The following is a 60,948-nucleotide window of genomic DNA, read 5'->3' on the forward strand; positions in this document are numbered from 1 at the left end:
ACTATCAGAATATATTTTACCCCTTCTCCTTAGAAATTTTGTGTTGCATCGAAGATGAAAGGTTACTTGTGAAAAAAGATTATCAGATTGGATTAACACATAATTCCCCCATCCATCTTCATTGTTTCAACATGTGCAGAAAATTATATGGTTCTTAAATTCTATGTCTAACAGTGCAATCCGCCAACCTCATGCTAACTATCAGAAGTCAGCTGTCAGTCTGCTTGAGTGACCACACCATTTTCCCTGCACAATGATGCTGTTGCTATCTAGCAACATACCTACCTACCTACCTTCCCCCTTTCTATTTTTCTCACAGACCTCCTTACCCCCTCTGTACCCTTCTTTCTCACACACAACCAACATACCTCTATCCTCCCTCTTCTTACACACACAGATCAACCCACCTACCCCGTTTCTCACACACACCAACCTACCTTCCCTGTTTTCTATCGCTCATACACAAACTTCCCCTCCCTTTTTCTGTCTCTCACACACATACATAACACATGCACATATACATCCCCCCTTTCTCTCACACTCATGCAAATATACCAACAGATACATCCCTCCATCTCTGACAAAGTGGATCTCTTGTACACACACCATACACTTCCCACTGCACATGTCTGTGTGCCCTGATGGGGATAGGGGTGGCTGGTGAGCTCCCTTGGCCAGTGCACCACCTGGCCGGCCATTAACCCTGGCCATGTATATGGATATGTCTTAAGCTTATATATGCCATAAACATGTCATATTTATTAATCTTTGTAAGCCACTTTGGGAGCATTTGCAGCTGAAGAGTAGGGTGAAAATGCTTACAACAAATACTAATAATAAAAATTAACAGACAATTATATAACTGGAAAGGTACAACTTTAGTATGTCCTTCAGAATTTGAGATTAAAGTTGCTTTCCATGGGTTGGAGAATAAAATTATGTTTTATGGAGATGAGCTTTTTCTCTTTCTACAGTACGCCCATCAGGAAGCTTCCTTTGTAAAAAGGTAAAGGTGTCCCTGCACTTGTAGTGCGAGTCATTTCCGACTCTTAGGGTGATGTCTTGCGACGTTTACTGGCAGACTGGTGGGATTGCCAGTTCTTTCCCTGGCCTTTCTTTTCTTTACCCCCCAGCATATGCCGGGTACTCATTTCACCGATCACGGATGGATGGAAGGCTGAGTGGACCTCGACCCCTTTTACCGGAGATTCGACTTCCTCCTTCCGTTGGAATCGAACTCCGGCCGTGAGCAGAGCAAATTATTATTCAGAAATGGCATGTAAAGACTCCTGTTTTTCTGAAGTCTGTATTTTTCCTTCTAGTCTTTTTGAGAAGTAATGTTTCTTTGGTTTATTTGTCCAACAGTGTAGAGTTTCAGCAGACACAGTTTCCTTCTTCATTGTCTTGTGATTCCAACAAGTAGCCTTTCTGATGATGAAGCTTTCCTGATGCAATAATTCTTCCCTGTCACATATCTACAGGTTTATTTTCCTTAGTAGCTTCCACTTCTTGTTCACCACCATGATTGTACATGTGCAGATTGTTGTTATCTGAAATTTTCAATTAGTTATACATGGTAATCGCTGGGTATAATTGGTCCCTGATATTTATAGGATTGTATTAGATGGTTTTCATTTTGTCCCCATGGCAGTGTTTTAGCACTCCGTTCTTGATATATTTGCAGTTGTATGGAGTGTTCTTTATATTTTAATTCTATACCTTAAAGCAGCCTTTCCCAACCAGTGTGCCTCCAGATGTTGTTGGACCACAATTCCCATCTTTCCTGACCATTGGCAATGCTGGCTGAGGCTGATGGGAGTTGTGGTCCAACAACATCTGGAGGTACACTGGTTGGGAAAGGCTGCCTGAAAGGAACCAGAAGTGCCTTAAGAAAATAAGAAGAGCCTGCTGGATCAAGCAAATGACCCATCTAGTCCAACATCCTGTTCTCACAGTGGCCAACCAGATGCCCTATGGGAAGCATACAAGCAGGATTTGAGCACAAGAACTTTTGATACAAAATTTTCCAGGATGCTTAAGGGAAATTTTCTATTATGAAGGATAAAATAGTGCAGTTAAATACAGCTTACAATAATAGGAAACCCGTTTATTACTAAGGAATATTTTAAATGTTGTAAATGTCTCTGTTTACAACAGGAACCTAGGAAGCTGCCTTATACTAAATCAGACTATTGATCCATCTAGCTCAGTATTTTCTACAGTACCGGACTGGCTCTCCAGGATTTCAGGCAGGATTTCTCTTCCAGCCCTACCTGGATATGCCAAGGATTGAACCTGCCATCTTCAGCATGCAAATAAATGCTCTACCACTGAGCTACAACCCTTCCTTTACAAACATTAAACCTAAAGACGATAAAGCTTTTGTTTTTAGGCATTTCACTGTGTTCATTCCACAAATATAATTTATGTATGACCATATGGATATGTGGGGCAAACAAGTAAGAGCTTTAAAAACGCAGATCAGCAAACATAAGAGTAAAATCAGAACTAGAACACCAGAACTAGAACATGAAGCCCCATTAACTCTGTATTTCTTGGAATCCAGTCATACACCCTTGAGAGTTTGGGTGATTGAATAAGCTTATATACCAGTTTAGAAAACAGTAAGATCCCCCGTTCCGCGCCGGGACTTACCGACGAAGGGACGAGTTTTGCGGCCGCAGCCGAGCCGCCATCTTGGTGAGGGAGGCGTGCTCGCAGCGCGCTGGCGCGCTGACGTAGCACGCAGCGAGGGGGCGGGGCGGCAGACGGCCATTTAAGGCCGTACCGCCAGCCGCCCACCCTCACTGCAAATTTTTGGCGGCAAATTTAAACGGCCGGAAGGCCCTCTTGCATCGGCGGCGCAACGCGGCTCAGATCGCCCGCCGACGCCCGCGGCTTCTACAGGCCTACAGGCCAGGCCTTGGTGCGGGGCCGGCGGCGAGGACCGGTCGGTGTGGCTCGATTGCAGCGCGGCTGCGGCGCGGCGAAGAGCCCCGGGCTCCGGGCTGAGGCAGTGGTGAGCCTAGGCCTCGGGAGGCCTTCCAGCTACGGAGGAGCGGCCTGCAGGAGCAGACCCAGTGGGGCAGCGGGGACAGCTCTAGGCCACCCAGCGGCTGAGGTGTGGCGGCAGCGGCCATCCAGCGGCCATTCAGCTGCAGAGGTGTGGCCTGCAGGAGGCATCGGCGGGCCTGGTGGGGCAGCGGAGGGAGCCCTAGGCCATCCAGCGGCGGAGGTGTGGCGGCAGTGGCCATCCAGCAGCGGAGAGAGCCCTAGGCCCCGGGAAGCCTTCCAGCGACGGCAGCATGGCCTAGCGGCAGCGGCGAAATTCAGGCGAGGCGGCCTTGTGGCCGCATTCTTTTATCTTTAAATTACTATCTTTAAATTACTTTAAATTACTATCCAGGGGACCCTGTGGGAAGGTTCTCAGCCCATAGCAAGGGAGTGGTTCCCAGACCCATCTTGCACACCACCCCATTGGTCGCTTAGCAGCCCAGGGGCCAGGATTGTGGGGGTGAGATAAAGGGACTGGTTTGAGTAGGGGACACGGTCCAGCTGGACAGTGAGGGTGCGGGGTCCCCCCTTAGGTATCCCCAGGCTGACCACCTCTCATTATTGCAGAAGGCATCGTCCCCCTACACGCTAGCTCAGGATACCACCCAAAAAAGGTCAAGGTGGGCCAAAAGGGAAGGGAAGGGCCCCCAGGGCAGAGGGTAGACGCCCACCCCCTGCTGCAGAGGATGGGGGCAGGGGGCAGGCATACCATGGACCACTATACTGGCTAGGTTAGAAGCCCTGGAGAGGGGCCCTGCCCAGCCGGCAACGGGGAGGACAAGGGAACCACCCCCCAAGCGGCCCCGGGAGAAAGTGCAGCGTCTAGTTGGCGGGGCTAACGCTGCGGCTATTACTTCTATCTTAGCGCGACTGGACGCGCTGGAGGCAGGGCCTAGTGGGGCCGCAGCAAGACCGCCCGGAGCAGAAGCAGGAACAGCGTTGTCTTCGCATGCAGCCCCAGGACCACAGCCCATGCATGGGCCTTCAGCGGACAACATAGGGGGTGAGTCTCCCTGGGCAGCACAACAACAGGGGCAGCCCCAGTGGGGCTGGCCCCCGTGGGGGTTTCCATACTGGCCCTTTTCCCCACCAGCTGAAACTGAGCGGTATGGGCAAGTGGGGATCACCATGGGGGTGGGGCATGGCACACCACAACAGCTGCCTCCCCTAGGGGTGGCCTGTGAGCAGGTCTGGCAGGCCACTGCCGGAACAGGGATGGGAGTGGGGGCTCAGCCCTCCTGGTTGGTACCCCCCCCCAGCAGAGGACACTGACCCTCTGGCCTCAGTGAGGGAAGGGGCTATAACCTTCGGGGAGACATCAGCCCCACTGGGCTTTCACCTGCTGCCCGCTACAAAAGAAAAAATTTGGAAGGGGAAGTACGTCGACTTATTCTCACTTCTGTACAGGGAACCAGTGAGGAGGGAGAAGGATAAGGGCGAAGAGGCAGAACCTGACAAGCCCAAGAGGCGGCGCATTGAACGCACTTGGGCTAATTGGTTGCCTGCATTTCTGACATACATGGGGGTGGTGATGCAGAAACAGCCACAGAGGGGCCCTATTCTGATTAAATACCTCGATATTATATATCGGGGCTACTCCGAGTTCCAGGGGGCAGCATGGCTCGCCTATGACGAATCGTTTCATATGAGGGCGGCCTTTGATACCTCCCTCCCCTGGGACAAAAAGGAAGCGGACCTGTGGCTACAGTTTATGTCACACTCCAAGCCCATAGCCGGGGATAGAATGGACAGCGGCCACCTCCTGGCCCGCCAGGCAGCAGCAGCTCCTTCCCGCGGGCCTGCGGGGCAGGGGGTTCAACCCCGCCTGCTCTGCTGGGAGTTCAGCTCCCGAGGCCGCTGTGGTTGTAACCCCTGCAGGTTCCGACATGAGTGTGCAATATGCGGGGGTCCGCATTCCTGCGCTGCCTGCCCCAGGGGCCGCCCCTTCAGAGGTGGGAACAGGGACTCACCTGGCGCAAGGAGACCGGGAGCTGCTAGCGCAGCTCAAGGAAAGGGGCCCCAGTCCAGTTAAACTCTCCGAACTCCAGCGCTTGCTGTTACCCCCGAGTCCAAGACGCCCACTTTTTGCTACAGGGCTTTACAGAGGGTTTCCGGATTCCCTATTTGGGTCCCAGGCACCCCTTCATGTCCTGCAACCTAAAATCAGTGGCGGGTATGGAATCGGTCGTGGGGGAAAAAATTAGGAAGGAGGTCATGGCAGGCCGCATGCTGGGCCCCTTTGTGGCACCACCCATCCCTTCACTCAGAGTTTCCCCTCTGGGCCTTGTTCCGAAGAAGGCACCAGGCGAATTTTGCCTTATACACCACCTGTCCTTTCCCCAGGGTGGGTCAGTAAATGACTTCATCCCATCAGACCTCTGCTCTGTCTGCTACACGTCATTCGACTGCGGTTCGTATGGTTAGGGACTGCGGGATGGCCGCCCTCATGGGAAAGTGTGACATCAAATCAGCCTTCCGTCTCCTCCCTGTGCACCCAGGGGATTTTGAGCTGTTAGGCTTTGCCTTCATGGGCAAATACTATGTGGATAGGGCATTGCCTATGGGCTGCTCCATCTCATGCTCGGTTTTGAGCGCTTCAGTTCTTTCTTGGAGTGGGCAGTCAGGAGACGGGCAGGCCGGCAATCAGTGGTGCACTATTTGGACGACTTCTTGTTTGCGGGCCCTGCAGACTCGGGCGCCTGTCAGGCATTTATGGAGCAGTTCGCGGGGATGGCGGGGGAACTGGGTGTTCCCCTCGCGGCTGAGAAAACTGAGGGCCCATCCACTACCCTCACTTTCCTGGGCATAGAGATTGATACAGTGGCCCAATGCTGTAGGCTCCCGCGGGATAAGCTGGGGGCCCTTAAGGGGAAAACCTCAGAGGTGGTTGGGGCGAAGAAGGTGACATTGGCCACACTTCAACAGCTGGCAGGACATATGAACTTTGCATGCAGGGTGGTAGCACCCGGGCGCGCATTCTTGTGCCGCGTGTACGATGCCATGGCGGGCCTATCACGCCCCCACCATCACACACGTTACAGCCGCTCTCCGGGAGGACCTGGCAGTTTGGTCCACCTTCCTGCGGGAATTCAGTGGGGTCTCCTTATGGAGAAAGGATCGCCTGTTGGAAGCGGAGCTACAGGTGAGCTCCGACGCCTCAGGTTCCTGCGGTTTTGGGGTCATTTTCCATGACTCATGGTGTCATGGCAGCTGGCCACAGAATTGGGCGCAGGCTGGCCTAACCAGAGACCTGACCCTTCTGGAGTTCTTCCCCATTGTCGTGGCCGTACACCTTTGGCCGGACAAACTGGGCAATTCCTCAGTCCATTTTTGGTGCGACAACCTCCCCACGGTACATGTCATCAACACCCTGTCCTCTAGAAAGCCCGATGTTATGCATTTGGTTCGAGTGTTTGTGCTCCAATGTCTCCGCTATAATATACAGTTCCTTGCGCGCCATGTCCCGGGTATTGATAATAGCATTGCTGATGCTCTATCACGGAACCAGATGGAGAGATTTCACCAGCTGGCGCCGTGGGCAAGGGCTCAGCCGGACGTGGTACCCCCAGCGCTGTGGGAGATTGGAGGACCGAATCAGAACGGGCCATAAGCCTTTCTGTGGCACCCAGCACTTTGGCCAGCTACCAGGGGGCAGGTAGGGACCTGGCAACCTTCAGGGAGTCCAGAGGCTACACCCAGGAGTGGCCCATCCCCGTGGAGCATCTTATGGAGTTCTGCGTGGAAGGGAAGCGGAGGGGGCTTTCAATCAGGACCATCAGAGGTAAGCTCTCAGGTCTATCCTTCCTAGGGAAAGCACGGGGCTTTCAGGACTACTCCGGTGACTTTAGGGTACGCCGGATGCTGGAAGGGTGGTCCCGTGAGTGCCCGCACACACCTGATGCACGCTCCCCCTTTTCCCCAGAGCTACTGTTGGGTCTGCGGGGACAGTGGAGGGTGCTATGTTCTTCCCATTTTGAGGCACTGCTATACCATGCTGCGGCCCTCACCTTGTTCTTTGGGGCCTTCCGAATAGGGGAGGTGGTGGCAGGTTCTAAGACGGATAGCTCCCTCCGGGCCCTCCAGGTTTCTGATCTCAGCTGGGAGGCGGGGGGCCCCGCCTGCGACTCAGGCAGTCAAAGACGGACCAGCGCCACAAGGGTCGCCTGATTGTGTTATCCCCATGCCAACAGGAGGAGCTCTGCCCAGTCAGGGCCCTACGCAATTTTCTGGCAGCCCGCGGGCTGCAGCCAGCATACCTGTTCAGGCACAGGGACCTCCAGCCCCTTACCAAGTACCAATTTTGGTCGGTGGCAAAGACAGCACTCCAGCGGCTAGGTGTGGATGCCCGCAAGTTCGGGACACACTCCTTCCGAATAGGTGCAGCTTCCACCGCTGCTCACCTGGGTTTTTCCAAAGGGCAGCTGCAGGCAGTGGGCAGGTGGTCCTCGGATGCATATAAGACGTATGTTAGACCACTAACGGAGATGCATGAGGCCAGCAGCTAACGGCGATGTTGTCGTTTTTGGCAGGCCGCTGGGAAAGATCGGAACAAGTGAGCATCCTCCTCTGCGGCCACAGCATGATTTTCTGGGCAGGCCGCAGGGTGGCGAAGTCCCGCATTGGAACGCAGCTGGGGCTCAGTCAGTGGGCCTCAGTGCGGTGGCTGGGACGACGGGGGATGCGTTGGGACGGCCTCCTGCCTACCTTGTTCCGGTCGGCTGTGGACTGGGCAGTGCCCCAGGTGCTGGTCATCCACCTGGGAGGTAATGATTTGGGTCTGTTGAGGGGCAAGGCCCTAATCGAACAGGCATGTAGTGACCTCCAGGCCATTGCGCTGCGCTGGCCTGGGGTGCACTTGGTATGGTCTGACATCCTGCCGCGCAGGACGTGGAATTGGGCTGATGACCCACGGGGAATGGACAGGGCTCAGAAAAAGGTTAATAGACAGATTCAGAGGGCCATTAAGGGCCTGGGGGGTTCTGTCATACACCACCCAGAGATCAAGCGAGATAGGCTGGAGTTGTTTAGGCCAGATGGCGTGCACTTGACTGACGAGGGCAATGACATCTTCCTAATGGACCTGCAGAGGGGTGTGCACCGGATTCTTATCGGGTGTGGGGCAAGGGGAGACTAAGCAGAGGCTTGTCCCCCTTTTGTGGCAAGGAAGCGCGGGTGAAAGGTTAAAAGGGAAAGGGCAGCTAAGTGACACCTTTAGGCACCTTTGGGGGTGATTGGCGGTCCGGGGGCCTGCAGCTCTGGGCTATACGGCCCGGGGGAGCAGAACACGGGCCGCTTTTGGGGCCAACGTGCCTCATCCGCTCGGAGTTTCACGGCTCCGGGGGGCGGTGATGTGGGTTGGACCCCCTACACATCTTCAGGGTGTGGCCAGAACTGGGGCCTGGCACAGGGCAGCCCCAGGCTCTGGCAAGGTTTGGTTGCCCTATAGCTGCAAGCAGGCTTCGCCTGGATCAGCTGAATTCCCCCGCACTGTATTGTCCCTCTGCAGGTTCATTGGTTATAATTGACTCTGTTTTTAATAAAGTGGCCCATGATTTAACCCAATGAACGGTGTCTGTGTTTATTTCGGCAATAGGCCGCAAACCCCGTTCCGCGCCGGGACTTACCGGCGAAGGGACGAGTTTTGCGGCCGCAGCCGAGCCGCCATCTTGGTGAGGGAGGCGTGCTCGCAGCGCGCTGGCACGCTGACGTAGCACGCAGCGAGGGGGCGGGGCGGCAGACGGCCATTTAAGGCCGTACCGCCAGCCGCCCACCCTCACTGCAAATTTTTGGCGGCACCCGCCCGACCTTCCCTTGGCTGCAATGTGATTAATTTGGTCGCTACGGGGCCAACTAGGAATTTTTGGCCTGCCTGCCTCGCTTTGCTGGCGGGTTTCTTTTGCCTACTCCACACTGTGGTTGCAGAGGAGGGTCAAGGGTTAGCACGGGTCCCTGTGGGGGCTAATAGGCTAATTGGTTCGTTTTGACTGAATAGTTTAATGGTCACTGGTTAAGGAAGCGCGGGGGAAAGGTTAAAAGGGAAAGGGCAGCTAGGTGACACCTTTAGGCACCTTTGGGGGTGATTGGCGGTCCGGGGGCCTGCAGCTCTGGGCTATACGGCCCAGGGGAGCAGAACACGGGCCGCTTTTGGGGCCAACGTGCCTCATCCGCTCGGAGTTTCACGGCTCCGGGGGGCGGTGATGCGGGTTGGACCCCCTACACATCTTCAGGGTGTGGCCGGAGCTGGGGCCTGGTACAGGGCAGCCCCAGGCTCTGGCAAGGTTTGGTTGCCCTATAGCTGCAAGCAGGCTTCGCCTGGATCAGCTGAATTCCCCCGCACTGTATTGTCCCTCTGCAGGTTCATTGGTTATAATTGACTCTGTTTTTAATAAAGTGGCCCATGATTTAACCCAATGAACGGTGTCTGTGTTTATTTCGGCAATAGGCCGCAACCTTGTATTTTACTTTCTCAGCAGAACTCCTAATGGAAGCATATTGGATTTATATATCAAACAGTTACTCCTAATGATTTAAATGAGGGATTAACAGTATTTCTGTAATAAGATTAATTTTACAATGACTATTTTTATAGGTATTTATGTTATTTAAAATTTATGCGGCACAGATACCACATTGTCTCTTTAAGACAGTGGTGAAGGTTGCACCAGCTGATATAGAGATCTTGGTCAGACTCCCTCCCTCCCTCATCCTAACGCCCCCCGCCCTCTTGCCCCCACTCGGACATTCCCTCACTCATTCTACCGCCCCCATCCCTGATGGAGAAATTCTTTATAAACAAACAATAAGCAAAATATAGTTTAGTTTAACATTTAATAAGTTTAGTAGCCAGCCAGAACCCTTTTTCTTCTTAGAGCTGTCTTCCCTGACTGTACTGGTTTGTTTGGAACAACATATGCTCTAAACAAGATAACGCATAGAAACTGAACTCTTCAAAACATAGGAAAATTGCAGTAGCTAAAATGCTTACCTAAATTGCTTAGCTCATTAGCTGGAGTACTCAGCTCATGGTGAAAATGTACTTTTATGTGAAGTACTGAACACTGCCAAATTCACTAGAACATGAGGCAGAAAATGCAATACCTGTGCAGTGCCTTTTGCAATACTGCAATGCCCATGTTATACAGTGTCATACTGATGTATTAACTCCTAACTGGTAGATGCTAAAGTCTTTGTCCTGACATGTATAAAACCCCCAGGCAACCAGTGCCATGTTGCAGTTCTCCACTCACTAAGAGGGAAACTGACCAAGCATATGCTTGTCATCCAATAAAGGCCTACCTTTTTGCTGCAAACCTGTGTTCTTTGATTTTACTCAAGGACCCCCAGTCCAACGAACTACAAATTTCCCCATCATTTTGGTGTTAGCAGTGGGATATAAGTGGGACACCAGGTGAAACGTGGATCCCAGATTGGAGCAGGGGAGAAGGACAGCGCAGGCGCCTTACACAGAATTGGTAAGAGATCCATTCCAAAATCTCATTCCTTGCTGTCCATTCCTCAGGGTTCCCATTTTCACTGGTGGTAAGAGTCCATTCCTATGTTATATTAATACAGGCTTGTAGCAAACTGAAAAGGGGGGGGAGCATTGTTGGGTTTCTTACTACTGTTTTATTACTGCAGTTTTGCAATTGCTGGTATTGTTTGAGCTCTTATGCGGACCTGAGTGTTGTGAGTGTATGCTGCTGAATGACTGAAAGGGGGAAGACTTTTTGGCTAGGGGCAACCTGTTGACCTGGAAAGGATATGGTACACCCTCCTTGTAAGAGGCCGATCCGGGATGTAGTTCCCTCATGTGAACATACACCCGAATAGGTGGAGTGATTGGAAGTGAATGAAGTGGTTCCAGTTCAGCCTTGGAAAGCCTGAACCAGTATTGTTGTTGGCGGCCCCCGTTCAGCCTTGGAAAGCCTGAACCAGTATTGTTGTTGGCAGCCCCCGTTCAGCCTTGGAAAGCCTGAACCAGTATTGTTGTTGGCGGCCCCTGTTCAGCTTTGGAAAGTCTGAACCTAATAATAATAATTCATATAAATATATAGAAAAACAGGGGGGGAAATAAAAATGGGCCCAAAGGGTCTAAAGTGGATCTCTTACCTGGGACACCCTTGCAAAAAATGGTAAAAATTACAGTCAACCTGGGAAAAGTTAAAACAAATTTTTGATTTGGTGCGTATATGGAATGGATTTACGTATAAGGGCAGTGCACATCAATTTCCTTTGGAAGGTACTTTTGGTTCGGACAAACTAAAATATTTAAGAGGGTTCCTGGAAATTTCACACCCTGCCTGGATGGATTATTTTTTCCCCCTCTGGGATGATCAGGCCACTAAATTAAGAGTCAAAAGCATAATAGCTAACCTTTAAGACTTTAGCTAACCAAAGAGATTCTGTTGAGAAAATGAGAAACAATTGGCTGAAGTGAAGCAGTTATAAGACAGAGACAAACCGCGCTTGCATTTCTTTCTCCTCCTCCTAATAAACCTTGCTCCCCTTCCTCCTATCAGACTAGTCTATACCCTTCTACCCTTCTAAAACAAACAAAAGAAAAAGAAAAACTAAAATGAATGAATAAAAACAAAAACAGAAAATAAAATAAGGAATAAAAGGGTAAAATTTGTAACATTAAAGATGGTAGGCTTGACTGGTAAACAAGTATGCAAGAGAACCCCAATTATTTCACTAGAGAAAGATCATTCAAATGGGACCGTCCAAAATGGCCATACCATGATATGGGTCAAGAATCAAGCAGATTAAATAATGTTAACCCTCTACCTGGGAACAGCCTAACAATAGCTACTTTCCCACTAGATTCCCCAATAACAGGATGCTGGGCAGGCCCCAGCATGGTAGAAACAGCACCTCTGGCTGGGGACAGACTAGCGCTCCCAATAAAAGGACACACATTGACAGAACACACACCATGGCTGCTGCTGCACCCCAATTCACATTTACAAATTTCCCCATCACCCCTGCTCTCTTTCTCCCGCTTGCTCGGCCACCCTCGCTTGCACTCCCTCACTCGTCCTAACGCTCCCCACTCTTGTTGCCCCTGCTGTCTTGCCCCCCCTGCTCGCTCACTCCCTCACTCGTCCTAATGCCCCAACCCTGCTCTCTTGCCCCCTCACTCACTCATCCTACCACCCCCACCCCCTGCTCTCACCCCTGCCTGCCCCCCACTCACTTTCTCACTCGCTCTACCACCACCCCCACTCGTTCACTTTATGCTAAAAAAAATATGTGGTCTTTAGTTGTGATTATTAGTTTAGGTGGCTGGCCCAGTAGGGTAAATCCTATTTTTGTTTGTATAATTTGAGGTTCAAGTTTGTTTATAAAACTGATATGGTTATATGGAATGATCCCACACCAAATCATTTCTTGAAGAAATGACTACAGTTTCAGAACACACAGACTTCTTAATTAGAGCATATTGTCCCTGATAGTATAAACATTCTGCTAAAGATTGGAGTGGGGAGAGAGTTTAATTTCCAATGCCATGAAGAGGGGAAAGTTATTCAAAAACTGTCTTTAAATCATACTTTTGAAGTGGTAAGCTAATAGGATTGGGCAGGAAATAAACCTGATTAGCATTTTGCAAGTAATTGTGAGTACAAAAGATGCATTACCAATGGAAGTTGACATTTGTGTAGGGGGGAAAAGCTAAATTGAATCCATTAAAATGACATTAAATAAATTAAGATATTTGTTTGCTTGTACTGTACATTGCTTATCACTTTTGTTTTTAGGAAATATGGGTAAAGCACTCAAGATAATTGTTGTGGAGGGGTAACAATGATTTTGATGGCCTATGGCATGTTTATGTGTGTTAGTCTCTTGCTGTTCTTAATTCACATTACAACTGTCTCCAGCACACATTACTTCAATACAGCAATAGTTGTAATTTTAAAAAAGGGGAATACGTTAGGTTTATCTCAGAGAATTTATATTGATATCCTAAGGGGCTTTTGTGTGCAAGATTCCGTTGCATTCTTTTGTAGTGTATATGGAAGCCGTGTGGCTTTTGTTTCTTTGCTCTCTGGAAAAATGGAAAATGCGATTGGCTGGGCTATGAAGCTATTTTCCAACGTACACGCACACACACGAGATCAGAGTTGTGTGTTTGGTCTGCTGCTACTTCCATATTGGTCAAGACAAGAATGGAATACATTTTGTTTGTCTTAAAATAACTGTTTTAGCAACTGGTCTGTTTCTGGGCACAATTCAAAGTGCTAGCCTTAAACTTTGAATCCTACAACAACTTGGGAGCAGCAAACCTGAAAGAATAACTTTCCGTACATGCAAGTACTCAGATATGAAGATCTCTGACTGAGGGCCTTCTTGAGCTCCTCCCATCTTTAAACAGGACCAGGGTGGACAAGAGCCTTTCCTGCTACTACCTTCTGTGTGTGTGTATGTTTATTTTTAATGTTGTTTTAGGCTACTTAGATGTGAAGCAGCCAAGGCCAGCACCTTGTAGGCGTTTTTTTAAAAAAGTAACTGAAATGTTACCGTAGTGATTACTTTTGAGAAAAAGTAAAGTAATCAGTTACTTTCAGAGCAATAGTAATTGTAACTGTAATTACTACTTTTTTGGGCCATGTGACTGTAACTGTAATTTATTACTTTTTAAAAGTCATGTTCCAAGCTCTGGCAATATGTGATAAAGCAGAGAATTATGTAGTAGGAAGTAATTTTTGTATAAATGAATATTGATTAAGTTGGAATTATAGCAAAAAACTATCCTGGAAAGACTAATGCACTTCATCATTCAAGGTAGAATCTGATAAGTATATCAAGGAATTAGAATCACCCTTCATCTATAGGAACTTGGAAAAGGCTATTTGTTGAAACTCAGGTTTTACCAGTAATCTGTGGTATTGTTATTTGCATATGGTTGAAAACTTATAGTGGTACAATATAGGTAGTATTTGGATTTCATTTGTGGCACAGACTATTCTTACGAGACTCTCACAAAGGACTATTACTTGCCTAAAAAGAGTCACAGTGACACACTATCCACACACCATTTGCAAAGCAGAAATTTAACATATCACATTGATGTATATTCATGATATTTATTTCCGACAGAGCAATATGCATTATGTATTCAATCTAAAGTCTTTGATTCACATAAGTACAAAATTATCTCCAGAAATTATACAATTAGTCTCCCATAGCTTTAAAGAAGCAGTCAATGTAAACCAAGTACGTGAAGAAAATAAATAAATCTCAAAACCTTAGAGTGACTTTTGTAAACTTCTAAAATTCAAAGAGATTTTGAAAAAGCAGCCAAGCATTGCTTGGGAAAACCATCATGGATAGCAATGACACGCTTCTGTTTACAAACAGGACTATTAGTGGTTGGACATATTGGATTGTAAGAAGTTTTAAATTAATTCAAGGTAATCCCTTCTCAGGACAACAGTGAAGCAGTCTCAAATTGGAATTAAAAGATCCATGGAAAAAATAGTCCTATCTCAGGTTTCTTCTGCTTTCTAACATCTAGTACAACTTATCCTATTATTCAACATTTTGATCCTGCACATTAACAACAGCAGAAAATGAAAGTGCAGTTTAGGATATATAGTGTAATGCCATGAGAACACAAGGTAAGTTGCACCAACTGGACATTAAGGAAAAGAAATGAGAAAAAAAGGAGGTGGCATTTTCAGAGGCAGCCTTTGTTTCTTGTAACATGTAGTTCTGTCCTCAGAAGTGGTTTGAGAATGAAGCAATTTGTTCACATAGAATTCTGCAAGGTGCTGCAGCAACAGAGTTTGTTATTACACAGGTCACTTTTCAGAAGAGGCATAAACATTCAGGAGAGCTTAAGCATCTTTGATATTCTAGTATACTTGGCTTATCATCTCAGCAATCTTCCTAGAATAGCTAGAGTCCACACAAAAAGACAATATGAATTTAAGCTTTATATAGCTCCCAGCATTAACTGTAACCCCCATACTTTAGCTTAGGGAAAGTCACAATAAAACATTCTACTTTAGTGCAGTAGAATAATTTCTCCACATTAGAAATACTACTACTGGGTTTTCCCCAGAGTACCTGAATTAGTAATTTAGCAATAAATTTTGCGAAATTTACTAATAAATTAGTAATTTTGAACAATAAAATTAAAATCTGTAAAGGTCCAAAGTTATCAAGCAATAATTCTACCTGGGTCATTTCACATGGCTGGGGCAGAGAAGTTCAAGGATGCTAGGGGAAGGGAAATGGTAGAGACAAAAAAAAAGAAACTATGCCTGTGCTTTTCCTTTTCTGAAGCTAATTGCTTTTGGGAGAGGGCATTTAAGTTGGGAATCAGGACTGGGACCATGCAGCAATTCCAATCCAAATCTTTTTCACACATAGCACTGGATGCTTTTTACATATTTTGCTGACAGGTTCAAAATTGGTTGTGGCAACCAGGGAAGGCATCTTAGGATCAAAGTGGAGTTCACGGAAAACAGCAGCTCAATTTGGTGGTGAAAAAAGTCAGATTCAGTACTGGGAAATATGAAACATATTTAAAAAACATTAAAATAAAACTCTAAACATAATCCCTCTCTAAGATGCACCCCTTAACGTGGTGAGGGGGTTTGAGAGGGTTGAAGAAGCTGAGAGCAATGCTGTCAGGAGGCTAGACCAAGAGGCTAGACTTCCTAGCAGCAGGGTCACCCAAGGCAGAATGGTCAAAGCTGAGACACCAGACTAAAATGCATCCAAACTCAGAGGAAGGCAGTGGTAAACCACCTCTGAATACCTCTTACCACAAAACCCCTATGAACTGCTATTGGAGGTCACCCATTCATAGGGTCGCCATAAAATGTAATCGACTTGAAGGCACGTAACAACAACAACAATAAACAACAATAATGCCATGATTCAAATCAAATAGTGGTGTAGTTGTACGAGTGCTGGACTAGGACCTGGGAGATTAAGATTCAAATCACCACTCGGCCATGGAGCTCACTGGGTGACCTTGCACAAGTCATAATCTCTCAGCCTAATCTACTGCACGGGGTTTTTGCAAGGATGAAATGGGGAGAAGGAGAAACATGTACACCACCTTGAGTTCCTGGAAAGAAAGGTCGGGTATAAATATAATAAAAAATAAAAATACAATTAATAGAATAGTATACAAGTTTTCCTTCAGCTTAAAAAAGAAGAAGAAAAATAGAACTAGAAAAGATGCAGAAAAGGAAAATAAAGTGATCAAGTAGTTGATACACCTTTTCTACAGAATAAATGAAATACTTCATACAAAATACAGGATAATTCATTACCATAGGTTTTAGCTTTAAAAAGTATTAGACAAACTCATGGAGGATAATTTGTCTAAAGGTTATTACTTCTTTTCTTAAATCTATGATATAGACTTACCAAAAACTATTAGCCATAGTAGTGAAATATATCTCCATTTTCAGAGGCAGTGTACCTCTGAATACCAAATGATGGAGACAAATAACAAGGGATGGCCATCCTGTTGTGATTATGAGCTGGCCACTGTGAGGGAAAGAAAGAATGCTGAATTTCAGAGAGATTGGCTTAACCTTGAAAGGCAGTTTTTATGTTCTTATTGGAGAGTGTAAACAGATAATGTAAAGTATAAAATCGGTGTATAAATCTGAAGAGCATAAACAGAATTCAAAATATACCATCTTTTGAAGTATTTGTATGGAATAGATTCCCTGCTTAAAAAAAAGGCCAATATCTATCAGGTTTGCTGTGACTAGGTAATTTTTCAAGTATCTAGTTATTTTGTTCATATATGAAGCTAATTTGGTGGCTTTGGGCAAGCCCCTATCTTTAACTATACTAGAAAACTTCTCAGGGATGTGCAAGGCTAACATACTCTCAGGTCCTTAGAGGTACTGCAACATAAATACATGTAATGGCATTGATAGTTATTTCTGTGGAAACTGTAGCATCTTCTACAGTACACAGAATTATACTGTGTGCCTATTGTTCAGGTGCTCAGTCAGAAGACAGGCAAAGAGATGTGCCTTCTAAATTTTCCAGTATGTGAAAATCTAACATAAGCCTGTGTTTGTTGTCTATAAGGATCGACTACTTATACAGGTGTAGGTGTTAAGAGTGTTGGATTAGGACCTTGGAGACCAGGGTTCAAACCCCCAACTTCCCCATGAAGCTCACTGGGTGACCCTGGGACTGTCACTGTCACTCAAAACAACCTATCTCACAAGTTTGTTGTGAGGATGAAATGGAGAGGGGGAGAACCATGAGCTACTTGGAGGAAAGGTGGAATATAAATGTAATAATTATAAATAAATTAAACCAAGGAACAGCAGCAAAAAAGAAATGGCAACAGTTCCACTTGCAGATCCATGTAATTAAACCAGAGGTTCCCAAACTGTGGCCCACAGACCATCAGAGGTCTGCAAGCTTCATTCAAGTGCCCCGTTGCATTCTGTGGATTTGTGGTTGAAGATAGGAGATGGCACATCCATCATATTAAATATTCATACTGATTTTTAATTCATTTTTATTGCTTTTATTTCTGATATTGTACTTTACTGTATTACAGATTGAGTTCTCTGGAATTCAAACTGTAATACAATAAAATATAGAGGAATAAAAAGTGTAATAAAAGTTCAATTAAAAATCATACAGCATCTATCACAGCTACAACAGGCAAAAAAAATTAAGTAGTCCGCCAAGACCCTCAACAATTTTCAGGAGGTCCCATGCGATGGGAGAAAGTTGGGAAACTACTGAATTAAACCATGTGTCCAGTGTTAGTTCTATGATAGTAGCGTCCAGTTTTTAAGAAAAAAGTAGCCTGGACAATTTAAAGTAGATAATAGGGAAGGGTGCTCTTTCCAGGCATGCTGCTTTTCTGCTTCAAACCCCTACCCCTACAGTATAAAGGGTTAAATGTTAAAGAAACACACATGCTGTTTAAAAAATGGAACACATATTTCAGCATTATAATTAATTTTTTGTTTCTTGACTGCAGTGTCTTCTAATATCTGGGATTGTGGGGGCTTAAATGTTAATGGCTTGTAAGGTTAACATACCAAAATTAAAAACACCCTGAAAAATAAACATGTATGCCCCTTAATCACAACCCTGGAAATTAAATTTTGATTTCACCAGTTAAATCAAGTAAAGGATTATTTTAGCCATCAACCAACTGAAGTGGTGAAAACTGCAATCCAATACATGTCTACTCAGAAATAAATTCCATTGGGTTCAATGGGACGTACTTCCAGGTAAGTGTGTACTGGATTGTAGCCTAAATCACAAAGCTTTAGCCCAAGATCTAAAGAGGGACTTGCACATGTACCAAGTGTTTGCATGCATGCATTGGGGTGGGTGTGGCCTACTTTTTTCCAGTAGCAATGCCTAGTACCTGATTGGCATGCTGCTTTGGAAGACCCCCATCCCCTTTAAGTGTGGGCTTTCAGGGAGCTATAAAGGCTTCTCCAAAAAGGAGGGAGCTTAAAAGCCACCGAATACATGTAGAACACCACGCACAATGCTTTGGATCAGAGATCTGGTCCCTCCCCGCCTCCCGCCTCCTTTTCTGTATAGGTAATGTGGTTCTTTGAAGTGCAAAAAAGGAAGGCAAGTAAGAGTTTGGTAATAGGAGGTCTTACCTTTACTTGGAACAGTAATTCAAGTAAACCGATTGAACTGGCAGCCATAAGAAAATTAACAAACATGCTTTAAAAAGGGGGGAAAAAGACACTTTAAGAACCAATTCACTGCTTTATTTTTTAGGTAGCAAAGAAAAGAATGCACATGGTGATTTCAACACATTTTTTTCAAACACTTTGAATTAGCTGCTTTGCCAAGATTTGCAAATGTACCACTTCACAGTCAATAATCTTGTGTGAATCCCCCTAGTTTTGTGACCCTAAGGTAAAAATAAATAAAAAATTACTTGCATCATTTCTTCTGAAGAAAAAAAATGCAACATGGGAATTGAAAACTAAAATTAAAAATCTGCATAACAATAAAGCTCCTGGACCTGACATGCTAATATTAATTAGTTTTATAAATTGTTTCTAGATTGGAAAACCGTCACATCAGGCAATACAACTGAAAATGCTTTCTAAATTTTGGAAAGAGGCAGATTGTTGTACTCATGGATAGACCGCTCACACCCTGAATGTTATAGGCCAATTTTACTACTTAAGCAAGAATTTAAAATACAGATTACAACAAATCTCAAAGAATGAATATTTTGATAGTTTCATGTATTAATTCAGATTAGGCAAGGTTTATTAAAGAAAGGAACATATCAACCAATATAAGGGGACTGATGATGTCATCAATCTGGTGAATACAATCTAGTCAAAAGTGTACATCTATTTTATTTTTTAGAAAAGGCATTCAATCCCATAAAAGGGTGATGCTTCGTAACAGCTTCTGAACCTTTCAGTTCTGAAGGCCAGTTCAAAGAACAGATGCTCATGAAGTATCTATTAGCACAAGTAGGTTTCAAATGGCCTTTTCTAGTCACAAAGGATACAAAAGAATGCCTTGTTTTCTTATTTCTTGTTGCCTTCTAAGCAGAATCTCCACACCAGAACCTCAGGCCTGGGGACCAAATGCAATCCTCATGGTCTGACCATTTGGCCCTTGGGACTCTCCCCAGGCCACCCACCAACACACACTTGTGTGTGGTTGAAATGTGTTCCTGAATTGTAATAATGCCTCTTTCTTTTCTGGATAGGGAGATGTACATGTAGAAACCACTGACCTTTGCATGGCTAGACTGTAGCCTACAGTACAAAAATAACAGCTACATCCCCAGAAGGTTGCCCATGGAGTAATGCTGCCCTCAGTCTGAAAAGATTTACTAACTGGGTTCTACCCATAGTTATTATGGCATAACTTCAGGCAGTCTTGAATGGAATAGATCTAAATTTGGAGTGGAATTGATCTGTTTTCCAGCCTGGTTCCAGGACAGAAACAACCATGGTGGATGGCTTACACTGGGGAATGGAGAGGGACAGTGCAACTCTGTTGGTTCTCCTCGACCTCTCAGAAGTGATACCACTAACCATGATAGTGTGGGCTATCTTACCAGAATGGGCTTAGGAGGCACAGTTTTGTGCTGGCTTTGGACCTTCCTAGCAGAACATAGTCAGTGGTGCTGGGGGGTCTTCTACCTCATGGTCTTTGGGATGCCACAAGGTTCTATGCTGTCCTCTATGCTTTTTAATGTCTACATCAGATAGGGAAAACTTCTGGCTCCATGGGCCAGATCCTTATCTGATCATAGTCCTACAGGCCAAATTTGACAGGTAGGCAGGGGCATCTGTCTGTCAATCACCCGATGTTAAAATATGAGAAAGGTGGCTGTTGCTTGGAGAAATGAGCCTTGTGGGCTAAATCTGAACCACTGGTGGGCCAAGTTTGGCCGCAGGTCAGAGGCCCCGCTCCTGATCTACATGTGGGTTACAGTGTCAACAATATATGCATAACATCGATCCTAGGGAGGCTGTGGAACTTGTGAACACCCACCTGTCAAAGTTGCCTGCAGTGTGGTGGGGAGATAAAGATCTAGCCCACTGGGCCAAAATAGTTCCTCACCTCTGAGCTATGCCTATACAAATCTCTATTAAGACAGTTAAGGAAGCCCTGCTTGAGTGTTCACCATGAGGGTCGACAAGACAGAAGACAGGGCATTTCAGTGGTGGCCTTAAGGTTATGGAACTCAGTACCATGGGAGATACATGTCACTTTCTTTTAGGTGGGTCTTGAAAGGATTTCTGTTGCAGTTTTTTAAATTAAGAGGTTATGGTTTTATTATGTTGCTCTTGTAGCATGGTTTGGATTTTATGTTGAATTGACTGACTAAATTGAAACAACTGTATTGAATAACTGGATTGGAAGGGTAGAGACTCCATCATGTTCCTATTTCCAATGTTCCTATTTCCATCCCATCCCATGCTGTCTTAGTAACCACTTGCTCTTTCCCTCACAGGGAAGAAATGCCAGTATTATTTCCTATTGCAAAAGCATGCAAATGTATCTTCTTGTCTTTTCCATTCAGTTTTAAGAAATTACATACCAGCTATAAGTAGTATGAAGACAAAACCTAGAAGAGAGGGGAAATTGTTCTGATAAGCAAGTTTCTCACAAAAAAGTTAATAGTAATTAAAAGAAATGCTCATTCCAACTGGCAGTCACATCAGAAGTAAATTATTTGCTGAAGCACTCTTGCTGAAGGTCGATTCCATACTACAGCTGGTTGACATGTTTAAGGGCAAAAGTAGAAGCGACACTAAACACATCAATTGCTGTTGTGTCTTTAAAAAGAAACACAGAAGGCATGAGGACATTTTGTGCACATGTGTGGGATGTAATCCTTTTTTCCTCTCACTGCCCTGATGAAAATCACTTCCATTTCAGCTATTAGCCCCATGACAAAAGCATCAATTATCACCAGTGAGATGGTTTTCTTATTTACTTTTTTCAAAGATTTATAAGCAACCTTTCAAAGTATGAAACTTTTCCAAGGAAATGTACGACAACAAAAACATTTTTTTTAAAGAAACCTGTAATATAATTGAAACTGAAGTATAAAACAGTGGAGTAAAACATTTTAGACCAGCAATCCTTATACAACACTTATACAATCCTTATACTAAAAACAGCTGAACACACAAAGCAGCAATAATTTAAAACGAATCTATCCTTTTGAGCTAAGAGTAGATTAAAATTCTTTAGGGTATACCTAAAATAAAGCAATGGGGGGGGTCAAACCTTTGGGAATGTTCATAAATATAAAAACACCCTCTCTCTCATGCCTGCTGCTCTAACTGCTCCTACAGGCAGACACACAAGCAGGATTTCTGTACCTGATCTTAACACCCAGACAGGCTCATATAAATATAGGTAATCTCCAGGAAATCTGGTCCCAAACCATTTGTTTATTTATAAAGACATTTCTTTACCACTTTTCAGCTGTCTCATGGACCCCAAAATCAGTTTATAATATAATAAAATGATTAAAACAACTAAAACATGTCAAAATATTAACAGCAAAGGATAAAAGCAGAGACTATGGGGAGATTAAAACTCATCATCCTAATTAATAACCACAGAAGGTTAGGTGAATTTAAAGTATCAGGAATACTAGTCTAACTTCTTTCAGAGAAAATTCCACAGTTGGGGTGTTGTCACTGAGAAGACCTTATCTTGAATTTCCACCAGCTGAACCTCTTTATGCGGCAGGACAAAAAAGACTCCAAAGATTATTGTAACCTATAGGCAGGTTTGTATGGAAGGAGGCAATCTTTCAGATATTCTACTTCCAAATAGTTTAGGGCTTTATAGGTAAGAACTAGCACCTTGAATTTGAGTATGGAAAGAAATGTGAAACCAATGCAATTGATGTAAGACCAGCATGTTATGATCTGAAAATCAAACACCAGAAAGCATCCTTGCCACTATGTTTGCACTAGCTGCAGTTTCCAAACACTTTTCAAGGGCAGCTCCATATCTGGAAGTGACCAAGGTATGCGTTACTGTGGCCAGTTCCATCTTCACCAGAAAGGGGTGTAGCTAGCACACTAGCCAAAACTGTATCATGACCCTGGAGCTGGATTCTTTGTCTTCAAGGGATGAGGGGGGAAAACAGAAGGGGAAGGGCATGCAAGACCAATCCCAGAAATGCTTCCACCAGATTAGCCTGTGATGCCAATAGCCCTCCAGCCTGAGGATGCAGCTTTGCCATCTTCAGACTTCTATCACAGAAGCTGCAGTGAGACCAGAGTCTCCCCTGCTCTAATGGAGCAGAACACTAATGGAGCAGGCTGGGCATCTTTCAGTAGAGCAGGGCCAGCAATAGGGATGCAACAGCTGCTATATAAGGCTCAGTTTCAATTTGATGCTTGCTGAAGCAACATCAGACCTCTACTCTTCTATAGCTCAGCCTGAACCTTGCCTCCATCTGGAGCCCTGCCCTGCATCTAACCTGAGTCTTGTCTGGACTTACTCTGCATCCAGTCTGAGCCCTGCCCTGCACCAGGCCTTGCCTTGCCTGAGATCAGTGTTTGCCTCAAAACAGACTGGATAAAAGCACTCCTGGCCATAGTAGCAACCTGGGCATCCAGCAGCATCCCCAAACTGCAAACTAGCTTATTTTCAGAGGTTTAAAGAGCAGTGTGGGGCTCTTAGATTTTCCAGCAACGTGTGGAGGGCCACAGGGCCACCATTCTGGCTTTAGATTATCCACTGGTGCCAGGAATAGATCGCCCTGCCATCTAGAGCAAAATGTCCTCTTTCCTCTCTGAACAAATGGGGTTCTTTTTGTACATGGACTCAGATGATTACAGAATTTGCTCCTAGTGACCTACCGCATGGTGACCTGCCTATACACGTTAGCTCAAGTTAGCAAGAGAAAGAAAATCTCCTGTTTGAGTAAAAACAAGAGTAATAACTGCAAAGCTAAAGCAGTGCCAGATAAGCATTGGTATATACATACGTACTAAGAGAACAAGATGGCATTTTAGGTGACCACTGCTTCCCGCCAATGTAGCGAATCTCAGAGGGCCCTATTAATGTATAGCCAGCAGAACATTCAACAGTAACCGTATCCCCAGGCTCATAGTTGCTTTTCTTCCCATGGACTATTTTTCCATTACGGATAGACAGCCGAAAAGTGTCTGGTGAAGTTCTAACTGAAAACACAAACTATTATAAACAAAATAAAACAATACTAAATCCCACATTATTTTCCAAAACTTTCATATTTGAGCTTAACAAATAATAATTATTATTGGGAACAGCTATAGCTCATGGTAGAGCACCTGCTTTGCACATAGAAGATCCCATGTTCAATCCCTGGCATCTCCAGGTATGGCTGGGAATGTACCCTGTCTGAAACCCTGGAGAGCTGTTGCCTGTCAGTGGGGGTAATACTAACTCAGTATAACAAGCAGCTCCCTATCTTCCTATTGCAAAAAACAGAATTTAATTTGTATCATGAAGAGTGTTCTTCATCAAAACACCAAGAAATTCCTATGATAGATTCAAAACCTTAGATGTGTATGCAAAAATCGTTCATATATTAGTTATTTGGTGCTGTCTACAAAAAGTGTTGCAAAGCAGCTTACAGATTCACACACAAAGCTTACGAACATATAAAAATACATCTAGAGAATATGGTAAGCCAGATCTATCTAAAAAGTGCTCATTCAGCAATACTGTAAAAAGGATGAAGCCTACCACACCCAACTAAAAAACAACCACCACAAACAGACAAGGCAACATACTACAGCATGATCCCAGTTAATCAATGAAAAGCCTAGGTAAACAGTAGTGTCTTAGCCTAGCATCTGAAAGCTGACTAGTAATGCTGCCAGGTGTGTTTCCCTGGGGAAAGCATTCCACAAATTAGGAATGACCATTGAAAAAGCCCGTTCTTGTGTTGCAATCTTCTGCACCTACTTCAGAGGGGGCACACTGAGAAGGGCCTTTGATGACAATCACAGAATCTGAGTAGGGTCATATTGGGCAAGACAGTACTTAAGATATTGGGGTCCTGAGCAGCATAAGGGTTTATAGGTCAAAAGTAGAGTATCAAAATCAGCTACCATCCTCCCTCTGTCTTCAAGTTGTGAGAAACAAAATCCAGTTATAGCCAGTGTGGTGTAGTTAGAGGTTGGACTAGGACCTGGAAGACCAAGGTTCAAATCCCCACTCAGCCACGAAGCTCTCTGGGTGACCTTGGGACAGTCACAGTCTCTCAGCTTAACATAACCCTTTCAGGGTAAAATGGAGAGAGAAGAGAACCATGTATGCCAATCTGAGCTCCTTGGAGGAAAGATGGATACAGTAATACCTCGCATTAACGTACTCAATGGGACCAGAGCGAGTACGTAAACCGAAAATGTCCTTAAAGTGAAGCACTACCTTTTAACACTTTTTTTACCTCTCCTTCATTCGGAGCCTCAAAGCCCCACGCTAAAGCCTCTGCTCCTGCGCTGCCATGCCTCTCAGCTGATCGCGATCGCACCTCCCAGCTGATTTGCGGTGGCGCGATTGCATCTATTTCCACCCCTGCGTGCTAAAGCCTCTGCTGCTGCGCTGTTGCACCTCCCAGCTGATCGCGATCGCGCCTCCCAGCTGATTTGCGGTGGCGCGATCGCATCTATTTCCACCCCTGCGAGCTAGAGCCTCTGCTGCTGTGCTGCCACGCCTCTCAGCTGATTGCGATTGTGCCTCCCAGCTGATTTGCGGTGGTGCGATCGCGTCTATTTCCACCCCCACGCACTAAAGCCGCTGCTGCTGCGCTGCATTTCTGGAGAAATACAGGCATATGGAGCATGTACGTTATAGCGAGGTGACGTTAAGTGAAGCAACGTTAAGCAGGGTATGCCTGTATAAATGTAATAATAAAGAGATAAAAATATCTGGTTTGATTTCTTTCAGTTTCTAGTGTCGCAGTATATACATATAAGTAGAACAAACCAAACTGACTGTGTATTTCAAAGGGAGCAGTGCTCTGCTTGAATCCAAAGCAATATGCCATTTGAATCCATCTAGGAATTCATTACAGCAGCTCCTCTTGGATTAACTGTCAGCACAAACATAGGGAGGTATTAAATTAGTACCACTATACTATACTGGGCTCCTGCTGGGAGGAAGGGCGGGATATATAAACAAACAAACAAATAAATAATGAGGCATTAACTTTCCGGCAAAGAAACCCAAAAGTCTTCTCTACTTAGAGAGAGGCCATAGGATGAGTTTCAATGTGCAGTGGACATACTATTAAATAACTATATGGGAAAATGTTGATGGGTTAGAAGATTTCATTAATGTTTTTAATTAAGTAGATCACATCCTAAAATTAGAAAGTTTGAGGTAAAAAGCAGGCTACTGACTCATTTATTATACATCATTATTCACCTTATGGAACGCTATAGGAAAGTAGCACCTGTCTTGGGAATGAAACTAGAACAACTGATATGAATATCTCAGCTGTGTTTATACTTGTTTATTATTAAATTTATATCCCACTGTTCATCCCAAAAGGAGCCCAGGGCAGCAGAAACTTACAGAAATACTTACAGAAACAAGGTTGCACAGGAGGATCCCACAAATTGTAGCCTTGGCATGCTACTCTCATCTCCATGGTTTCATCAGGAAAAGAATAGTGCCGACTGCAGGTTACAGCAACAACCATTCCAATTTTGTATTGATGTTGCAATGGATGCACAGCCCCACTTGGAATTAATGGGGCACCACATAATTGTGGATGAACTGCAACAAAAAAGTCCCCCCAAAAGTTAAAATATTAAAACAGTGTATGATGGATGACAGTCAGGATACAAGCCCCCCTCAAAACATGTAATAGTTCAATTAGCTGCCACTGCACCAGTATTTAAACATAAATCTGGTAACCATGTCAGGACTGAGCTCCTGAGACTCACCAAAACCTCCTGTTAAAAGAACTAAAAAGAAAACCTCAGTAATATAACATTAACAAAAGCAATAACTTTGAATTTAAAGAAATCATAGTTTACATGCCATTAAAAGTTGTTTTTTTTTTAAAGGGAGAAAAGGTTCAAAACATGGCCCAAAGACAAGAAGATAGAAACTAAGTTCTTTAGGCAATGCCCTTCAGTATCAGGAGTGATGTTCTATAGCTAGAGTCCCTCGCTTAATTTTGTTTCAAGAGAGTCTCTGTCCATTGCATTTCTAAAGATAACCAGCCTATAGCATCTCAAAGGGCCAAAAAGAAGCAGGAAGTCAACCTATGATAGAACATGCCCTCACCTGGCCACTTTAGACTAAGGGGCAATTCTCTTAGATAACAAAATCTCTCTTTGAATCTTGTGGCTCCGCTTTTAACAAAAAAATTAAAAGGCTTACACAGAGCCATAAACAAATGCACTTCTTGACATGCACCAGTCCTTGATGGTTTCACCAGGGATTTTGTAGGGGATTTCCTCAAAACCAACATCAAATCATAGGTCACATCAGTGTCCACAGATGTGTTCTGTGATTTGTTGGTGGTTTTGTTGTCATCCTATGTAAAAGTCATGAAAATCGACAAGGACTGTGCCTGTGATCAAAGTTCTTATGGTGCTGGCAACCACTGGATCAGTAGTTTTTAACCGAGTAATCTACCAATGCAAGCTTTAATTTGATTTATTTTGCTAGGGGCTCCTTGTAAAAATTATGTAAATTCAAGTGGATCCATTTTAATTGTACTGGATCTGACTTTTACCCAGACCCCACATAAAAACAAAGAATGTATGTGACTGCAAATGCACACATGTCTATCTTTGAGGGCAAGGGAAGAGGGACAAGAGTGGGAATGGGCGGGAGAGAAGCAAGCAGAAGGATGGTGCCCATCACACTCTCAAAATTCTGTGCCCGCATGCCCAAAAGGCCAGCATCCCCTTCCTAGGATATGATCCGAACTGAAGACACATGAGGCCACATCTTGCTGAAGTTAAGCAAGTCTGGGTCTAGTCAGTGCTTGGGTGACTACCTGGGAACCACAAGTACACTGCCTTGGGTTTCATGATGGAAGATGAAATATAAATGTAAACAAAGAAACAAACTCGTACTAGCTAATTAACAATGAGAATTCAAAAAGGGAAACTGAAATAAGTACTGGCCTTTTATAACCATTGCATGTCCCCCAAAGTTTGTTCTGCCAGGATCTCAGACATTGTTTTAACCATTCAACTGTCACTCATATTATCAAATAGGGTAAAAGTGGGGAGGATTTGGGAAGGGTCCCTTCTGAATGTCTGGCTCGAATTTATAAGGAGAAAAACACATGCACACACATTTAATAAACAGTCTGTTATTACTGAATGAGTAAACAATCTCAAATTAAATTCTTTGATATTCTTACTTTTTTTACATGATGGCACCTCAGGACACCAAGTACTGTTCTCCTCACATCGAATCAAATAACTTCCAATCATAAAATATCCAATTTTGCATTCAAATGTGATATTGTCGCCATATGTATACAAATGTCCAAATCCACTTAATATTATTCCATGCTCAATTACTGGATCTTTACATTTCACCACTAAAAGCGGATAGGAATATTCAAAAACACAAAAAATAAATAGAACATTGCAAATAGTTTATCTTTTCTTAAAGGCCAATATAGTCTTCTGAAGCCTTATTAAAAAGGTAGAATTTTTATAAAAGAAAAAGTTGATGTTCACTGTCTGGCTCTACTTTACATAGTTCTCTGTTATTTCTATGTCACACATTCAAAAACTGTTATTACCCTGGATAGGGGTTAGTAGTGTTACAAATAAATAAAAATCAAAATGTGGTGTCACAAGTATTATAATTGTAAATAATGTTTTGCTACTATTCTGAACAATCACATATATTTGGGAAACACCTAAGTAGATCACAGATTGGACTTTCTAGAAAGCTCTCCAAGGTTAAAAGTGCTAACGGATATGGTGACAGACAGGGCTGGCCCTAGGATAAATAGCACCCTGGGCTAGGAGTACCTTTGGGCCCCCCTGGGTCAGTTTTGCAGGGCCACCCAGACGGTTTATGGGGCCTGGTGCAGGTGTGATGTTGGGGGTTATGCTGCTGCCTCTTACAAGGACCCATGTATGTGTGTACAAAGCTGGGGGCCACATGTGAGAATTGTTGCATGCACAGACTACATGTGAGAATTCTCACCTGCAGCTCCTCTGCAAATCAAGCAGAATTAGAGATGTGCTTCATTTTTTCTTACATGGGGATAAAGAAATAGGGATCAGGTTGTGCTTCTCCTGAGTACCTCCTCCAAATTCCAAACCCCTATGCAACACAGCAGAACTATCACAGGTTTTACTTTTAATATTTTTTGTTTTGTAGTTGTTCCTATCTTTTGGCAAGCATTCTTTATTTTAGGATATCCATTAATTTTATCTTTAAAAATAATAAATAAAAGTTATAAATAAATAAGGTATCCAGCTGAGCTATTACATCTTACGGCTTAATTTTATTATTATTTATATAGTGCTTATATTATCTATAATACAGGGCATACCCCGCTTAACGTCGCTTCACTTAACGTCGCCTCGCTATAACGTACATGCTCCATATGCCTGTATTTCTCCAGAAACACAGCTAGCAAACCACTTACAGGGTTAGGGTTAGGGAGAGACGTGGCAGCGCAGCAGCAGAGGCTTTAGCACGTGGGAGTGGAAACAGACGCGATCGCGCCACCGCAAATCAGCTGGGAGGCGAGATCGCAATCAGCTGAGAGGTGCGGCAGTGCAGCAGCAGAGGCTTTAGCGCGGGGCTTTGAGGCTCCACATGAAGGAGAGGGAAAAAAGTGTTAAAAGGTAGTGCTTCACTTTAAGGACATTTTTGGTTTACGTACTCGCTCTGGTCCCATTGAGTACGTTAATGCGAGGTATTACTCTATTTGAAAAACACTTGGTAATGTTGCCTCAAAGTAAAGAGCTGTGTTCTACTGATTTTTACCTTGTGCAAATGACATCAAAGTAGAAACTGAAACAAAAACAAACTTTAAAGTTAACTGAAGGAAGATCATTTTTGTAGTTAGTACCCATCATCTTGCAGAACCTTGAAAAGAAAAGGCTACAGGCACTTGCTTTTTGCCACCCTAATTCACTGCAGATGAAAAATGAAATGGATTGCCTTCAAGTTGATCCCGACTTATGGCGACCCTATGAATAGGGTTTTCATGGTAAACAGTATTCAGAGGGGGTTTACCATTGCCTTCCTCTGAGGCTGAGAGGCAGTGACTGGCCAAAGGTCATCCAGTGAGCTTCATGGCTGTGTGGGGATTCAAACCCTGGTCTCCCAGGTCGGAGTCCTTAACCACTTAACCACTACACCACAGTGGCTCTCCTCACTGTAGATAGTGCATTAAAAAAACCCACAGCCACTGAACTCATCCTGGCACCCACAGTTAACTCATCCTGGTGCCCCCCCCAGCTAGGCTCCCCAGCAACTACTCAGCTCGCCCACCCCTAAGGATGGCCCTGGTGACAGATACACTATAGAAATGCTACACTGATATGGTGAGGAGGCAGAGGCATCTGCTGACCATCAGAAGCAGCATGACCAATGGATCTCTCAAATTATACAGCCACGAGAGTGGCTGTATACTATAGCCAGCATGGATGTTTCGCATTCCACAATGTTAAATTGAAAACACCCCCATGCCATTCTGATGCTTCCCATAAGCTTATTTCCAAACAAAACCTTACAAAACCTAGTCCTGAACTCAGAAACCCTTGCTTAATAACCCTCTAAATTTTCATGGCAATACACAAAGTAGTCAAAGAGAATTGAGAGTTCAAAGTGTAAAGAGAGAGAAAAAAAACCAGACCCCTGTTGGACTTTTTTTGTCAGAGTTCTCATAATTTGTTGACATTAATTACAAATCAGCCATGTTCACAGAGTACCTGTAACCCTATCACTGATCTTGCCCCATACTCTGACCTTCATTATCTACAGTTTCAAAGTTTAAAAAATGCCTGGCTGATTTTTAATTAATTTAAGAAATTTAGCACTGAAGTCAATGATAAGCCCAGGCATGCTCAGTAAGAACTGTCAGTGTTCTAAAAGCCAGACTCACAGTACTTGCCATTGCTGCGCCACAACTCCCTCAATTACCTTCCATAAGAAGGGGATATTTGCAACTGGGCGGGCAAGAGGGAGGGGATAGGAGGGAGGGGATAGGAGGGAGGAGGAGGGGAGGGCAGATTTGCATGCTTTTTGAGTTCAGTAGGATTTACCCCTGTGCAATCATGCTTAGGATAGGTGAAACTGACCTGGGGAAGGGGAAGGGGGGAGGAGGAGGTCAGGAAGGGGAAGGGAGGGGAGGAGATTGGGTGGGCGGGCATTGTGCAGAGGCGAAGCCCTTTTCCTTTCCAAAAGGAAAATATCGTGAACAGTATCATTCTTTGTCAGGGTTTTCCCCACCTTTTTATTCTACAGCAGGCACATGCAGCCTCCACCCAAATTTAATCCAAAGCTGTCCCTGGCCACATCCACACCAGACTGTTATTTCACTTTAGGCGATCATGGCTTCTCCCAAAGAATCCTGGGAAATGTAGTTAGTGAAGGTTGCTGAGAGTTGCTAGGAGATGCCCTGTTCCCCTCACAGAGCTTCAATCAGAGCGACTGACTGTTAAACCACTCTGGCCACTGGAGCTCTGTCAGTGGAATAGGAGTCTCCTCTCAGCACCTTTCACAAACTACACTTCCCAGGATTCTTTGGGGGAAGTCATGACTGTCTCCAGTGAAATCAAAGTCTGGTGTTGGTGTGGCCCCCTGATTAGCCAAGCCCAGCAGCTGTGAGGCTTTTAGAACACTGAAAGTTTGTTCTTACTGAGCATGCCCAACATTATCATTGAGTTCAAGCCAAAAGTTCTTAAATTAATTAAAAGTCAGCCAGGCATTTTTTAAACTTTTAAACTGCAGAAAATGAAGGTCAGAGTATGGGGCAAGGTCAGTAATAGGAATACAGGTACTCTGTGAACATGGCTGATTTTTAATGAATTTCAACAGATTATGAGTACTCTGACAAAAAAAAGTCCAAAAGCGGTCTGGTTTTTCTCTCTTTTTACACTTTGAACTCTTGATTCTCTCTGACTGTTCTGTGTATTACCATGGAAATTTAGAGGACTATTAAGCAAGCATTTCTGAGTTCAGGACTATTAAGTTTTGTAAGGTTTTGTTTTGAAATGAGCTTATGGGAAGGATCAGAATGGCATGGGGGTATTTTCAATTTAACATTGCGGAATGCGAAAAATCCATGCTGACTATAGTATACAGCCACTCTTGTGGCTGTATAATACATGTCATATGGATGGTATAGATGGTTCTTCTGCATTCTCTTCAACCCTCACTTCAGCCAAAGTTGAGGGTAAATGAGCGCTGTAAAGCCTGGCCTTTTATACACTTTTGCATCAAAGAGAGGGCGTGTTCCCATGGTCTTATCAGCTACTGCCTCTCTGTGCTATTTCTCCATGCCTTCTGTATGACTAATATCAACAACTAGTTTGACTAACTGGTCAGCCTCCCTGGAAAGTCTGCTTGTCTACAGGTATCAGCCAAGCAATATAAGGAGCGTCCTTGTTGATATAAGTGAGAATACATTGGCTGCCTGCCCAGATGTCTTATCATTTTGTACTTTCCTCCACTCTTGTACGAAAATTACTGCTTTACTCAGAAGGGAGGGCCAAGAAGCCCATTTGTAAAAAGGGACTTTTTTACTCTTTGCAATTTTTCAAGATGCATACATTGAAATAAGCAGCCTATATAAGCTATTTCAGCAATTCTTAAACATATTGATGCCCAATATTGGGGTGGCCCATTATATCTGAAAAGCTGTAGATAATCATTTGCTAACATACCTAACCAAAATCAGAGCCACTAAGACAGACATTTTATATGAAAGTCAACACAGCTAGGAAGTCAAAAGAGCTTCAAAGAGTTTGCTTACTAAGGAGACCTGCACAAATGATAAACCCAACTTTGTAACTTATCAGATCAATCTCCATACCTGATGGCTGGAAAGTAGTCATTGTAATACCATTTTTTTAAAAAGGGATCCAGGTAATTACAGGCCTGCTAGCTTAATATTTTTCCAGGAAAACTGGTGGAAAGTATTGTTAAAGATAAAAATACGAAGCATACAAAAGAACAAGCCTTACTGAAGCAGAACCAACATGGCTTCTGCAAGGGTAAGGTTTAGTCTCACTAAACTTTTAGAGTTCTTTGAGAGAATCAACAAACATACAGACAGAGGTGATCCAGTTGACACTGTGTACTTAAGACTTTAAAAATGCTTTTGACAAGGTACCTCACCAAAGACTACTGAATAAGCATAGCAGGCATGGAATAAGAGGAGAGGTCCTTTTGTTACTCAGTAACTGGTTAAGAAAAAGGAAGCAGACAATAGAAAAACGGACAGTTCTCCCAATGGAGGGATGTAGAAAGTGGAGTCCCGCAAAGTTCAGTAAAGTATTGGGACATGTGCTTTTTAGCTTGTTCATTAATGTTGTAGATTAATGAGGTAACCAAGTTTGCCTATACCACCCAACTGTTCAGGGTAGTAAACACAAAAAAGGGATTGGAAGGAGCTCCAAAAAATGTATCTCCAAACTGGGTGAATGGGCAGTAAAACAGCCAATGAGTTTCAATGTGAGGAAGTATAATTATGCACACTGGGGCAAAAATTCCTAATTTCACATTAATGGGGTCCAAACTGGTACTGAGCGACCAGGAATGAGACCTTGGGGAAATAGTGGATAGATAAAGATGTCAACAGTGTTGATAACTTGATGAAGGTGTGTGTGGCTGCTGTAAAAAGGGCAAAATCGATGTTGGAAATAATTAGGAAAGTGATTATAAAATAACTGCCAAAACAATAATTGCATTATACAAATCAATAGTGTGAACGCATTTGGAATACTTTGTACAGTTCTAGTTGCCTAATCTCAAAAAGATATTGTAGAGTTAGAAATGTTCAGAAAAAGGCAACCAAAATGATCTAGGAGTTGGAGTAACTCACTCATGTTTTAATTATGAGAAACTATATAATTTAATTTACACAAGTAAGAATGCAAGTGTCCAAGTTGGCCACTTTGGAAGAAGTGGGAACACAATTAGGGTGTGGAATATAGCCTCATCGCCTGTAGACAGTGCGGCTTCCCCATTTGCTTCTGTAGAGCATAGAAGTGAAACATGGTATTTACTGAGATTGTGCATAAACCTAAAAAGAAAAGTATCTCCAACCTCCCAAGTAGATATTATTAAACAACTCAGGAATTCTGGACATGAACACTGAAGGTTTAAATCAGTGTTTGTAAAGTCAAATTATCACTCACAGTGTGAAAAACAGTGATGGGGAAGAAGCACTTAGCTATCTGGCATAAAGTTCACTTCTAAATATAACATGGAAATAAAAAGAAAATGCAACCTTTGCATTTGGGGAGTTTTCCTTTCCACACTGCTTGAGTATTATCTACGCCACAAGAAATAGAGGGTGCTCCAATAAGCGAGAAATTCTCACTGCAATTGTATGTTATCACTATTCCATAAGTATAAGGACTTCCAGTTCCACTGTGAGATCCATCAGGAATATCTGGAGGAGCTGCACATAGAAGGCCTAGAAACATATTAAACAATTTAGAAAAAAGATCAGGTTCATAATGTAATGATGATAATCTGCTAGATTATGGATTATATCATTCAACAGTTTATCCTTTAAAATATTAAAAATTATGCTAGAAATTATACAGCCACAAGAGTGGCTGTATACTATAGCCAATGTGGATTTTTCACATTCCGCAATGTTAAATTGAAAATACCCCCCTGCCATTCTGATGCTTCCCATAAACTCATTTCAAAATAAAACCTTACCAAACTTACAGTCCTGAACTCAGAAACGCTTGTTTAACAACCCTCTCAATTTTCATGGCGATACACAAAACAGTCAGAGAGAACAGAGAGTTCAAAGTCTAAAAAGAGGGGGGAAACCCCAGAGCCCTTTTGGACTTTTTTCTCTCAGAGTTCTTATAATCTGTTGAAATTCATTAAAAATCAGCCATGTTCACAGAGTAGCTGTAATCCTAATACTGACCTTGCCCCATACTCTGACCTTTATCTTCTGCAGTTTAAAAGTTAAAAATATGCCCAGCTGATTTTTAATTAATTTAAGAAATTGTGGCTTAAAGCCAATGATAGTGTCGGGCATGCTCAGTAAGAACCAACTGGCAGTGTTCTAAAAGCCAGAGTCACAGCTGCTTGGCTTGCCTAATCAGGGGGCCACTGTTGGGTTATGGGCGTTGTTGTGTGAAACAGCATACATTACGTTGGAGTTAAGTTGAGCAAGAAAACGTCTTCAGAGCATGTTAAGAGTCTTTATTAAGAAATTAAGGCCAGAGGCTTAAGAGTAAATACATGTAGAGATTCTTCATTCACCCCCCTTCTGGTACATCTCTCTCCATAGATAAACACAAAAGACAGCCTCTCAGCTCAGAGGCATAATTCAGAAGAGCACAACACATAGACTCTGTTAGAACTTTCCCAGTCGTTATCAGATGGCTACCATAGCAACAAACCTGGCAGTCCGTTCCCAGACAGGGCATAGACATAACTCCCCCTTAACCACAGTTACGTCTTCACACTTGCAGGCTTCATGGAAAACTACTAGAGACAGTAATGCCTACTGGTCACCAGCCCAACAGTCTCCCTTTTTCCGTTAAGACTGCAAAATACACATGAAATACATCTCCATAATACATAGTCATACAGTCATACATTTCAGTACATTGCATTTTCAGTTCAGTACAGTTCAAAATACTTTATTCACTCAAACTTTGGTTCATTCCAAGCCTTGTCACCAGTTTGCCAAATTTCTCCTCACACAAAGGCTTGGTCATTATGTCAGCCACCATGTTGTTAGTGTCACAAAATGTTAGGTTAACAAACCCCTGCTGCACACAATCCCTTACGTGAAAGTATCTGACACTAATATGTTTTGTTCTCTTGGTATGAGCTTCTGATGTGGCTATCTTAATGCAGGTCTGATTGTCTTCATATACAGTAATCGGAAATTGCATATCAATGCCTATCTCTTGCATGAGCATTGTGAACCATTGTAGCTCATTACAGGCCTGTGATAGGGCCACATACTCGGCTTCTGCACTTGATGTTGCAACCACATTTTGTTTCTTGCTGCTCCAGTCAATGCATGACCCGTGCCACATCACAACTATGCCAGAGGTTGACTTACGACTGCTCAGCTCCCCTGCATGATCTGCATCCACAAAACATTCAAGACCTCCTGTCTTTGCTCCTGACAAAACCAGACCCTTTGTCTTCGTGCCTTTCAGATAACGCACTATCCTTTTAATCCCTTGCCAGTCAGCCTCTGAAGGATGCTCTACCTTCCGGCTTAAAATACTGACTGCATTACATATGTCTGGGCGAGACACCTTCACCAAATATTGCAATTTCCCTATTATGCGCCTGTACTTCTCAGGATCTGTACAAGGCGTCTCCTGCACATTCTGTTGGAAAGCCACAACCATTGGAGTCTTTACAACATTGCATTCTGTCATGTTGCATTCTTCTATGATCTGATTTATTTTACTTTCCTGACTCAATGTTATGCTTCCGTCTTCTGCACGCACAATATCCGTGCCCAAATAGTGTGTGACAGGCCCCAAATTCTTTGTGTCCACCTGCCTGCCCAGTTGCTCATTAAATTCTTGTTCCTCTTGCTGCTCATGATAAAAATACATGATGTCATCAACGTAAACTGCACAGAACGTGGTTTTCATCCCCTGTCTCTTTATATACACACATGGATCTGCCTTGCATCTTTGGAATCCCATTCCATGCAACACTCTGTCCAATTTCTCATTCCAGCAGCGTGCACTTTGCCGCAGTCCATATATTGATTTATGCAGTTTACACACGAACCCTTCCTTTGACACAGAACCTGGAGGCAGTTCCATATATATCTCCTCTCTTAAATCACCATGTAGGAATGCCGTCCCTATATCGTAGTGATTTACACTCATGTTCTGCATCGCTGCCAGCTTCAGCAGCACACGAATGGACTCATGTTTCACAACCGGGGCGAAAACAGCATCATAATCTGTCCCATGCTGCTGGGTGAATCCCTTGGCAACCAAATGTGCCCTGTACCTCTGTACTTCCCCGGAACTTGCTTTCTTCTTCTTAAACACCCATCTGCAACCTATGGCCTTTTTACCCATGGGTAACTTTACTAATGTCCATGTGCCATTCTTTTGCATGGCTTGTAATTCTTCCTGCATGGCCTGCTGCCATTTGTGCTGCTCTGCCTCAGGCATCAGCCTGATTGCTTGAAATGATGCTGGCTCTTCTGGTTCTCTGTGAACTTCCTCCATCTGGGCAGTGAATACTGACGGCATGCCTTCTACGGCTGTCTGTTTACAGCCCTGACCGTCATTCCCTTTCCGCCCCATTAAACTCAAGGCATTAGCACACTTCACACCCACGGACATTTTAAACTGCCCTTGTGTCATGAAACCCTGACAGACAACATTTTCTCCTCTTTGCACCCAACATTTTCCTTTATCAAACCAGACTGAAAATTGACAACTCACAAGTTTACTCACAGATAAAATATTATGAGCCAAGTCCGGAACGAACAAACATTCTGAAATTAGTCCAAGTTTGTCAAATTTAATCAGACCACGTGCTTGTACGGATTTCCGTGATCCATCAGCAAGTAAAACAAAGTCCTGCTCATCTGTAGACGTGTAAAACAGACTCCTGTCTTTAATTAATATATGGCTTGCTCCACTGTCGACAATAAAGTTAATTTGTTCCAAGTCTTTAGACTTCTGTTTACAAACAAAGTTCACACTTCCCTCCTTCAAGCCTCCGTCCCTGGAGTTTCGCTTGATTGCACAATCTTTACGGAGATGCCCACAGGCCCCACAGGCAAAACAAGACTTCAGCCGCTGCTGCTCCCGCTTGTTTTCCTGTCTGCTTTCGGCAGCCTGCTCCGGTTCGGCACATTTCTCCTTGCTTCTGACAGCTTCCACCGGCTGGGCTCTCTGCGCCTCCTGCCTCCGCTGCCATTCCTGGGACAAATCCTGCAACGCGTCCCACATCTTTTTAGCCAACGGCTCATCTCTCACACACATCAGTTGAGAATCCGATAGAGCCAAGATTATAAACGCCTGCGCCCTCTGGTCTCGACGCTTCCAGGCCGCGGTCAATACCGCCGGGGTTTTTTCCTCAATCACATCCCATAAATCCTCTGTTATCAGCAAAGCCTGCATCCTCGGCTTCCAGCTGGCAAAATTCTTCTCATTAAGTCGTTCCATCGGCAAGCCTCCCCCAGACAGGTTTACAGCCATGTTGCTCACCTCCGTCTGGTTCAATCAATCAAGCTGCCCTCTCTGGAACTCCGTCTGTCTTTCAGACCAGCAACTTACTCCCGTGTAATGCGCTGTGGAGCGTAACCATCCTCTGCTACCACTGTTGGGTTATGGGCGTTGTTGTGTGAAACAGCATACATTACGTTGGAGTTAAGTTGAGCAAGAAAATGTCTTCAGAGCATGTTAAGAGTCTTTATTAAGACATTAAGGCCAGAGGCTTAAGAGTAAATACATGTAGAGATTCTTCAGTCACCCCCCTTCTGGTACATCTCTCTCCATAGATAAACACAAAAGACAGCCTCTCAGCTCAGAGGCATAATTCAGAAGAGCACAACACATAGACTCTGTTAGAACTTTCCCAGTCGTTATCAGATGGCTACCATAGCAACGACCCTGGCAGTCCGTTCCCAGACAGGGCATAGACATAACTCCCCCTTAACCACAGTTACGTCTTCACACTTGCAGGCTTCATGGAAAACTACTAGAGACAGTAATGCCTACTGGTCACCAGCCCAACAGCCACACCCACACCAGACTTTGATTTCGCTTGAGACAGTCATGGCTTCCCTCAAAGAATCCTGGGAAGTGTAGTTTGTGAAGGGTGCTGCGAGGAGACTCTTATTCCCGAGAGAATGGTTTCACAGTCAGCCACTCTGACTGAAGGTCTGTGAGGGGAACTCTCAGCACCCTTCACTAACTATACTTTCCAGGATTCTTTGAGAGAAGCCATGATTGTCCAAAATGTAATACAGGCCTCGTGTGGATGTGGCCAGGGACAGTTTAGGTTTAAATTTGGGTGGGAGGCTACATGTGCGTGCTGTAGAATAAAAAGGTGGGGGAAATGCTGAAAAGCAATGATACTGTTCTTGTTTTCCTTTTGGAAAAGAAAGGGGCTTCCCTTCTGCTCAGTGCCCACCCACCCAATCTCCTCCCCTCCCCCAGGTCAGTGTTGGACTATGACCTGGGAGACCAGGGTTCAAATCCCCACACAGCCATGAAGCTCACTGGGTGACCTTGGGCCAGTCACTGCCTCTCAGCCTCAGAGGAAGGCAATGGTAAAACCACCTTTGAATACCATTTACCATGAAAACCCTATTCAAAGGGTCACCATAAGTCCGGCCAACTTGAAGGCAGTCCATTTCCATTTTCAAACATGATTGCACAGAAATAAATCCCATTGAACTCAGAAAGTATGCAAATGACCAAACCCACCCTCCCTTCTCATCCCTCCTATCCCCTCCCTCTTGCCCCTCCCCTCTCCCTTCCATTGGCCCTCCCCCCTCCCCTTCCAATCCCCTCCTTCCCCTTGCCCTTCCCCCCTCCCCCTCCCTGTGGTCAGTCTTACCTATCTTAAGCATGATTGCACTGAAGTAAATACTCTATAAGCATGCAAAAGATCAAACCTGCCCTCTCCTCCCCCTTACCTTGGCCCTCTCTAATACTCCCCTTCCCCCTCTCCTCCCCCATGGTCAGTTTTAGCTGTCCTAATCATGATTGCACAGGAGTAAATCCAATTGAACTCAATAATCATACAAATGATCAGACCTGCCTTTCCCCTCCTTCCCCTCCCCTCTTCATTCTTCCTCTTCCCCTGCCCACTTCAGCCCGCTTTCCCTCCCCCCCAGTCAGTTTTACCTATCCTAAGCATGATTGCACGGGAGTAAATCTAAATGAACTCAATAAACATGCAAATGATCAAATCTGTCCTCCTTCTCCCCTCCCCCTCCTGCCTACTCCCATCCCAGTCCTCCCCTCTGCCTTTCCTCCCCTCCCTCCTCCTTCTCCCTTCCCCATCCCCAGTGGACAGTTTCACCTATCCTAAGCATGATTGCAGGGGAGTAAATCCCACTGAACTCCATAAACATGCAAATGATCAATCCATTCTCAGTAAACTTGCACAGGATCCCATTTCTTACCTCCCGGATTAAAAAGCAGAGAAATTCACTAATAGGCAAAAAACCTTGCTGTTTAAGAATGTACCTATAGCCCACAGATATTTTTTATCAAACTTTAAAAAGCAGGGAAATTGGGCGACTATAGTGAATGCACCAGGGGAGCAGGAGACCTGACCTCCTCTCTGAGATACTGTACTGCCCTACAAATTTGTCAAAACACAAACACAATTTGGGTTGGTCTTTCACAGTCTAATCCACTTGCTGTGTAGTTTGGAAGAATTTGGTAACGTGCCTCTGAGCATATGGTGAGTGGTGGCAACACCTGCAATCAGCCCAAATAATAGAAAGAAGACATGTGCTGTGCTGATCTTGTTTTAGCAGGGAGGAAGCAACATTATTAAGACAGTTGATATAGTTCAGATGGTCACTTTGAATATGTCTGATTTCCTTTGCAATTTTAGTGAAGTTTCCTATAAGAAATCATTTTCTTTTGTTTCTATTTCTGTGAATATGTGAAGTACAGCAACTCTTTGCAAAATTTACACTAAAAAAACTCCAAACATAATTGTGGAATAATGGCACTGACTTCTGCAGAATAGTCTCCAGTGGACCTCAGGAGTGTGTCAATTTGCACAAGATAAAACAGTGGGAGGTGAAATATATTCTAGCAAAATTCTAGGTGTGCTCTATGTTTTTAATTGACCGTGCCCACCTTGCCTTAAATAAAATGGTTGAAACATAGCAGGCTGAAAACATGCATCCTCTTTTTTCCAACAGCTTGAGACATTGCTGAAGTAGCAACATATTGTAATCCGTCTGATTTTACATCAAACTGCAGTTTCAGATTCAACTGTTAATGCACCCAAAACAGAAATAGAACATAACCTCCAGTTTGAAACACAAAAGGCTGTCTTCACCATCATATGACATTGACCAATAAAAAGGCTTTGAAATTAATAAAAATAAATTTGACGCAGATTTCTAGGATGAATAATAAGGGAAATAAAATTTTCTAGTTTAGATTCTCTGTAGAAACATTAGTAACGCAGGAAAGAAGCAAAGTAAGAAGAACACCAACAAACATACAAAAATATAATTCTCCATCTTTGGATTCACCTACCTCTCTCCTTTCTGAATGTGTGGTATAATAGGCTACCATCAACCAAGATGGTGGTAGAGGCTTCTTTAAGGGGTGATGTCCCTACCACCATCTTGGTTGATGGTAGGCATGTGCGTGCATGTAGCGTACTGCGCATGCGTGCCATCAACCAAGATGGTGGCGGGGGCATCAGCCCCTTAGAGAAGCCTCCGCCACCATCACGGTTGATGGCAGCCCTGAGCGCGCAATGCACGCAGCAGCAGAACACAGGAGAGAGGTAGGTGGAACAGGCAGGAGCCACACACCTGGGGCAGGCTGGTGCCCAAGAGCCCAGTCATACCTGGCGCTGGCCCTAAGGGAAGGGATTGAAAATAAAACTCCTAGAATCATAATGTTTTACATATTGGTGTTTTACTGATTTTAGGCTGTCTTTTTCTTTTAATGATATGTTTGTTTTTAGACTGTATTGCTTAGATATTTTTGTTTATACAATTATACATTGTGTGGAGAAACTAGAAAGAGGAAGTTTTTCATCCTGTCTTTTAACACTAGAACCTGGTCCAGCCTTTCCCAACCAGTGTGCCTCCAGATGTTGTTGGACCAAAACTCCCATCAGCCTCAGCCAGCATTGCTAATGGTCAGGAAAGATGGGAATTGTAGTCCAGCAACATCTGGAGACACACTGGTTGGGAAAGGCTGACCTGGTTGTACAAAAAAGTTGACTCGCAGGAAATTTAGGACAGACAAACGAAAGTATTTCTTCACATAATAATTAAGTTTGCAGCCACAAACTTAGTTACCACTTAGAAGTGCAAATGATTAAGTAGTATATACATGTTTGTTTTGTTTTGTTTCTTGATTTATTGTATTTATTGTATTTATATATTATGCTTGTTTTTATCTTTTTGTACACCGCCCAGAGAGCCTTCGGGCTTAGGGCAGTATATAAATTAAAATAAATAAATAAATAAATAAATAAATAAATAAAGTTTAAATAAATAAATAAAATATGTGGCAATAACTAAGACCTTAGGTAACCTTCCAAGAGATTAGACAAATTTATGAATGATAAGGGCAGTTCTGACTGGTAGTCATGATAATTCTATAGAATCTTCTAGTTCAGAGGCACTATATTCCCCAGTTGTAGAGGAACAAGAATGTCAAAGAATTACTAACTTGTGAGCTTTCTTGAGGAATATATCTGGCAACTATGGGAAGCAATATGGTGAGATGGGTATTGGAGGCACTGTTTTTTTACAGTGGTTCTGATCCTATCTCCAGGGTCGTTCTCAGAGAATAGAATTGGGTGACTGTTTTTCAGCCCCCTGGCAGCTGTGCTGTGGGGTGCTGCAGGGTACCATCTTGTCCCCCATGCTGTTTAACATCTATATGAAGCCCTTGGGAGCAGTCATCAAGAGCTTTGGGGTGAGGTGTCAGCAATAAGCTGATGATACCCTGCTCTATTTCTCTGTAACATCTGAATCGGGAGAGGCCGTGCAAGCCCTGGACTGCTGCCTGGACTCGGTGGTGGGCTGGATGAGGGCCAATAAATTGAGTCTGAATCCTAGCAAGATGGAGCTGCTGTGGGTTGGTGGTTCCCGAGATCAGATAATTGGTCAGTTGCCTGCTTTGGACGGGGGCATACTCCCTCTGAAAGAGCAGGTCCGTAGCCTGGGGGTGCTCCTGGATCCATCTTTGTTGCTAGAGGCCCAGGTGACCTCAGTGGCTAGGAGTGCCTTTTACCAGCTTCGGCTGGTGAGACAGCTGCGGCCATTTCTGGACCGGGATAGCCTGACCACTGTTGTCCATGCACTGGTAACCTCTAGGCTGGATTACTGTAAGGCGCTCTATGTGAGGCTGCCCTTGAGGTTGGTCCGGAAGCTGCAGCTGGTGCAAAATGTGGCTGCGAGACTGCTCACTGGAGCAGGGTATCGCCAACATGTCACCCCGCTGCGGAAAGAATTGCACTGGCTGCCCATTTGCTACCGGGCCAAGTTCAAGGTTTTAGCTTTGGTGTACAAAGCCCTATACAGCTTGGGACCAGGATACCTGAAAGACCATCTTACCCCCTATATACCCAGTGGATCACTGTGCTCTGCAGGCAGGGGCCTCCTGCAGATACCATCTTATCAGGAGGTTCGTTCTGCACAATATAGGAAACGGACCTTTAGTGTGGCAGCACCTACCCTGTGGAATTCCCTCCCTTTGAATGTTAGACAGGCGTCATCTCTGCTATCTTTTTGGTGCCTTTTGAAGACTTTCCTCTTTCACGAAGCCTTTTACGTTGAGACCTATCCCAGTCTGCATCTGTGTCAGAATTGTTTAATATGTTTTTTAATAACGTTCTTAACCCTTTTTTAAAGTTGTTTTCTTAAAAATGTTTTTAATGCTGTTTTGTTTTAATGTATTTTAAGGCCTGTTTTTATGATGTTTTAAAGTGCTTTAGTACCTTGTTTGCCACCCTGGACTCCTGCTGGGAGGAAGGGCAGGATACAAATTAATTAATTAATTAATTAATTAATTTTATTGTCCTTATTATTCTTATTATTATCCTGCCATTCCTCCTGAAGGAGCCCAGGGTTGCAAATATAAACAAAATAATTTAACAAGAAAAGAAATCATGCTAAAAACAGTTTAAAACATTCCAAAACAGAATTACCGTTAAAAATATTGTAAAAAAACATTCTAAAACACAGTTAAAAACATTCTTTCATCAATAATCTCTGGGTTGCTAGGAACAGTCCCCTTCAGCCATCAAATGCCTGGGTAAACCAAACTGTTTTCAAATTCCTCCTCTAAATGAATAGTGATGGAGCCAGACGCACATCACTGGGAAGGGCATTCCATAAATGGGGAGTTACAAGTGGAAAGGCCCTGTCATGAATCAGCACCAACTGGGCAGCGCTGAATTATGAACTAATCCAGTAGAGCTCTTTTTATGTTTGTAGGAGAAGGGCCATTCCAATTCTTCTCTCACCAGTGCTTTGAAAGTTGATGGGAACGTATTAACTTTCTCTGGTTGTTACCACTTGGAAAAACATCCGTTGCTCCCTTAGGTCTAGAGACTAGGGTTTTTTTACTTGTTTCTTTTTTTATAACAGTTTAATGTTGTGAGCTTATCTGGGCCATAACATGATTTAATGCAAATTAATTTTTAATCTCTGAAAATTTAATTTCTGCAGCAAACTGAATAAATATATAACCATTCAAACTGTGCCTCAAAGGTTGGTGGAAAGTTTGAATATTTTTATGGAAGTAAAACTGATAAGAAAGTCAGTATGAAAAGCAGAAGGCATTGAATCATTGTTTGTATTTCAAGCTCAATTACTGATTTGCTGTGGTTAAAAAATAAGTAGCATGAAATGAGTAGAGAATTAGCAACACTCACTCACACCGCAACATCCTCCAATGCCTGCTACTTGCTTCACCCACTGTATTAGTCTTATGCTCCTCTTTCCAGACCATGGCCAAGTCCAGAAGAGAGGTCAAATAATGCACCTACCAGTGTGCTACAGTAAGGGTAGCCAACACAATGCCCTGCAGATGCTATTGGATTCAAACTACCATCAGCCCCAGTTCAACATGACCCATCTTCCACCCTAGCATATATTATAAGACATGCAAGTTCTAATTTTTTTAAAGTAATATTTTAAAGCACACAAGCCCTAGCATTTATGGCTCTCAGTGAACTGTAAGATTAGACATAGGCGGTTGTTTTGCTTTTTAAAACACACTCACCTAAAAAACATAAAACTTACAACATATTTAAAACAGATGCATTTAAAAAGGTTAAAGACTGGTGTGACCAACAGCATGATTGTTATTAGCCACACTGAGAACAATTATTTGTGTCTTTTAATATTGCATTCCTAACCTTGGCAAGTGAGGCACATATAGAGATGTGAAGGCCTGAAAAAATACAGAAAAATCTGGGAGGGGGGCAAGTCTGTTTTTCTTTTTTTTTCCCCTATTTTTTGGGGGGACAGAAAAAAATGAAAAACAAACTTTTTTACCCTGTTTTTTTTCAGGGTTTTTCCTGGGCTTCACATCTCCACACATCACCTACTATGGCCTGAATGGTGGGGCCATCATTGAGCTCAACAGATCTACATTTCAACTTCCAATGTTGTAAAATTCCACAGGTGCCTGTGGCAGCAAAACAACAAGCCAAACTGACATATCTCAAAAGACTTGAGGCACCTAGAGACTAATGTATTTATGGAAATACAACATAAAACACATAAAATCAAACAAGAAAATCCTAAATTCAGGTGGTAAATATAACACAGAGATTCAAATAAAATTGGAAACTATTAATACTTTAATAACTGTAATAGCCATGGCAAACGTCATGGCAAGGCTCATATTCTTGTGCCCCTTTCCATGTCTTTCATACATTTGCTTCCAATTTTAATCAAAACACAACAAAGGGGACATCACATGGTCATAGGAATGAAAAAGTTAATGATTTTGGCAGCACAGTGCCAACAGAAAATCAGACAGAAGAGGTGAAAGGTACCAAGAGTTTTTGGTTAGGTAACAAAAAGGGCTAAAATTTTGCAAAGCTATAAGGGGAGAGTACAGTAGGGCCCCACTCATACAGCGGGTTACGTCTCGGACCCCTGCTGTAAAGCGAAAACTGCTGTAAAGCAGAACACATTGAATAGAATGGCACGCAATGCCTGAAAACTGCCGTAAAAGCAGAACAAGCGCCGTATGAGTGGGGCTTGAGTCTAATTGAGTAATTGAGACTGCTGCATTAGCGAATCGTTGTAAAGCGAAGCACCGTAAAGCGGGGCCCTACTGTATTACAATTTGATAACAAACTGAATGTTGAGGGAAATGGGGAGGTAAAAGGACTCAAGAGAGAAAAGCATATTTCAAATAATCTCTAATTACAGCTTCCCACTGTGTGAAAACAAGGCAAAATAGGTCAGTGTGTGGTTTTTCAAAGATGGTAGTGTACACACTTTTTCCTGCAGTAAAATTGGTGAAAGCAGCTGTGTGGCAGGCTGTCAGCTGTGAAAAAAGTTAAATTCCATGCTAGGGATCATTAGGAAAGGAACTGAAAATAAAACAGCCAATACCATAATGCCATTAGACAAATCTATGGTGCAACCACGCTTGGAATACTGTGTACAGATCTGGTCACCTCCCCTCAAAAAGGAGACTGTAGAACTGAAAAAGGTTCAGAGAAGGGCAACCAAAATGATCAAGGGGATGGAGCAACCTTCTATGAGGATACGTAACAATATCTGGGGCTTTTTAATTTAAAGAAAAGGTGAGTAAGAGACAATATGATAAAATGTTGCATAAAATTATGCATGGACGTGAAGAGAAAATAAAGATTTCTTCTGCTCTCATAAGACTAGAATTTGTTGGATGCTGGAAGATGCAGGACAGACAAAAGACAGTACTTCTACACACACCATATAGTTAAAACTACGTAATTCATTCCCACGAGAGAGGTGATAGCCACCAACTCAAATAGCTTTAAAAGAGGATTAGATAAATGCATAGAGAATAAGACTACTTGTCAAGGTAGCTAGGTTCTACCTGCACTGTCAGAGGCAGTATGCTTCCGAGTACAAATTGTTGGGAATTTCACAAGCGGGGAGAGTACTGTTGCATTAAGGTCCTGCTCTCAGTCTTCCCATAGGTATCTGGTTGGCCACTGTGAGAACAAGATGCTAGACTAGATGGGCCATTGGTCTAATCCAGCAGGCTCTTTAAATGTTCTAACCCAACCACCTGTACTTTTGCCAGGACTGCTTCTGCACAAACATCCACTTCTCATTCACAAAATTATTTATTTATTTATTATTTGATTTATATCTCACACTTCCTCCCGGCAGGAGCTCAGGCAGCAAACAAAAACACTAAAAACTTTAAAATGTCATAAAAACAAACTTTAAAACATATTAAAACAAAACATCTTTAAAAACGTTTCTTAAAAAAAGTTTTCAAAACATCATCTAAGATTAAAAACAATTTTAAAAAAGAAAGTTTAAGAACATACTAAAAAGCAATTCCAACAGACACAGAATGGGATAGGTCTCAGCTTAAAAGACTTGTTGAAAGAGGAAGGTCTTCAATAGGCGCCGAAAAAGTAACAGAGATGGAGCCTGTCTAATATTTAAGGGGAGGGAATTCCACAGGGTAGGTGCCGCCACACTAAAGGTCCATTTCCTATGTTGTGCAGAACGGACTTCCTGATAAGATGCTATCTGCAGGAGGCCCTCACCTGCAGAGTGCAGTGATTGACTGGGTATATAAGGGATAAGACGGTCTTTCAGGTATCCTGGTCCCAAGCTGTATATGGCTTTGTACAACTAAACTGGAACCTTGAACTTGGCTCAGTAGCAAATGGACCAGTAGCAAAATTGGCCTGTAGCAAAACGTGGTCCGGTAGCAAAATTGCAGTTCTCAAAATTCTTTAGTTGTGGTTTATATCCCATTCCTTTGGCACTAAAAGTTTTCCAGAGTGGCTGACAATGATAATAAAGTACAACACTATACACTGAGACTTGAACAGGCATGAAACCAGTAAAATCTGCAATGAAGATTTATCTAAAATAATTATATGCCAGGCAATAAATATAATATCCAAAACAACTTATTCTAGTTATAGGCTGGGGCTATTTATATCAGTGACAAACTCTCCATATGCTCAGAGGCATGTTACCAAATTCTTCCAAGCTACACAGGAAGTGGATCAGACTGTGAAAGACCAACCCAAATTGTGTTTGCATTTTTACAAATTTGTAGGGCAGTACAATATCTCAGAGAGGTCAGGTCTCCTGCTCCCCTGGTGCAATCACTATAGCTGCCCAATTTCCCTGCTTTTAAAAGTTTGATAGAAATAATTGTTGGCTATAGGTACATTCTTAAACCACAAGGGTTTTTTGCCTATTAGTGAATTTCTCTGCTTTTTAATCTGGGAGGTAAGAAATGGGATCCTGTGCAAGTTTGCTGAGAATGGATTGATCACTTGCAGGCTTGTTGAGTTCAATGGGATTTACTCCCTTGCAATCATGCTTAGGATAGGTGAAACTGTCCACAGGAAAGGGGAAGAGGAGGAAGTGTAGGGGGGAGGAGGAGGAGGAGGGAGGGGGAGGGCAGGTTTGATCATTTGCATGCTTATTGAATTCAGTAGGATTTACTCCCATGCAATCATACTTAGGATAGGTGAAACTGACCTTGGGGGAAGAACAGGGTGGGCTGAAGTGGGCAGGAAAGGAGGAAGAAGGAAGAAGGGAGAAGGAGGGGACAGGAGAGGGGAAGTAGAGTGGGGGGAGGAAGGTCTGATGATTTGCATGCGTATTGAGTTCAATAGGATTTCCTCCTGTACAATCATGCTCAGGATAGGTAAAACTGATAGGGAGGAGAAGGTGGGAGGGGAGAGGAAAGGAGTCCTGTTCCCCTCACAGAGTTGTAATCACCAGAGGGGCTGACTGTTAAACCACTCATGTCACTGGAGCTCTGTCAGGGGTTCAGGAGTCTCCTAACAACTCTCAGCACCCTTCACAAACTACACTTCCCAGGATTCTTTGGAGGAAGCCATGACTGTCTAAAGTGAAATAAAGGTTTGGCATGAGTGTGGCCACCTGATTAGACAAGACAAATGGTTGTGAGTCTGGCTTTTAGAACACTGACAGTTGGTTCTTACTGAGCATACCTGATGCTATAATAGCCTTCAATGTTAAATTTCTTAAATTAATTAAAAATCAGCCAGGTATTCTTTTTAACTTTTAAACTGCAGAAGAGTATGCGGCAAGGTCAGTATAGGATTACAGGTGCTCTGTAAACATAGCTGATCTTTACTTAATTTCAACAAATTACAAGACCACTGAAAGAAAAAAGTCCAACAGGGGTCGGGATTTTTCTCTCTCGTTTTATACTTTGAACTCTTGATTCTCTCTGAGTGTTTTGTGTATCAGAATGAAAACTTAGAGTGTTGTTAGGCAAGCATTTCTGATTTCAGGACTATAAATTTTGCAAGGTTTTGTTTTGAAATGAGTTTATGGGAAGCAGCAGAATGGCATGGTATTTTCAAATTTAACATTGTGGAATGTGAAAAATCCATTCTGCCTTTTTCTCCAGATGCTGCTGGACTACAGCTCCCATCATCCCTGACCATGAGCTGTGTTGGCTGAGACTGTAGTTCAGCAGCCACCCTAGAGCCACTCTTGTGTTTGTATAAATATGGAATAGTCCAGAATGAGCACAACATGAGCCAAACGTTAAGTACCTGTTTTGATGTGATCATAAAAACGGAGCAGATCCTGTCTTATTCCAGCGATTTTCCCGCTGCCTTTTTTTCCTAAAAGGCAGGGTCTACTAATAAATAATCGGATTAAGTACACTCTAGTACACAAGAGTTTTATACTACAAGAAGGGTCAAACTACATGTCATGCTAATTGCAGGGCTAGCAGCTACTGTTGCGCGTTCCTAGGCGCTAGACAAACCATTTTTTAAGTGCCAGAAAATATTGCTGCAACCGCAAGTATTCCTCAACAATCTTTCCTATGTTTACAGCGCAGCTAGATGCACAGAATGGCCGCCTGACGGAGCACATCACCTTACGATGCGGAGCCCAATTTGTTCTGCCCACCGAGAGCGCTGAGCGAGATGTTCAAGCATCAGCATCCAAAACGCTCCGTCGGGCCCTCGTGGTTGAGGTCCCTGAGGCGGCCTCTTACCTCACACCCAGCCTCGTTGCGATTCCCGGCCTGGCGCCCCCTCCCAACCGAGTGACCAGGGCGGGTGGACCTCAAGTGTCGCGTGACTGAGGAGGCAGGAATCAGCACCACACTCGGGTCAGGGAGGAAACTGAGGCACCTGGAAACAAACCTCGACGACATGCTTTCTGAAACCTCTCCAAGGACTACTAGACAAAACGAAGAGGTACATAAGAGGGAGCGACAAAGAACGGACGGGAAAGAGTGGCCGAGCGGCCGCTAGACGCTCCATAGGCACTTTTATTGTACTCACCTACCGTCTCCTGAGGCAGCAGCACCAGCGTCACTATCCCCAAGAACCGACGAACCCGCAGAAGCTCCCACGACGACGGCCGCATAACGCTGATTTGAGGAGACGGCAGAAAGAGTTCAGTTTCGCAACTGCGCGTGCGAGTGGCGAAAAAGCGTTAGGAACGAGCCCAATGGCGTGGAGCGGCGCGCGCTGAAGGCTGCTCAGCTCGTACTGCCGGCCTTTTTACAAGTCGCATCCACAGCATGCATTCACCTTATTGACAGCTGCTTCGAAAATGGTACTTTCTCCATACGTTCATTCCTTTCCACCCCTGAAAAGCAGAGCTTGGAAAAGTTACTTTTTTTGAACTACGACTCCCATTAGCCCCAGCCAGCATGACCACAGGATTGGGCTGATGGGAGTTGTAGCTCAAAAAAGTAACTTTTCCAAGCTCTGCTGAAAAGTGATAGCCATCATAGCGAGTGCTGATGGACAGTGGCTTATGACTAATAGAAAAATGTAAATATATTATCATCTTCATACCCCTAAACAGTGAGACACCTTGAAGAGATCTGCCAGGTTGCATCTTTTGAGGTGTACAGGGAGGCACTTGGGATACAATTTGAGCAGGTCTTTATGTCTGATTATTGCTGCCTTAGATCTTCTACTTAGTATACTGAATCTGTCATTATCTTAGTTTTATCTATCTTTGAAGTGTGAAATTTTATTTATTTTCAGTAAAGACTAAAATAAGATTAAATAAATGTTTTATAAGTATTTTAACCAGATTGTTCCCCACTTTCGATATAAATGGAAAAGCAGGATATAAGTATTGTGAGACAGAGGCTGATGAATAATTTAGAACCATCCTTCAGTGTAGCTTTATTTATTTAAAGCATTTATATACTAGTTTATTTTTTAATCCAGAGCTGTTATGTATTGTAAAAGAAACCTGTTACATCATAGCCATTGTTTAAGTACCACTGTTTTCCCACACCACATCATTGCCTGGAACTATTGGTTATATGTTATTTTCACCATAAGATATCCTACAGATAAATCAGCACAAATCTCTCCATCTCTCCCAGCCAAGCCTTTCCTCAACTGAATGCAAATACAATTGTACTTTTATTCCTCTAACAGTGTAAAACAGTGATATCAAAGCAAGGCAGTATATGCTACTAGCCTATGGGATGTTTTAAGATCCCAAAGAAATTGTAGCTGTAGCAACACAAAAGACAACTGCTGAATTTTTCTAGGGAGGAGGAGGTGGTTACAGATGGGTGGGCTTGACTCATGACTGTGGTTTCTTCACTTCATTCCAGCTGTTCTCTGGGGAACTGTAGAAGCAACAGGAGATAGACGCAGTTGTACTTTTATTTACACAGGAGCAAAAAATTGTATAGATAGATATATGCTTCCTTACAGAATATCTCTGAATCCAAGACAATATTGTGAGCAGCTTCTGCAGAATTATGGCTGCCTGTGCACATCTTTGATGCAATGGCCAATAATTAGTTGTAGACTGTTGCAGTCCACATTTAATCCATTACCTTGTTGCTGTTTAGCTGTAATGGGAAACCATGAGTTTAACAAATCAGGATCTTAGCACAGTAGTGTGCAGGAACTATATTTTTTCTCGACCTAATAAAACTATGGTTTCTTCAGAAGGAATAGTTACATTTGAATCTATCTGAGCCAACATCTGAACTTTTGATAATAAGGTATAATATCTAGCCATGGTCCACATCTTCAAACTGTTTTTATGACTTCACTGTAATTTATCAAAATGAAGGTGGAGTTGTCCTCCTAGAATGAAGTTAATTTTTACTCATTTACCTCTCACTCATCTATATGACAACACATAGCACGCTACTCAGACTTATCAGTTACTACCCTTGCTGCCTTTGTTGTTTTCACCACTGTCAAATTTTGTAAGCTCTTAGGAGTAGAGACTCTGCCTTTTTTGCTTAAGTTAAAGTTCCATAAACAGTGATGGTGATATTTAAATAATAATTTAAAAATCTCAGTTTGAGGATTCCTTTCAGTTTACTATCCATGCAGATGACAACATATTATTTATATGAACGGGAGTTTGTTATTTAAGCAACTACAAGATCATTTTCATTATCTACGCCTTCTCCTTCTCCTTCTCCCATGGATGGGTTCCCATGGCCTGTGTGTGCTGTTGTTTAATGCCAGATCCATATACAATAAGACCACACTCATCATACCAATTTAGTGTGTATTACCAAGACCTGGGTGGGTGAGCTGGGAGGAGTTGATGTGACCCAGCTTTGCCCACCGGAATACTTGGTGCAACACCAGCACAAGCTGCAGGGACGGAGGGGAGGGCTTGCTGTGCGCAACAAAACTTCCATCTCTGTCATCGGGAAATTTAGAGCTGGCTGTGAGGGCCTGTATCTAGTGTTGGGCCAAGGAGACAGGAAACTAGGGTTGCTGCTGGTGTACCGTCCACCCTGCTGCCTGGCAGCTTCTCTGACGAAGCTGGTGGAGGCTGTCTCGGCTGTGGTATTGGAGGAGCCCAGATTGATAGTCCTGGGTGATTTGTGTCCATGCTGAGGCTGCCTCTAGTGTTCCAACTCAGGACTTTATGGCCTCCATGAGAACCATAGGGCTGTCTCAAGTTGTCACTGGTCCCACACATAGGGTAGAGCACACCCTTGACTTGGTTTTTGCTCCAGATGGAGGAAGAGGTGTTCTGGAGTTGGGGGGTGGATGTTACCCCATTGTCTTGGTCAGACCACTTCCTGGTGAAGTTTAAACTTACGACTCCAATCCTCTCCTTCAGGGGTGATGAACAGATTAAAATGGTCTGCCCTTGGAAACTAATACAATCCACTGGATTCCTCTTTGCCCTGGGGGAGTTCCCAGTAGATACGGCAGGTGTCACACTGTGGAATGAAACACATCGAGCTCTTACACAGTTGCCCCTGAGCACCCTCTCTGTCATTGTGGAGTAAACTAAGGTAATAAAACAGGCTGGACGATGGCTAGAGTGCAAGTGGCAAAAGACGTGCCATGGGGCTAATCGGGCATGAGTAAAATATAACAATGCCTACTGTGTGGCAGTGAGGGTGGCTAAGAAGACCCACTTCTCTGCCGCCATGTCATCCTCAAGTAGCTATCCAGTGGAGCTTTTCTATATTGTCAGGGGTCTGTTGACATCAACTCCAGGAAATGGAGTTTTAGACCCTTCAGAGGCCCACTGTGAATTGTTTGCAAGGCACTTATTTATTTATTTATTTATGTCATTTCTATACCGCTTTATATTATTTGGAAAACAAATCTCAAAGCGGTTTACAACCTAGATTAAAACATTGAACAAAACATCACAAAATATTAAAAGAAAACATTACAAATTCAAGCCAAATATAAAAAACACATTCAAAACAGCATAATTATCAGAAAAATAAAAGTATTCTCTTAAACATAAACATTATGAGTTAAGAATCAAATACTTGAAGGGTAAAGTTGCTTGCCTCTATAGCAATCTTGATGCCGCATCTACATCTACTGTAGTTCCCAGTGAGGTATCAAGTGCAACATCTGCTGCAGCTTCTTGGGATCAATTTCAATTGATGTGGCCTGATGTTGTGGACAAAGTGTTTGCAACAATGCAGCCAGCAACATATCCTCTCAACCCTTGCACTTCTTGGCTTCTGAAAGCTTGCTGAGGGGGTATGACTAAGTGGATCCAGGGTGTGGGCAACAGGCTGTTGCAGAAGGGAGGGGTCCAAGCCACCCTGAAAGAAGTGGAGATCTGACCACTCCTGAAAAAGCTCACCCTGGACCCATTGGTTTGCGACAACTACTGCCCGGTCGCAAATGCCCTCATTTTAGGGAAGGTGATTGAGAGGGTTGTGGTACAGCAATTGCAAGTACTCTTGGATGAAACAGATTATCTTGACCCATTCCAATCTGGCTTCAGGCCTGGCTATGGGACTGAATCGGCTTTAGTCCCCCTGATGGATGACTTTTATTGGGAGAAGGACAGGGGAGTGCAACCCTGTTACTCTTACTTGATCTCTCTGGCTTTTGATACCATTAACCATGGTATCCTTCTGGGCCGATTTGGTGAGATGGGTATTGGAGGCACTATTTTACAGTGGTTCCAATCCTATCTCCAAGGTCATTTTCAAAAAATAGCATTGGGAGATTGCCTTTCTGCCCCCTGGCAGTTGTGCTGTGGGGTGCTGCAGGGTACTGTCTTGTCCCTGATGCCATTTAACAGCTATATGAAACCCTTGGGAGCGGTCATCAGGAGATTGGGAGCAAGGTGTCAGTAATATGCTGATGATATCCAGCTCTATTTCTCTGTAACATCTGGATCGGGAGAGGCTGTGCAAGCCCTGGATTGGTGCCTGAACTCAGTAGTGGGCTGGATGAGGGCCAATAAAATGAGTCTGAATCCTAGCAGGATGGCGGCACTGTGGGTTGGTAGTTCCCAAGTTCAGATAATTGGTCAGTTGCCTGCTTGGGATGGGGTCATACTCTCTCTGAAAGAACAGGTCCATAGTCTGGGGGTGCTCCTGGATCCATCTTTGTTGCTAGAGGCCCATGTGACTTCAGTGGCTAGGAGTGTCTTTTACCAGCTTTGGTTGATAAAACAGCTACAGCTGTTTCTAGACCTGGATAGCCTGACAAGCTGACCAGCTGCAGCTGGTTCAAAATGCAGCAGCGAGACTGCTCATTGGGGTAAGGCATGCCAACCTGTCACCCAGCTGGTGAAAGAATTGCACTGGCAGCTCATAGCTACCAGGCCAAGTTCAGGGTTCTAGTTTTGGTGTACAAAACCCTATACAGCTTGGGACCAGGATATCTGAGAGATCATCTTACACCTTATATACCCAGTCGATCACTACGCTCTGCAAATGAGGGCCTCCTGCAGATACCATCTTATCAGGAGGTCTGTTCTGCAGAACATAGGAAGCGGACCTTTAGTGTAGTGGCACCTACCCTTTGGAATTCCCTCCCCTTAAATAATAAAGAAGTGCCATCTCTGTTATCTTTTCGGCACCCACTGAAGACCTTTCTCGTTCAACAAGCCTTTTAAATAGAAACCTTATCCCATTCTACGTCTGTGTTGGAATTGCTTTTTAATGTTTCTAAAGATGTTTTATTTTAATATATTTTAAAGTCTGATTTTAAAATGTTTTAAATTGTTTTTAGAGTTTTTATTTGCCTTTCCCCTGTGAGGAAGGGTGGGATATAAATTTAATAAACAGAGTTGTGAGTCAGCCAGAGTTTCTTTAGCTGGTTTTCCTCTAGTCTTGCTTTCTGCCAAGCTGCTTTACAATGCACCACCACTCTTTCTTACTGCAGGTATGAGGGGAGGAAGAGGAGAATGACAAGAGAAATGAGGAAAAGGCATGAGGAGCTGCCACTGGAACTATGGCTGAATGAGAGGAAGCTTTAAATATGCAGAAATCTCCACACAGCAACCTAGTGACTGTACTGTGATTTATTTCTTCATAACTTCACATTTACTGTTTTTAATGCATTAGCTTCTAGTGTTGATTACCGTATAAAGCTATATTATTTACTATTATGGCTGCAATCCTAAACACAGTTACCCAGTGAATAAGTTCCAATAAATACAGTACAAATAACTTATGAGTAAACACACACATTGGATTCTACTGTAAAAAAAACAGTCTTCAGTGAGCTGCTGCTTTATTGTGATTGGGAGATGAAGAATAAGCAGAAGGTAGTTCTTGATCTATAGTAATATGTATTGTTGTGAGTTTGGGGGTTGGAATGGATAATTTCTGAGTCCCCTTCCAGCCTCTGATTTGGAATCCTGTGCCTTGGGGGAGGGGCTGGCTCTGCTGGCCAGATGAGTTTCTTTTGTTAAGCTAATAGAGTGGCCAGTTTGCTAATGGGTCTTTCAGGTGCCCAGCAACTGGTGAATGGGCCAGGAAGATCCTTTTGTCATTGAAACTCTTCAGGAGAGCCTTCTCTCCCCCCCCCCCAGCAGCTAGCAGAGGTTTGGGCTTTGAGTGTGTTGACAGTTGTCTGAAGAAAGGTTGGAAACTGGAGACAGGCAGAGAGCTGGCTCTCTGCACCATGGCTTTAGGATGCCTCCTGTAACATTGATGGAAAAGCTGGATATTGGACTGCTGATGCCTTGAATCCCTCCATCCTAAGCTCAGGTTAGAATGTGTGTAAATAAATAAACCATATTTCATAAAGACACCACAGTCTCCGCTGACCTTCTTCCCAAGGAAACCAAAGCCTGGATGAGCACAGGGACCCCTGAAATCTCACCGCTCAGAGATTGGGGAGGTGCACAATGTGATGTTCCTGTATTAATGTATATATGGTAAGTGCTGTTTGTATAGAAGATATGTGGTAAGTGGAATGAAAGAGGAGGGGGGAGTAAATGAGCAGTAGAATGCTGGATGATTGGCTGAGTGTTTGGATGGCTGAGAGTATAAATGGAAGGATGACAGTTGAATCTGTGTGGACGTGAGTGGGTTGTTTGAGAGGTGTTTGGTGGACGTGAGTGGGTTGTTTTGGTGGAGTTTGGAGGTGGGTGTGAGTTGGTGTATGTCAGGAGAGTGTGGAGAAAGAGGGAGGTGGAGTTCGGATTAGTAATAAGTCAAATATCACAGTAATAGATGAAACCATAAGCTTGTAGATCATTATCAAAGTTATCTTGTTATTAATGTTATTTAATAAATACTATTTTGGTTTACCAAAGGCCTGATCCTTGGCTGGGGTTTCACAGACCAGAAGGGAGGGTAAGGTAATAACCAAGGCTGAAAGGAAACAGTAACAAATGGTGGCAGCAGTGAAGAGGAGAAGATAACATTATAAGTATCCAGAGCAACCCCGAGTTATGAGTTATCTGCATTGATACAAGGGGGTTGGGAACAGCATAGGCACGCAGTCACGAATGTAACCGGATAGAGAGACTCAGGCAAGGTCTCTGGGAACATTGGTTGTAGAACGTGACTGGTGGTGCTGCCTAGCAGGGGGATCTATTGAGATCTGTGCTAGAGCGGAGAGAGAAACCATAAAAAAGGACAGTCCGGACTGGTGGAGTCCCTGGTGGTGCCTAGTGAAAGGTAGTAGCCACGAGCAGGTAGGAACCTGACAGGGAGAGCCAGGGAAGGGCGTCACAGGTGTTGGCTGTAGCGGTGGGATATGGACAAAAGAGAGTCCCTAACAGTGGTGTGGCAAACAGCAATAACAAATAAAGATTACTTGTGAGAGTGACTGGCAAAGAGTGTGTGGCAAAGAGTGAGTGAACTCCAACACCATGGCTGAATATATAAAAATGAAAAGAGAGGAGCTGGTGGAGAAATGCATAACATTCAGTTTACCTCATGAGGGTAAAGGGGTAGATGAACTGAGGGTAGCACTAATAGGATTTACAACTGTCCAGCAAAAACAACCTGTCAGGGAAGAGACCCCAGAAGGGTGTTCAAGCAATCCCGCTTATATAGAGTATTTGAGAGAGAAGTTAAGATGGGAGGCTGAGGAAAAAGACAAACAGCGGGAGTTGGAAACTGAGAGAATGAGAATGGGGTTTGAGGAGAGGGAGAAGCAACGAACATTGGATGCGGAGATACAAGTGGAAAAGTTAAAATTTGAAAGAGAGAAGTTTCATTCTGATGAAACAAGAAAGGACAGAAATGAAACAAAGATAAAGGTTACACCAAAAGATTTTGCAGTGTTTGAGCCGGGACAAGATCCACAAATTTACCTCAGCACTTTTAAAAAAGCGGCTCAAATGTGGGGGCTACCGGAGCATAAATATATGCAATATTTATCAAACCTGATCAAAGGGGAATTGGCAGAGGTATACCAATATTTCCCCTCAGACAGGCCCGTCACATATGCCAAGTTTAAAGAGGCAGTATACAAAAGATTCAGACTGGGACCTGACTACTTTAGGAAGTTATTCCGAAACTGTCAGATCCAAGCAGGGAGGTCTTTTGTTGAACTGGGAGCAAAGTTGATGGATATATTTGGAAAGTGGATGAGTAGTGCCAAAGCTCAGTCAGTGGAAGAGGTGAAAAGCCTCATGATACTGGATCAATTATTTCATCAGTTACCACCAGAAATAAGGCTCCTTGTCAAAGACCGTTCCCCTACATCGGTGCAGGAGGCCGCAGAGATGGCGGATCACTTTGCCTCCAATAAAACTGGCTGGGTGGGGAAAACATCAAGAGAGTTTAAACCCAGACCATATAATGGCGGCAAAAAGGATGTGGTACCACAGCGATGGAGTCCTTCAATAAAATCTGAAGGGCACAGGACACAACAGAGTGGATCTGTGTACGCTAAAATGGAGGAGAAATTATGCTATAAATGTGGTAGACCGGGGCACCTACGTTTTCAATGTGGGGTTGCCAACCCCATTAGTAATCCTGCTCAGGGAAGGGCAGTAAAAACAGAACCAAAAGAGCTGGAAACAAAAAAGGTTCAGTTCTGCCAGATAAACTGGACTGAAGTAAAAGACTTTGATACGAGTCTAAGAGAGGAAGTGTGTGTTCAGGGGGCAAATTATTGGGCATTGCTTGATACTGGTGCCGCTCAGACGTTACTGAGGCCAGATTTAATAAAATCTGAGGAAATATTACCTCAGGAAATGGTGACTATCCAAGGAGTGAGGGGTGAACCAGAAAACTTACCCATGGCCCTAGTAAACATACAGTGGAGAGGCAAAGAGGGAAATTATAAAGTATGTATTAATGCCCAGCAACAAGAACCAGTGATACTGGGAAGAGATGTAATGGGGGCACAAGGAAAAATATATGTGGTGACCAGACGACAGCTTGGCAGAGAGACAGAAGCCATGTTAACAGAGGCTGAAGAAAACAGGGTGCAACCTGTTATCGAGCCTACGGTCACCATAGCAACCCTTGGCAGGCCTGCTGAAGGAGACAAACTGTATCAAATGGTCTCTGGGGAAGAGGCAGAGCAGTTCAGGGAAGAACTGAATAGGGATACAAGTTTGAGGCAAATAAAGGAGCAAGCCCTGACCCAACAGATTCTTTTCACTGACAAACTGAGGAATCAAATTGTGTGTGAGAATGGGATTTTATATAGACTGTGGATGCCTGCTGAGAGAAAGGATGAATGTGAACCAGTGAAGCAATTGATAGTACCTAGCAAATACAGAACCAGATTGCTAGAGGTAGCCCACAATGTCCCATGTGCAGGACATCTGGGAATAAAAAAGACCAAGAGGAGATTGGCTGCACACTATTATTGGCCAAATATCTCCAAAGATGTAAAACAACATTGTCTATCTTGTGGTATATGCCAAAAGGTGGGAAAAAGTGGAGTAAAGACTAAGGCACCCTTAAAGCCCCTTCCTATAATTGGACAACCCTTTTATAGAGTGGGAGTAGATTTGGCGGGCCCTTTTTCCAAACCCACAAGGCATGGCAAGAAATATCTAGTGGTGGTGGTGGATTTTGCCACCAGGTACCCAGACGTGGAAGCATTAAGATCCGTAGAAGCCCCTGTAGTGGCAGAGGCTTTGTTAAAAATCTTTATGAGGCTGGGTTTCCCTCATGAAGTGCTGACAGATCAAGGCAGTGTATTCATGGGAGAAGTGATGCAATGTATGTGGAAGTGTTGTGGTCTAAAACATCTAAAGACCACCACTTACCATCCAGCCACTAACGGATTGACTGAGAGATTTAATGGGGTTCTGAAGGGCATGATAAGAAGTTATGTTCAAGATCACCCACAAGACTGGGATGAACGTTTGGGGTGCTTCTTATTTGCGTACAGAGAAGTCCCTCGGGAGTCAACAGGCTTCTCACCCTTTGAACTGATGTTCACTAGAAAAGTGATGGGACCCTTGGAACTGTTAAAAAATTCATGGGAAGGAACCCTGGGAGAGTACAAAACATCTGTAGATGATTTTGTATTAGACTTCCGCAGCAAATTAACATCGATGATGGAAGCTGTACAAAAGAATTTGAGTCAAGCTCAGGAGAAGCAAAGTTACTGGTATGACAGAACAGCCAGGGAACGTGTGTATGATGTGGGAGATATGGTTATGGCATTCATACCCAGGAAACATGATAAATTACAGGCTAACTGGGAGGGACCATATACCATAAGAGAAAAGCTTGACACAGTGACGTATGTAATTACCACAGTATTAGAGGCATTAAGAAAAGCAGGGCTAACAATAAAAGCTAAGAAATGCCAGTTTGGATTGAATGAGGTCATCTATTTAGGACATAAGGTGGGGAGTGGGAAAATAACCCCCTTATGGAGCAAAGTTGAGGCAATACAATCATGGCCTATCCCCTTAACAAAGAAACAAGTTAGGGCATTTTCAGGTGTGGCTGGATTCTACCGAAAGTTTTTGAAAAAGTTTGGGGAAATAGCGACCCCCTTGCATGAGCTGACACAGAAAAAGTGTGCTGAACGTGTGGTATGGACGGATGAATGTCAAAAGGCTTTTGATCTTTTGAAGCAAGCCTTGTGCCAAGGACCTATATTAATAGCACCAGACTATGAGCAACCATTCATCGTGGCTACAGATGCGTCGGACCTCGCACTGGGAGTCGTCTTGCTGCAGGAGAGAGAAGGCACCAGACATCCGGTGGCGTATCTTAGTCACAAGCTAACATCAAGGGAGAAGAATTATTCGTCGGTCCAAAAGGAGTGCCTAGCGGTCGTGTGGGGACTGAGCAAGTTGCGCCCATACGTGTGGGGACGAAGATTTATGGTGACGACGGATCATCGGGCCTTGTTATGGTTACAGACTATGAAAAACCATAACACTATGCTGCAGAGGTGGTCCTGGGCTCTACAAGACTATCAGGTGGACTTCAAGTTCATCAAATGCAAGGACAATGTATTGGCCGATGGACTTTCAAGGCAAGTGGCTGGGACTGCAGTGACGTGACGCAGACGTAGGAACAAAAAAGACATTTTCCCCATAAAGACTTGGTTTTATTGTTAACGCAGCGTATGAATCCTACAGCAGGAATAATACTCTGCCGTTATTTTTAAGGGGGGGGTAAT

At 43.7% G+C, this 60,948-nt stretch overlaps 1 protein-coding gene across 1 annotated transcript; it reads right to left on the reverse strand.

Annotated features, from left to right (window-relative positions):
- Positions 1-21,279: 21,279 nt before the first annotated feature.
- Positions 21,280-50,026, reverse strand: LOC133386839 (C4b-binding protein alpha chain-like). The gene is made up of 6 exons (XM_061630609.1): positions 49,942-50,026; positions 33,989-34,177; positions 27,920-28,102; positions 26,119-26,310; positions 23,532-23,723; positions 21,280-21,347 (listed from the first exon to the last, which is right to left on the reverse strand). The coding sequence occupies exons 1-6, from the start codon at positions 50,024-50,026 to the stop codon at positions 21,280-21,282; spliced, it is 909 nt and encodes a 302-aa protein (XP_061486593.1).
- Positions 50,027-60,948: the final 10,922 nt, after the last annotated feature.

This window comes from Rhineura floridana, chromosome 6 (genome assembly GCF_030035675.1).
Source record: "Rhineura floridana isolate rRhiFlo1 chromosome 6, rRhiFlo1.hap2, whole genome shotgun sequence".
In the NCBI taxonomy this organism is placed as follows: domain Eukaryota; kingdom Metazoa; phylum Chordata; class Lepidosauria; order Squamata; family Rhineuridae; genus Rhineura; species Rhineura floridana.

Bases quoted from the DNA above. Each gene is read 5' to 3' on its own strand.
- LOC133386839 (XM_061630609.1), bottom strand. From the start codon at position 50,026: ATGCGGCCGTCGTCGTGGGAGCTTCTGCGGGTTCGTCGGTTCTTGGGG. The intron at 34,178-49,941 runs GTGAGTACAATA...ATATGTTTCTAG, and splicing joins GCTGCCTCAGGAGACGGTAG to GCCTTCTATGTGCAGCTCCT. The intron at 23,724-26,118 runs GTAAGTATTTCT...TTGTGTTTTCAG, and splicing joins TCCTGTGCAACCTTGTTTCT to TTAGAACTTCACCAGACACT.